Source organism: Neodiprion lecontei, chromosome 3 (assembly GCF_021901455.1).
Source record: "Neodiprion lecontei isolate iyNeoLeco1 chromosome 3, iyNeoLeco1.1, whole genome shotgun sequence".
NCBI classification, from domain to species: Eukaryota; Metazoa; Arthropoda; class Insecta; order Hymenoptera; family Diprionidae; genus Neodiprion; species Neodiprion lecontei.
In genome coordinates this window covers 7,101,022-7,173,110 of record NC_060262.1, presented here as the reverse complement: position 1 = coordinate 7,173,110, position 72,089 = coordinate 7,101,022, and the positions used below count along the sequence as shown (strand labels likewise).

Below are 72,089 nucleotides of genomic sequence, written 5' to 3'. Positions count from 1 at the left end.
TTTCTCACCCGAAACAAGGATGATAATAATCTTTTCGCGTTACGTTTTTCCATTCTGATTCTCTGAGCGCGTGAATGAATACTCAAAGTTTTCATGCAAATTGTGAAAATGTTAATAAATCCGTCTGGTAATTCAAAAAACTCTGAAACTTTGTACAATGGTGATATGTTTTTTTTTTTCAACTTCATTTTACGATGACACTGTGGCGGGTTGAATTCCGATTCCATATTGGATCCGACATTTTGAACTCGTATTTTCGCTTTAGATCTTCAGCCGGTAACCTAAAATGTTGGGTTGCGAAAATTTGCAAATTATGACTTTGGATTCGAAATTGGCAGCACAAAATAACCTGAAATACCAAGCTTTGTTAAGCCAAGCAAACGTTGAATGTATGCCGAAACAAACTTTTACGTCCAATAAATACTGTTTCAAATTACACATAAAACCACCTTGCCTCAATTATTAGAATCATCAAACTCTCTACTTCAGATTCCAAATCGCCTGTTTGTACTTCCTACTATGAGACAAAAGTTTCAAAGAAATATGTTATTCGTTTATGGTAGTACAAATTCGGGGCAGGGTTATTGTTGGTGAGGCACCAGCATTTTTTTGTTCGATTAAATAGATAGTACTTATTCGTTAGTGTAAAGACGTCTGCGGCATAAATGCGTCTGTTTGACATATCGAACTTTTACCACATTTTAAATTTCATAAGTTGTTTCTATTTGTTCACTATTGCAATCAGTATCGGTTTTCAAGAATTTTAATCTCGTAATCCAACCGTGATTACGCTACTTAGCATAAAACGCATCCGTGAATTTGTCCAGAATGTGTACTTAGACGATACAAGTTAAATGTATTTACAGTGACGATACAAATAAGATATACGTAGATAGACGAAACAAGTTAGATATAAGTAGATAGACAGCACAAGTTAGATATAAATAGATAGACAGTACAAGTTAGATGTTAATTTGTTCTTCAAAAAATCGGATCACAAGCCGCGCATGGCTGTGTTTTTATTTTTATTTATTTTTTCTTAGCTTGGTTGGATTACTGTAAGTGCCATTGGCCTTCTATTTATATTCCCTGAGAGCGGTAAATGTAAAAGTAATTTCGTAAAATCCGTTTGCGTATTGCCGTCATCCAAGTCTGATCACTTTTTAATTATTATCCGACCTGGCCACAAAACAGCCAATATATCCCACATGTGAAACGTGACGTTACATTCATTCCTGATTGAAATATTTCAAATGAGACTATCTTGCGGCAACCATACTAATTTCACGTAAATGTAGTATACGTATACACCCCAATGCATTATATACATATATACAGGTTTCGCCTAAAACCATTCTCTGAGCGGGAGTCCGACTATTATCAAATATATTACGCTGCTTAGATCCATGGCAAAGCCCCTGCCACCGTTCCAATTCTCTCCATCCCTCTCTTCCAGTTTCTCTCTCTCTCTCTCTCTCTCTCTCTCTCTTTATCTCTCTCTTTCTCTCTTCCACTTCCTCGGTGCCGACGGTGTGCTGAGGTAGGCAACTAAGAGGATTTTCCACTTACCGGGCCAATGGGTGCATTTATCTCAACATCGTCCCACAATTCATTTGGGATTCCTCGCGACTGACAGTAACGCCAGATGCGTAAGAAACCGTAAGGGATGCCTTATACTGAGTTATACTTGCAGTCTGAGTGATCCTTGCCCATTCGGAAGTCGAAGGCACGGTTCACCAAACCCCATTACCTCACCTCCTCTACGTTATCGCTGCCAATAAATATCGCAAAAGTGTAGACGGCGGTCATACTGTGTCCGTTGGACACCGCAATGGTATAAGGTATAACGGACAGTCTTGGATCTGCGGATCGTGAGGACTATAACCATTCGCTGCAATCCTCAGCTTTGCGGTATTTTTCAGGTAAGATTGAGTCGTTGCAACATGAGATAGAAATCAGTCTTAAAACCTTGGATCGTTCATTTTGAAGGGTTTGCTGTAATCATTCGTTTGTTTGTACACCAGATTTCAAGAACTTACGACTTTCCAAGGTAGGACATGATTTTACAGAATTCAAATGTTGCCATGAGATTCTAAAAATTTGCATGGATTTTGAGGAATATTATACGATTCTAATATCTTCACAGATTTCAGATATTTTTTCATAACTTCACGGAATCTCAAAGGATTTCCAAGGATCTCATCAAATTCCAAAGGAACTCTGAAGATTATGTACGATTTTAATGATTCCAAAGATTTTGGAAATCTCAAATGCTTTCACAATATTTCCAAGGGTGAGGGTTTCATCGGATTTCAAGGATGTCAGAGATATCGCAAAGATGATTTGACAAGATTTCACGTGATTTCAGACCACATCTCCAAGGATTTCAACATATTTAACAAGTGACGTACGTACACCAGGTTTTAAAGGTGGCCAAGCATCCTCAGCTAGCATTTCCAAATCCTACATGATTAGACGCGTGCCTTTTACGCTTGTGTAGATACTTGGACATAAACGGACAGTGAAATGGGGTTTGAGCTAGATGACGATGCACCGTTGGTAAATACCTACCGACGAGTGCGGGTTTGGAAAGAGCGACGCGTCATCTGGGTATGTGAAGAAACTTGTGGATTCTTGGTGCGGATCCCGTTTCAGTAGCGGCGTATCGGTTCAGCCCGAGCTTGCGTCTCTTGGAACAGCATAAAGCTCGCTGTTCCATATGGGGAAAGGGAATTGCTGCACGTAGTGACGGCGTCTGTGCAGTGACAGTTCGTTTATTAAAAAGTTTCCCAACGACATCTGACACCTGCAGGAAAATGCTTCAGAACTCTGCGCCGAAGGCGTTCCACGTATGTGCAAATTGTACGATATACTTGAAGGTGAGCAGTGCAGTTTGATTTTGATGATACCAAAACAGCCAAAAATTATCATGTATTGGAAAATTTTAATGATAATCAACTGCTAGTCATTGGTAACTAAATAAGTCGCTGTTCAAGCAGATTGTGACTTTGCCTTGGCGTTAATCGTCATTGAGACGATATTAAAAATTACAGTTTATAAAATTCATGAGTCTTCACGAATCTTAAAGATGAAGAGTATGATGGGAAAAAATTCATATCTGGCCACTTTTCACTTTTCCGGATTACTTACCAAAAACCAGACTGTACTGGCTCTCTTATCACATTTCATTGCGAGTTCCGCGCTGAAGGTGATTCAGGTTTTATCCCATACGTTTGAATCTCGACTGCGGAAGCGGGGCGGCAAATTGCCTCTTTTTTATATCACGTCAGGCCCAATGGTGCGGCTTATCAGATTACAGAGCTTGTGTACCAGCTTCGCTTCGCGTGGAATGTTTATCGTGTCATGTGTACCGATGCGTGTTCACTTGGGCACGTGAAGATTGGTAAATATCATCTCCGCAATTACAAGCTCCGAATTTGGATGCGTAGAAATCATACGTCCGGTTATCGCGACCGAATATCCGTTTGAAACTCACACGAAACTGAAGGTTTCCGTCGATTATTTCGAAAAGTCAGTTTCGTCTCGAGTGCCTTGCAAACAGTACTGAGATTCGGACTAAAACGACACATCTGTACAATTTGAAGAGTTTATGGGTGATCTCTGAGAATTTCGTGTTAATTAACAGAGTTCTAAGCTGCCGCTGCGCTTGTCGGAGATTTTTTAGGGTAATTGCCTTCGCAACCGTTGGGAAGAGACGGATCCCCGTGGGAAACTGCAGCCGTTTGCGAATGACCATCTTCCCGAACGTAGAATTCACTTCCATAGGTCAATTCCAGGAAAATATTCGAGAAAATCAAACACTTATCATCTGCAAAATTGTAGAATACCGGATAATTATAACCGCGCGTAGGATGATTTGCCTAGTAGAATTATGACTAACACTTTAATTCGAAAGTTTGAAATTATCTATACGTTCATAGCGATTCATAGACAGAGGCAAAAGTTTGGCAAATCAGATAATTTTTCCTTATTCAAAACACATGTTATACTCTAGGTGTTTTGTACAATCTAATGATATACTCAAATACCGAAGAGATTTTTTTGAATGAATCTAACGAAGCTGAAAGTTTTATATACAGTCATATTTGACTTAAAAAAGCATTTTTAATATTGAGAATTTTTTAAACAGAAAATAGTTCTCTCTACACACCGAAAGAAAAGATAGAGCGAGACTGAAGAAATAAGAGAAAATAGAATGTTTGATAAACTGGAATCACTTCATCTTCATCGTTGGAAATCTTGAAAAAAAAAAAAAAAAGATACCTTTCACAACGATTCTGGAGGATGCCGATTTTCACGCTCTATTATATATTTTTGAAGTCGAAGTGAATGACACACCTGTTTGAATAAAAGGGATGAAAAAATAGTTGTGGCTTCTTGGTATGGCGGTTTGGGCTCGAAGCTTGGAAGAATTTTCTGAAAAGTACTACCGGGTAGACGACATAGGGGTGGCGAAAGTTTTAACTTATGTTGAAAGTTAGTGGCAACCATGAAAGTGTTTCCCCTCTTTTATGACCCGACTGTCCACCCTTAACGATTTAGTGGACCTTAACGCCCTCCACTGTATCCATGAACCTGTACGTTAGTTCTCAGAATTCTTTCTTTCTTCGATAACTCAAAGATTTAGTGATATATAGATCTTTTCAGAGGGTATATCAAGCTTCACATATTATAGTTTCGTAAAACGAGCTCCAACGTAATTAGATATCACGAATCACCCAACGAAATGTCGCATAAGTTTTCATTTCAATTATCTGCTTTCGAACATTTTCTTCAACCATTTTGGAAATTTTGCGTTCCTCAAAAAATTGTACTTCACCATTTGAGACAAGTTCCTGAAAGACTTTTTCAATGGCTTTTAAATGTCGGTCCGAAATCGGATCGAAGGCCTCAAATTCATACCCATAATTCTCTGCATTGAAAAACTGTTAGATTATTCCTCATCACTTCTGATACGGATAATACCAAAGACGTTTTAGCGAGGCGTGGTAATTGAATGAAAGAAGTTCAAGGCGAGGAGAAATCCGTCGAACCGTGCAAAGGTTGGTTTATTTTTTTTTTTTTTTTTTTCAAGATCGCTGATCGCCGCATTTCACCCAAGGCTATCAAGATCGAGATTTAGGTACTTTCCGGATAGCGAATCTAGGAGCCGAGATCGGGGAGAGTTTGCATATTCCGAGTCTCTGACTTAAGTGAAAAGTAATGGAGCGGTAAAAATGAATACCATCGTTTCGAGAAGCGCGAGCAAACGAGAATACGGCGTAAGTATTTAAAGTACAGGAGTAGATCCCGCGTTTCCGCATCGTGTTTTTTCTTACCTTATTCCCATCTCGGCCTTATTCCATGGAAAAATTGTTATCCTGACGAAGGATCGCTATTGACCCTTTAGGTCGTACTCGTAAGCATTCTCACCACCTATTTTACATCCATTTTTTGTATACTCGGAGAACGTGTGAAAAATTTTTTATTCGTCTAATACGCTTTCAATACTCGAGAGTCATCGTTGCGATGTAATGTAAATTATTATCGTTAGAAACAAATTTATTGTAAGAAATCGTAAAAATTTAAGCAATAATTCATTTTCGAATAACTTACTCCTCTACACGTATACATGTTTTACGTATGTAACAAGGTTTTGGCGTCACTGATTACGAATCCGAAATCGGATTTCAAAACTTCAAGATGACGGATCCAATACGACGGGCAAAAGTTTCAAATTCGACCGAATCCGGAGAAAAAACTCCACCCAACGTTATTTGGGATCACTGATTGCGAATCTGAAATCAGATTTTTAAAATTTAGTATGACGTATCCAATCAGCGACCTTGAAAACCCGTGCCTAGAGATTTTTGACCGTACTCGTTCAATTTTGAAATTTCCAGTCACCATATTTGATCTGCCACATTGTATCCGCCATATTGTATTTTTTAAATTTGTTCTCAATTTTTCAATCAGTGACCCCGGAAATTAGAGCATCGAGTTTTTTGACTTGATTTGATTAAATTTGAAATTTTCGTAGGTCATATCGGATCCACCATCTTGAATTTTTGAAATCTGATTTCAGATTCGTAATCGGCGATTCCCAAACCCACAGAATACTACCTTGTTACAAAAGTTGACTCAGCACAATAATGTGTGACCCTTTGTAAGTTGACCTTTTCGCGGCTCCGGGTATTTCCGAGAAAATACCTCTTTTTATTGTTGCAAAGCTGATATTCTCTAGCCTTTACTTAATTTATGAGTTATCTCTTTACGATTAAACCGTTAGGCTCTTCTAATACCGACCGGAACCTTCATCTTCTCCTTCTGCAGTCCTTTTCAGCTCCTCGTTCTCATTTCACGATGTATCTTTTAATTATAATCTCTTCTCATTAGAGCATTTTATGCTAATGAAGCAAGCCAAGCCCGGTAAATGGACAATTACCTTAATTTCGTAGGTTATTCTTGACACACGCTGATGATTATACGAATTGTTATTCTTACAATCCTCGGCTCTCTGCAAGAATTCAACGTAAAAATTCTGCGGTCGTACATTTATTCTGGAATTAAAGTTTTTTTGTTTTTCTTTCCACCGTTCCGATGGTTGATCATCATTAAATTTCTCGAATATCAATCTCAATCCTACGGTATAGATACCACAGTGTCTAAATTAATGAAAACGAATTTAAAATCGATGTGTTATATAAATGGAATTGCATACCCTGTACGAGTTTGTTTTACATCCGTCTCATTCAATTTCAATCATTCACATACAAAGTTACAAATATACTCACTTTCGATGTTTCAAAATTCATTCGCGTTTCCGGAATTCGTTCCCCAAGTATGATGATAAATCAAATTCAGCCGCGTAAAAAAAAAAAAAAAAAAATTACGAAAATTAAACGTCGCGGTGTTTCGTTATAGGAAAGATTCTAACCGCAGGGTGAAATGGAAAAACTACCCTCGGAATAAAAATAATAAAATAAAAATAAAAATGCTGCAGCGATGTTTTCGTATCGAATTTCTTTTTATTGTTCTTTTTTTTTTTTTTTTCTTTTCATTTCCAGAAGCTGCGGAACTGTACGGTAACCATTGAAGGTGGGTCTGGTAGCAGATCGGCGAGGACGGTGATAAAACATTTAATAACACCCGCGAAGACGCGAAGGGTTCCTGCACAGTCCTTCTGAAATCCTTCCCACCACCCTCAGCTTTCCGTTGTTTAGTCCATCTTATTTTCCTTCATCTCACCGAAGGAAGTGTACAGGCATAGATACATATATACATACATATACATATATATACACGTATATCACCGTGTGGTTATAGGAATAAGCCTGGAGCAATACAAGGTGTGTAAAAAAAAGTCCGAGCTCTTTTATTCCGTCGGAAGATTTCTCTCGGTAAAATGATACGCGAAAACTTCCGTCACGTAGCTGTAAGAGAAATAAATAAACAAGTGGGAAAAAAAGTTGAAGAAAGAAAACGTGCGGCAAGGTGGTGAAATTTGACCTGAAAAGCATGACAGGCCAAGTCCCAAGTCAACCGTTAGACTGTGACCAAACTGCGGATTCTTCTTTCTATTCTTTGCAGTTCGCGTGTACCTTTGTCGAGTTTTTATCGATCAGTATGAGCGAAGGGTTTATGACCCGACGGAAAATTATACCCTCGGTGACGATTTTCCAAAACTCGTGATCAGATCCCGAAACGCGTGCTTTTGCCAAGCTTCTCATCGCCATTTTCGCAGTCTTCTAGTAATGTGGCTTTTTATCCGACAGGTGAAATCGTCTTGGGACGTCCGAGTATCGAGTTGAAAAACGTTGCGATCTGCAGTGATTTGGTGCGAATGTCTGAAGCGAACCACGTGCGGCTATTCGTTAAGATCGCGTAGTACTCCTACCTTTACCGACCGAGTAAACTCACCCTTTTCATTCATGTATCGAATAAGCAAACGAACGAAAAGGGTTCAAATTTTGACGTTGCATCGCTTTTTTGTAGCGGTATTCAAGCAAGTTACTCATATTCAGAAAATCGTCAAAAAAATTTGTGGATTTTCGACACGTGTTGCTATATTCACACCATCCCCGCATATCGGGGGCCAAAAAATGCATAGCTGAGATACTTTGCGCAATTCCAGAAAGAATGAGGAATAAAATGAGCCATCGTGAGACTGTTTTTATGCGATTTTATGCAATGCAACCTTCGCGGTTTCTCCCGCATCAAAATTTAATGACCTAACCTGCAACCTAACCTAACCTAACCACCGGCATGCTACTGTATAAAATTCGCTCATTTCTTTTGAACGACTCGCGCGCCACCTATATTAAAACAATTGTACCAGTTCATCAACCTCGAAAAGCAGACAGCAGACAGACAGACGTTCGTTTCTATGTACCTATATAAAAGATTGAGGACGCTAGACGGAAACTGGGAACTACAATAATTTCGTGAATAAAATACACCGTCGAAATTAGAACCATTTCGATTCGTTTGTTTATTTAATATAGGAAGAAGAAGGGTGAGTCTGCTCGGTCGGTAAGGGTAGGGGTACTGCATGACCTTAAATAAAAGCATCGTTTTTGCAACAAGTCGAAATACAGGAATTACCTATGTCGTAGGCGAATCACGTACGCAATATGGAATAAAAAATTCCGGCTTTATAGCAGTTGCAATATGCTGTTATTGTTACCGCATAACGTTGTATCGCAGACCCGATGGAGATATATTGGTTATTTTCCTTTCACGAGCCACCTTTTAGTTTTTATTTATTTCGTTTTCCACAATGTTATTTCGTGGCAAGTCGACGTCGCCAGTCCGTTTCTAAAGCTTCTACTTTTATCCGATTGAAAAAAAGAACATCCTTTCTTTAAGGATGAAACGGCTATGCGGCACGTCTGACAATGAGTCAGAAGTTAGGAGGAGAAAAAATCGTTCAAACGATCAACAGCAATGTTATTTGCGTCAATGACAGTGAACGGGAACGAAACCACATTCTCATTGTGAAACTGGAATGAATCTGAAAACATTCAAATGAGACTATCTGTGACATCAAAAGTTAGGAAAAAGTTGTTATAATTGTACGGTTGAAAATTATTGGACTCCGCTATTTTTTATCCGATGCTTTTATTTCTTGAAGTAAATTTGTTTCTCATAAAACAGAAGTCTTCAAGACAGAAGCTTACTTTTTTCACGACTCTCTTCGAAGCTCAAGTTTTAAGAGCGATCTTTCTCTTACGAAGTCTTACGTAGTTTCAGATTCACGGTCAATATGAGTTGGAGAAAATTTCCTTGCAACTAACGGTCAATTAAAATTCATTTTACACAACATCGGAGAAGAATTATTCACCTGGATTTCCGACTGGTGTTTGTGAGAAGACGAGTTCACTCGGAAGCCAAATTCTGCACGCGGAGATCAGACTATTTTGGTACACATGGGGTTTGATTTCTAGAAATCGCATAAATTTATTTGTCGAAATTCGTCGGAATTATGGAGGAAAGTTCTATTTTCATTAATCTCAAAAACACCGCGTCAAAATATATCAAGCTTATTCCTATAAATCAATAAGCAACATTGGGACTATGATACGAAATCTAAACGATTGTCACTTACAAATAGTTTAAAAAAAAAAAAAAGACTCGTTCAGTAAGAATAAGTTCATAAAATTTTAAAACGATTAATCAAATGCTTCCAGAGAAATCTATTTTTATATAGAAACATTTTATCGCGCGATTTTAACGTCTACGTAACTTAAACTCATCAATTTCACTAAAATTTACCTCAAACATGCAAAATTTGATATTTATGTAGAAAAAATAAGATACATAAGTGGGAAAATAAAAAACAGGTTTTTTTTTTTTTAGTCGTTGTTCGTTGCACGAATCTAACCACGAATCAGGATTTTCGTGAGAAATCGTCACGTAAACGTAAAATCTCTGATCTGGTATTCTGTAAATTGCGAAACACGTCTACTAACATACGTTTAACGATATTTTCACCAGCATAGTTGAGCAACGGGGACAAACTATTTCCTAATTGCTCGGAGATACGGTGAACCATTATTTTCTACCTTAAGCTGGACGAAGCGATGCAGAACATTCAGAGCAGAGAGTATTCAGGTATTCGGTGTAATTAGGCAGCAAAGCGAAGTTTCGGCTTGTCAAATTATGCAACTCATCGAGCTGATGGCTGCACTTCGAGACCTGCGTGATCCGGAGTCGGGGTGCAGAGAAACGCGAGCCTAAAAGTAGGTACATGGAATTTCTAATCCATAGTCTGTAACGGATCCTTGTTAGCGATTAGCTTCGAACTTTTGATTAGTCGATAGAACCGCAAATTGACGAGCTTCGAGGTATAACGTATTACGTAGCTTGTACAGAGCGAAATTGGTTTCGAGCTGTTATTCTGGTTTGCATGCGTGTGGTTTCCATTGTCTCATCGTGATCACTTTTACCTCTAGGAATTCGTGTATCAATTATACATCGAATTGTTCGATTCGAAGCCTAAATCAATAAATCACCTATTCCATTTATTTCAACGTTATTTGTTTCTGGCTTGGCTTCAATTCTGCCCAATTCATTGTTCAAAACTTTTGCGTTGTTTAATTGAGCTTCAAGCTTCTCTGACGCTGTAGGATTACGTGAAAATTTAACATTCCTTTTTTAACGCATGTACAGAGTTGACAAATTTTCGTTTCAACATATCTATTGATTATATTTCGCTAGACGATAATCGAAAAATTTCATTCTCGAAAATTTGAACTGAAGTTATTCGCTGTTATTCAAAACTTTCAATCTAATCGACGTCAAGTCTTGACTCAACATTTTCAAATCACATTATTCTATGAAATCTGACCAAGAATTTTTAGACATCGTTGACAGATTGAAAAAACACATTTCGTTGTGAAAAACGAACGATGATGTTTTCAAACGTTTTATTTTGTTTTCTTCTGTTCTTAAAGTTCCAAGTCTCATTCGCAATTCGTATTCGAATTACGATGTTATTTTTTCAAAGAATAATTTATACTTTCAGAATGTTGTTGAATCAAGTTACGAATCGTATGGTTGAATAGAAAAAAAAACTGAAATAACGATATTGTAATTTAAAGTATCGATTCTCGTAGCCCTCTATTCTCCGATGACAAGCCGCCCGAAAATATTGACGCGACAGAAAAATAACTCAGTTCACTAGTCAGTGTAAGGCTTACGATTAGTCGCATATAAGTAACGTTTATGCGAGTTGTTTCATTGGCGTTTCTTGAATAACGGCTCATCCGGCAATTTTTATGATCTTGTTTTTTCCTAGTCTCGGTGATCGATCGCGACATTGAATAACGCTGAACGGAAAGACCAGATACGAAATAAGACTAGACGCAATTCGTGTTTCTCGGGTCAAGAATTTTCAATTGCTGTTACCGCTCAGTCCTTAACTATTTTCATTTTTTACGATAGTCGAAAAATATAGTTCTAGGTAAAAAATTAAAATTAGTTTTCTAGCTGTTACCGGAAAGTCTGGTATCCGTTACTACTCTTTCTCATTACGATCACTGTTGATGTATTTTCTTGCAACTGTTGCGAAAATTTAATGCTTGTGCAAGAATAAATTGATGTTTAAGCCTTATTTAACTGAAAATGTAGAGTAAACCTCACAAACTGATTTTGCGTTGCAATTATCAAAAAAGGGTCGACAATGGCGCAAAATGTTTACGTGTACCTCATTTTTCGTAATACCAACAATATTAGGACAGTTTTTTAACGATACCTGTTTTACTGAATTTTTATAGTTACTATAACAAATGAAAGTTTTCTCAGTGTACCGATATTTTTCCACCCAGGTGTGAAAAATTAATTCACATTTTCCATTTCAATACGAATTGTGATAAATTATTTTTAAATTGTCTGCACTCGGACGGAAAAAAAATTTTCCAGCTTGAGTTGTTCTTCGATCGAGTGCTCAAAGTATCTTAAGAATTAAGCTCAGCTTTTAGCGAGCTCGCAGACTTAAATTCCCGCACGTTGTTTAAGCAGCGAAGCTCACACTTATTGTTAGAACAAAGTCATTATAATATGTGCTGCCTTGTACAAAGCAAAATCCGAGGTGTGTTCTTTCTTTTTCACTCATTTTCTCTCGTTTCCTTGCACCGCTATTTCCTCAGACTGATTGTATACGATGTACGTATAACGTCAAGGAATCATTATTTTTCCTACTCTTAGTTAGCGAATGCAAATTAGAATAGAAATCCCATTTTTCGTGCTATATGATTACAAGATGAAAACAAGAGTCTGAATTACGAGATAAGAGATATCCGATAAATATTTAGAAATAATCAGTTTATCGCTCAAAATTTATTTTTCACTTCAAATTCTTATAATAATAAGTATTTTCCAAAAAAAAAAAAAAAAACAAAAAATCAATTCACCGTAAAGTTATTTTACTGCCAAATTTTTCTACGCATCGTCTATTATTTTTATTACCTAAGAGCCTAAAAATGATTCGAGGATTTGCTCTGCGCTCGAATAATTTTACAGGCGTAACGTAACAGGTGAAAAGAAGAAATAACAATTTTGTAATTTGAATCGAATCCCTGAAATCAGAGTTTGAATACTTTGCGCACTTTTAAGCTTCAAAGGTGACTGAGTCGCGTTGAATAAAGGGGAGTAATGAAGTTTTGATGGAAAATTTCATGCTCACCGGAGATAATTAGCGGTGCTTTTGCGTTTCGGGGAATAATAATTGGTTCAGATTTTACAACGCTCGGCTCTTTTCTTTTTTTTTTTTTTGTTAATTTAGGATAGCAGGTACGTTGAAGAATACAAAACAAAAATAAAAGAAAAAAAAAAACCAGGCAGGTATCGAGTTTCATGCGACAGCCAATTTTCCCTTTCAAAATTGCGCGCGAGGCGTTTTTCTTTCAATATTTATCACCAAATATCGTTAAATTTGCCGTTTCAATTTTTGTTATCTCTTACGATGTACATGGATTATACCGATCGTATTTCGTTTCCATACGGAATGAATCGTAGAGACATGCTGCGACGCGACGTGAAAAGAGATAAGCTCCATCGGCCGCTGGACAATTATTTGAATCAACTGCCTGGAATTGCAAACGAAGCTATTCGCATTCTGCGATAAAAGCTTTCAGTACGCCCTGACGGGCAGAAAACGGCGAGAAACCGACCGAGCGGTTTTTGCATTGTGCTGCATTTCGGTTCGCCCATTCAATTGCCGATGAAAAATTTTTATTTCCATTTTTCAAACGCGTTACAAATCTGTCCAATCATTTCTCGCCGTCTCTAAATGTGGGAAAAAATCATACATCAATGTTTCAAGGCAGCAAATTTATACAATCAATGATTTGTCGTATCCAGATTGCAAAAAACCTGCAAGTACCGACACTTTTTATTTATTTTGTTACCGTATTTGACGATTTTTGAATATTTAATAAAATGTAACATTTCCAAGCACAAAAGATCACTGTAAAAATACAGAAATGTATATTCGGAAGCTTCGTTTCAAATCGTTTGAAAATTGTTGAACGGTAGGAGGATATGTTCGATTTACGTTAGGTAGAAACAGATTTTCTTTTTCTAATATTTGTCAATTCGACAATATCGTTTGTTAATTACTAACTTAAATTAAACGATGTCCAACCTAGTAATGAAAAAATTGTCAAGTGTAATAAAATCAACCATATTTGACTAGAATCGAACGATTCGACCAGATTTTTAACCGCATTTGAGCGATTCAAAATCAAGCATCCATTTATCGAGCTTCTGTAAAAATTTCTCCAGTCAGTTTTGTAGACAAACATAAGAAAAAATTTTCAAAAAATGTAATTCTTCGACGGTTTACTCAAATCGTCAAACGAGTGTCAATGAATCATAATCGATTCGTCAGTAATTGTGTACACAAAGCAACAGATCAATCAATCGATTAATTTCTATCTCGTTAGGTTGTTCTTTCTGGAATCAGAGTACGAATAAAAAATGTATTAATTAATCAACCTTGATCAAGTTAATTCAATACGCATATGAATCAAGGGAGGAAATTGTTTTCATCGTGAGAATGGTGAAATCGTTAATTACATTAATAACCGTGGATTTTCTGACCGACGAAAGGGGGGCTTAAAATAACGGCGACGCAGGGCGCAAAGTGTCAGGCGTTGGCAAAAGCCTCGCCGTGACGATATCCGTGCGGCAATATCCTGTAACGAAGGCCAATAAATAAAGGACGCCTCCGCGACGGAATTAAAACACATACATCACGATGTTCCAATGTCCGTAGGCCAGCAACCTCTGTACTTTTCCACCATCGTCCCCCATCCTCGGCCCCATCCTCACCTGGTTGCCGAAAAGCACGCGAACGTCGCTGGTAGGCAGAGAGTGTAATTAATCTGACAGAAGCGCAGATTGTGAAATTATTCAAAATCGATATCGACGTGCCCGTACACCCCGAATTATACCTCGTTTTATATTACAGAGGAATTCGTTTCAGCCTTTATTACACAAACGTCATATACATATATCGATGTGAAACAATTTCACCGTTTCGAATTGAAGCGATTTGTACAAATCCGTGCGTACACGTTTTTCTTTCATTCTTTTCTTTTTTTTTTTCTGTCTACTGAAAAAAGGTTTAAACGCTAATTTTTTACAACGATTTCTAGCTCAAATTGTGTAGAAGCTAATTTACAACTGCAGATACGTGTCCTTTTAATAATCGTGTCTCGAAATACTTTATTCTAATTTCTTAGTGGATTTTTTCAAAATATTCCTAATACAAAAAATTACATCAAAAGTCGTTGTTTCGATACGTAGATATCGATTCAAAGGACTTGCGTAAATTCTGGGATACATTTTAACCGTGATATTTCAAAGAAGATCAGTCATTTTTTTGGTAAAGTGAAATTGTAAATATGAAAAACAAATTCGTGGAAATGGATTGATAATTTAACTCAAAAATCATAAAGCACTGAATTTTCAATATTTTGAACTGAAAATTGACTGATTTCCCAAGACGCAGATATTTAAGAAATAAAATATGATGACACTGTGCGATGAAAAAAAAAAAGGTATTTATTTGACCGAGTGAGGTTAAGTTTTTGGAAAAAGAATGAATTAACGATTCTTACGATATTCCATTATTTACCTTGGATCAAATAAAATTCTCTTGGATGATGTTTACCTGAAGTTTACCGTAAACATGTCATGGTGTAATTTTGACCCCGGCGTGCAGAACAAGGATTAAAGAAAACAAAAAACAATGAAATTGAAGAACGTAATCTGAAACAGTCTGATACAACGATATTCAACTGACGACGAGTATTTAAAAGCTACGATGCCCAGCCACTGAAAAAGTTGCACCGTTGTTGTTTGAAAGCTTTCCTCTCACTGAAACTCGTCAACCCTGATCATCCTATTCTAGAAACTTTCCTTTTTTTACCTTAAGCCACTGTACTATTCAGTAGAAAAGCTTATTACCGAAATACAGCCATGCTTTCGTTGAGTAGCCAGATAATTAATTTCAAACTTTTTCTCACTAAGAATTAATTATGTATCGCGCGAGTTTATCGAATATATAACACTTGGAAATGAGAAACGGGGCTATAAATATTCGCTCGGGTGGAGAAAAAAATGGTAGAAAAAGTTTTTCAAACGTAACTTTATTTATTCTGCTTCTGATCCATGAAGATGTGGGGGATGTGATGTATCGGTGCTGTGTGAACTATCAAATATCCACTTAGTCTATTCAATAAACTATTTCCGAACAATATTTTCAACTATTACAGATGCAGGAATAATTATTGACTCAGATAAAGTACGATTCACTATGAGAAATCACGATTCACTCATTGCACTGTTTGAATTTCGCGGTCGATGCTGCTTAATTGGCTCCAAGGGAAATACTGTACCCGATCTTGGATCTAGAAGAATCGAATCTGGTGAATTCGAAAAGCAGACGGTTCTAGTGCTTTCTAGTTCCAGTGAGAAACGGCTGATTGTCACTAGAGAGGTTAGGAATGTTCGAGAATAAAATCTACGATTTTGAACGATGTGAAATAATGAAATATATGACAGAGAGAGAGTGGAAAACAACCGGACGCAGAGACACGGTTTACAATCGCAGATCTGAATTCGAATGAGCATTTTAAGAAAAAGAATGAAAATGCACGGACTATTTCATTTTTAGAAATTTGAGTATCCGGAAGCGTTAACTGTTATTATTTCTCCTTTTTTTTTAACATTTGCATAATATCGTTGCATGATAAAATTTTCATGTCATTGTAAAGAATACAAAGTGGTTACTTTCCGGGATGACTTTATCGTGCATAAAGTAGCTACGATTTCCTCGCAAGGAAGCTGCTTTATAAATACTTCGTTTTGTTAACAAGACAATTTTTTGAAACACGCCATGAAATAAATATGCCTCCTCGTCTATTTAGCGCGCAATTATGGTGCACGGTGTTAACGCTACCCACGATCCTAAAATATTTTATACCGCTCACCGGATTAGCATAGTAATATTCGAGCTCAACGAAACAATATTCCGAGGCTAGAGACGTCAAATAACTCAGTTAACCACTTACCTAACCCCAAACACCCCGCGGCATGATACGATAAATTCTGTAATAATAATTTTTATGATACGATGCACATTGTTCTACATAATTCAGATAGCGGTCAAAATATTTATTACGAGATAGTCAAGCATCGTGTATACATGTCAAATTTTTATATTTCAGAACTACCGATATCTCTGCAAATATACGAATATAGAAAATATTGGAAATGTAAACAAAAGCTTACGCGCATCCGTGTTGCATTTTAAATCGCTTTGAATTGGTTCAAAATATCGAATTTACTCCACATACGTAGTTTTATTCAGAAGACTCATATCCAAAAATTCATGGTCATGGTTTTTTTTTAGAATAGTTGATTCAATATTGCCATTTTTTCAAATTGTAATCAATATTGATGCAATTCTGCAAAATTGAATGTAGAATGATACTAATAACATGACAAACAAAGTATTTTAGCGAATTTGTTGAAAAGACTTTTCCGAATGAGATGAATCACAATAGAATGAAATCTAACAAACCTAATAGATTTTTTACAATTTTGAAGCAAATTTAAACGATGCATCGACATCTAACCTTCTTTCAATAGTTCCACTATTACATATTCTCATATTTTCAAACAGCTCTTCGATGCTCACGAGTATAAAAATTCGATAAATACTACAACTATCTCGCTCTAAAATTATAAAAGCACGTTTCCAAAAAATCACGTTTTCATAATATTATCAAACTATTGTGCAATGTCCTCATCTTAAGACGATCATATAAGTTCATAGTTTAATTGAACGTATATAATCGTTTAGGGATCTCTCAACGCGAAATGATAATTTTTGTTCGTGTATAAAAGGATTTCTTTGGTCCACAACAACAAGACACAAAGATGAAATGAAACTGAGAGAAGGCACTTGGATGACACGCCACATTCGATTTTCTCACGACTAGAGACCTACTGCTCTGTTTCCGTTTTAACCTGAACGAGAGAACGCGCCTCTAGCTTGTCGTTCGTCATGGTGTCCGGTAAAGAAACGGCAATAAATACGCGTCACTGAAAGATATTATATCGTGATATTTAGGTCTCGTCTCCTGACCCACAACAACGATTTATGGTGTGCAATAGTCAGATATAGCCAAATCACATTAGTTATCCTAAAAATGACTCGATCTTATTTCATTAATCGGCAGGGAGAAGCTGCTAATTTGGTGAATGATTTTACAGAATTGAAAAAAGTTTTACTAATTTTTGTCAAATGATTTCATGCGACGGAGTTGAACAATTGACGAAACATCGTAAATACCATAAGTGTGTTAAATGATTTGATTATAGAAATCCGCGAAGCTCTGTGATCGATTGTGAGAAGTCATTTACCGTTTTTTGTTTGTGCTGAAACGTCAAGTACGATTAAATTATTCCCACGGTCAATGAATTTTTTTTTTTTTTCCCGAACCACGTTTTGGCTTCTTAGCTACATGAGATTTCGCTTAACCGGAAACGCGCAAGAGTGCAGCAGCTGGACATCTTCGGACTAAAGCTGTTCGTTTCCTCCAGCATGTAGGACACCGCCGGAAGCTGTGTCTCAGTTCGTTTCAACTTCTTTCCAAGTCCTTGGAGCGCAGAAAAGAAGGAAAGCTCGAAGGCTGGAAAGCATTTTCACCAGCATCGCTAAGGGGGGCGACTATAACTTGAGAAACTGACCTTTGCTGCGTCCAGTAAACTTCTCTGGAAAATATATCCAGGGCTAATGGTGTCCGAAAAAAGTTGATTCAGCCTCCAGTCTTACTTTCTGAATTAATTAGGACTTTTTCCTTGCGGGCTCGTATTTTAAAATCCAACTTTCTTGGATCCGTACACTGAGAAAAATTTCATTTGTTATAGTAACTACAAAAATCAAACACTCTTTGAATATTGTTGGAATTTTGGAAAATTGGAAAAAACAGTTGCAAGAAAATCTAGCAACAGTGATCGTAATGAGAAAGAATACTAACGGATACTTGACTTTCTGTCAACAGCTAGAAAACTAATTTTCATTTTGTACCTACAACAATATTTTTCGATTCTAGTAAAAAGTGGAAATAGTCAAGGAATGAGCGGTAACCGGAACTAAAAATTTCTCGAAGTGTAGCTTATATTTTCATACACGTATTGACTCTGCATTCGCGATGCTACGATCAGGTCTTCATTTTTATTATGCACAATACTTGTCACCATCAATTCGCGAATTTTATAACTTTGCATCACGGACATTAATTTCCTAATTATAAAGGCTGAGGGACATTTCGGAGCATCGAATTCTCTCTAGGGAATACTAATCAAGTTTTCAGGTGGTTCTTAACGGCGAGAAATTAATTTGATCATTCCGATGGAATATTTCCGAGGAATTCCAATTAGTAAAGACCCATCTCTTAATACAGATTCGTAAAAGTATTCATTTTTATTGCAGTAATAACGTCTTAATTATAGTTATTCGAAATTCAGGGAGAGTGATAAAGCTCGGGGGAAAAATCTTTCTCTCAACAATATGAGAAATGCATAATATTTCAAATCGCGTCTAATGGAGACATATTTGGTCCTTTCAAAATGTATTTTTCGTGGTTGAAAATGAATCTATACACGAATTTTTGATAATTGTCGATATTCGATCCAATTATTGTAACCATTTCGTAAAAACGAATCCAGATTTAGTTATTGACACCTGAAAATGAAATTATATCTATAGAAATAACTAATTTTGAAGTTGTTTCTTTTCCAGATTTTCAAAGTAAAAAAACTGAATATCAGGTTTCTCCAAATTGATGTTTCCATTGTCGTAAGGCGGTGAAAAATTATGAAATGTTTAGTAGCCTCGAAACTTTGAGCAGTTTTTTTTTATCAAAAAAACGGATCCAAAGTTACTACGTTCGAAAAAACTTGTATAAAAGAAAACTTTTACGGACGACTGAACTTTTGCTATTATTGATATTTTGTCATCAATTTTCCATCGATAATGTAAAGACTAGAAAAAAATGATGTCATAATTGGCTGTAATTACGCTCAGAAACTTATCGTGATAAAAATGTTCGTACTTATTCTTGGCGAATTCCTGACAAATTGTACTTTTGTCGATATTTCTAGATAAAAATAGAAAAAAGCCAATATTTTTAATTGGTAGCTCGCCCGTTTTCTTTTTTTTCTGTTTTTTTTCACGCTATCCAATGTAAAAATACTATCTTTTTCTATTTCTTACTCTGATAAAAATTGACAGAAGTCTGAAAATTGCTTGCAGAAACTAGGGAAATTTTTGCAGGGAAAATTTCTCTCCCCGTGTCAAACTATACCCAGTAACGAAATAGTTATTCATAAAACATGGTAAGGATTTGCGCCTGATTAGCGTAAAGTCTGTAGGCTTGAACTTATCCTGAAGGCTTAATGATCCTGCAGGAGGTTCAGGATCAGAAGCAGCGTCGAGAGAGAGAGAGAGAGAGAGAGAGAGAGAGGAATAAATAATTGATAGAGCGTATTGTGCATGAATTTTCGTTACTGTAGGTGGGATCCAGAGAAGCGGATGAGGCTTGGAAATAGTGAAATTTGTATAACGAAAGCACGGGCTGATTAGCCAGGATTATTATTATAATCCCAAACTAAATCGGGGCTGCTGGGTCACGTGCCGGGAAAATGGCCGACGGTACAACACTGCCAGCAACAATTATTTACCACTTTGTTCGCCGCGAAAAAGAGGGGAAGCTCTCACGTTTCGAAAATAACACGAACCAGTTGGAGTCGGACCCATCAGCAATATTGGCTAATGAGTAATCGTTTTAAGAGCTCGACGATGAGCAGGTTTCTGGCAACGCGGCCAAGTCACACTCAGAAAAATTTCATTTGTTATGGTTAACCCCAGGCGAAAAAATCCTGTCATCATGACTCGCACTGACGACTACTCCGTCATTGAAATATTAAAAATTCAATAAGATAGGATTTTTTAAGCAAAATGTGATTTTAGAATGACAAAACAAAAAAAAAAATAATAATAAAAATTTGAAATATTTTCATACCGAATGAAAATCATTGGAGTGATAACTTTTTATAATTGAAACATGTTTTTTAATGGTCGATTTTCGTTTCGGAACTTGGCCAAACATTTTGGATACTCCGTTTTTTGAGTACTGCAGCTGATCGATAATTGCTCACTGAAGTCGAATGATGGGGATTTTCCCGGTTTTGAGTTTTTTAATTTTTTTTGTTTGGAAGAAAACGTTTATTCGTTCTTTGACAACGATATCCGGAAGTACAGATTTCAAAAATTTCCTCATGTTTAAATTAACGAATGACATGTTGAAAACCATTTATGGGGATAAGATGTTGAAACAAATCGCTTTACAAAAAAAGAAAAAAAAAGACAGCCTGTGAATTATAATATCGGAAGGAAAAATTATCGGAAGAAATGGACACTTATCCTATCAAAAAGTGAACAAGTAAACTTGGATTTTGAAACTATTTTCATCACAGTATCATCTAGGAGTTTAATAACTAATGATTTTCAAGAATAAACTGTCTTCCAATGGTATATTGTGTTACAAGGAGGCAGACTCGGTTTTTTCGGGCCGAGCGTAAGTTTGAAATAATTATGAGAGTTTTTTCAATAAGCACGAAATTGAGGTCAGGTCGCGTGATTTCAGATTTGTTTTCAACAGCGCATGCGCGCAGCGGTGTTGCCAAATTTCGTTACGCGCTAGATGGAGCCACGTGAACGTTCTAAAACGTAATATATATGAGATACACATACAAATACATGTATCATGTATTATATACACATATTTACGTATACAATACTATAGCAGAAACATGTGTCGCAAAAATTCGAAAGCAAAAGATGATAAATAACCACGAAAACCGCTGTTGTATCGACTGTCGATAATACCGGAATCTCGAATCCGCGGTCTTTTCAGTACTCCGCGCATGCGCATTCGCAGCCTCACTCGACCGTCATAGAAACCGGTACTTTGTGCACGGAAAATACACATGAAAAATTGCGTAAGGCATACTCGCGTTGTGAAATGTTTACTTTCAATATTATTGATGAAATAATTTATGAAACCATGTTCATAAAGAATAGTAACCTACTCGTACTGTCAATTTCCCTGTGAAAGGTATTGAACTGATTTCCATTTTGTAGCCAGTTCCAAGTTTCCCGTTAACGGTAAGAAAACGAAAAACGTCGAGGGCTGTAAAATAACCGCAATTCAAACTTTCTTCCGCTGCATTACCCTTCCACTTTTCCACCCCTTTTGCCATTTACACCCTCGACTCATGACGAGGTCGGTTCTAATAAGAAGCCGAGCTAAGCTGAGAAACAATTTCGTATCTCGGCTGAATTCGTACGTACCTTAATACTCTCCGCCAATCTGTGTGCTCGGTAATTAAATTTCAGTCATCTGGGAATAGCTTGTCTTGCATTCGCGCAGCTCGCCGTTTCTCTGTCCCAAAGTATTGCTAACCAGAGCAGCTGAGTAATTCTCTAAGGAAGTGTGAAATTCGAGCCAAGGATCCGTCTTGGCGATACAGAGAATGGCAACTCCGAAGTTACGCTGCAGTTCTGCCCTCGTTAAGAAAATGTGCAGGCAGAATACGTCCGGATTAAATCCGTCCAATTTTCTTTGGCAAAACCGCAAAATCACATCGTATTTTCAAAAACTGTCGGACTCGCTCGTTTCTTCTTAATTTTATTTTATTTTTTTTTTCTATCCAAGGATAAACCGAAATTCTTATATTTATATCAATCTTTCCAGATTTCCCGCGATGCGTGAGTGATGAACTTTTTTCATGTTCACTCCCGGCGTTCCGAGGAGAAATTAAGGTAAGAAAATGCCTGGTACTGAATATTGAGGATCAATTTTTGTAACTTAAATGAGCTTTTACTCATACCTTGGAAATCGGTTGATTCATTGTATAAAAACTCGGCAGGCCAGAGATTTGTTGCCTGCAGCGAAAGCCTGTCAATCATGGCGTAAAAATTCGAGGTCAAACTCTATAGATATATTATATTATTCAACTTCGATGCCGTATGTTTAATGCAGGATATCCTCGCACGGTTGTAGGAATTATATCATCATGCCTTACATGCCGATGAAATGTATTCTGGTAAACACAACGTCCAAATACACACGATAAATTACGAAAGATGTTTTGCCACCAGATAATCGATACGAGGTATCGTTCCATTTCAACAAGGTCATCAGGTTATTGATCATGTTGATGCGTTAAGCGGTTATAAATCAGAATTTAAAAATACCTTAACATCCTTTCTATTTTTGGATGCATCGAGAGAAATTTCATTCGTTAAATTTGAGAGTAAATTGATAGTGGACATGGTTGGGCATTGTTTAATAACGATACAAATGTTGTTGGAATCACAAGGAAATTACATAATACAAACATGAACCGTTTAGTGTAATTATAGTTGCCAATGTAATATTTTCTGGTTTTTGGAAAGTTAAATTTGTCCGTTTGGTTTAGTACATTTTCTTATTGAACTATCTCACACCATTGATTTAGTGTTTGACTGATATAAAATTGTTGTAACTGTTCCAAGGAAATGTAGAGCGTCGCCACAAATAGAAACAAAAGTAACACGTTCTAGATTTTATAGTTACAAATACAAAACTAATCTTTGTTTTGTAACCAAAACTGTATTTGTTGGTTTTAGTAAAAACTGAAAACGCTTCGGACTGTACAGTTAAAACCACAAGCAGGCATTTTTTCTCGATATTTATCAAATTTCCTTCGTTATTAATTTGTACTCTGCAATTTTTTTGTCGATGTTCGACGATCAGAATTACAAAGAGAACTTATAATTGGAAATTCCAAGGCTGTTGTCGATTCGGGTAACAAGAAAAAAAATACTTATGGTGTCGACTCCAGAAGTATGAAGGATATTAAAAAATCATCGTTAGGAGTTAGAAGAAATGTAAAGTGATATTCTAAAAAGCCACCCGAGAATTTCAAAACAGACGAGGACCAATCCATATAAATCTGGAAGTACGATTGTGAAATTCCGTTTTTCGAAAACCCGGCAACGATGAAAGTGGGGATGATGACATCGAGCTTTTTTTGCCGCAGCAGCAGTCAAACCCGGTGTTCAATCCCCATGCAGTCAATATTGTCGCGTGTTGAGCAAATTGATCTGACACACAAAGTGACAGGTTTTACAGAGGAGAAACAGCGAGTGCCGGAAGCGTGTACAACCGGTGAATAAAAGCTGTACTCTCTCTGTTCAACAAGTCAATTTTAACGGACTAGCAAACGCGGTTGCATGTTTTTTTTTTTTTTTTTTTGTTTCAGCAACGCTGCAAACTTTACAGCTTAATTTTCGCACGTGAACTGAAAATGCAGACATTATCGAGTCTTGTTCTACCCTCGAACTTTATACTATACTTTAGCAAAAAAAAATTGAGGTGGATGAATTTTCACGCCAAGGAGCAATTCTGACGTGTTTAAAAACAAAGTTGATTTGAGGAAAATATTGTACATCGATCTTGTTCTTTTTTTTTTTTTTTTCTTACCCGCAAGTTTGGAATGTTTGATAATAATTTTCTTGTAACTAAAATTATGACGCGCTGTATTTCATATAAAAAAAGTCATTTGAATGACACCTGAATAGTTCTGAAAATGTTCGATGAATTGTTTCAACTTGCTTTGAATGCTGAATGTATGTATAATTTACTTTTGAAAGTTGAGAAACGTTTTTTGAATAAAATAACGAACTCTCAACACGATATCCTTGAGCGATGATTGATTATTACATCTTCCGAGGATTTCTTTCCTGCGGGTCAGCATCCTCTTATCCTTTTCACCCGTTGACGGCTAGGGCTGGGGTTGGAATTCGAGCTCCTGTCAGCCGAGACAATTCGCGCTCCGCAAATTCCCACCGGTCCTTTTTCCTCTGAGAAACGAGTTCCGTTGTTCCATAGTAAGACAAAAAATAAACCCTCAGGATAGGTTCGAGTTATTCCACGGAAGTCTCACTCTCACGGTATTTCGTAGCTGATTTCGGATCCCGATGTAGAGAGCAGTTTTTCTCCTTGGTAACAAGATCGCGTCGGCAATTTTATTAGAAAAATTGAAAAGGAGAATTAAAAAAAAAGCTTAAAGTGCCACTTGAGGAATAAAAAAAAAAAAAAGAAAACTGATTGACGTGATGTCTTTTTTTTTTTTTTCAACTTTCAGTTTCTCTGTTTTTAGTGAAAAGGGGAAGTTATCGTTGTAAAATAACATTTGGATTTTGATGAAAATTGGTACTCGTCGGTTTCTTGGCCAGCTGATCATGAATCTGAAGTAAGATTGCAAAATCCGAAATGGTAATCCGATATGGTGGAAAATAATCTAAAAATATTCCGATTTTTGTACAAATTGATAGACGGAGATTTTTTGGATCATCGATAACGAATCCAAAATCAGACTTCTAAAATTTGAAATGCTGGATCCGTTAGAGTTGTTCAAAATAAAAAAAATGTCATATTATCATATAACATGGTGCCCAAGGGCTTAAAAGCTTTAATCACGAATCGAGGGCTGACTCATGGCCAGTCTAAAGCCGCTTGGTTTCGTGGTTTTTTCATTCGGATAAGCAAAACTGCAAAAGGCTTTTCTTTAACGCAGCTGTCGATGGAGTTGCATCAATGCAATTGCTACTGATTTTTTTTTCAGAATTGTTCGAATGAGAAAAGACACTGGAATCGAATCGAATCGAATCGAATCGAATTCGATAGATAAGCCCAACCTGCAATCGTTCGGCAGAAGTTAAGCTGATAATTCGAAACGACACCACGGGGAACACGAATCGGCACTGAATCCGCAGGAAACGGAACGAAATAATAAATTCGCCGGTTAAGACCAGCGATGTGTTTTCCCAGTCGCGCATGTATGGGTATCGGGATTCCGATGGTCACCGAAGACTGTGGGAATTCGTAAATTCGTATAGCCGGACCGAAATGGTCCGAGTTGTATCGTAACTTTGGTTCCAAGATGTTTTCTGGGTAAGATAAGCGGTAAGCTGCAGTGGAAAGAAGGGACCCAAAGGTCTCTACAACTAATTCAAAAGTTAAGCCCTGTTAGCCTAAGCTGATCGTTTACTCCGAGCTTTCTTCGAGACTGCGAGGGGAGTTCTTGGGATTTTAGAATAAGAATTGTCATTCGGTAGGTACATACGGTTAAGGAACACTTGAGCCTCTGATCTCACGATTATGACATAAGATAAGCCATTACTTTTGTGGGATGTAATCCAACTTCGTTTCATCCTTTGATCGAAAATTTACCCAAGTAAGAAATTATTTGACAATGATTTTCGGTGATTTGTAATAGTACAAAGGTACCTGACGAATAGTAGAATGTAATTGTATAATCGCGGATTAAAAGAAGTAACGGGTAATTTAGTTCATGTTTGATTGGAATTTTCACGACGTTGTATTTAATGTACAATGAACTGTCAAGTTTCTGATATAGTTTAAATGATTTATTTCGAAGGATTCGTTAACGAAAATTGTTTAAAAATACAAACATCGAAAATGCTGGAATCGTAAGAACGGAAGCTCGAACATTGATGCTTCATTTCAAATAGTTTTGAACGTTTTTTTTAGATCTAGGAGATTTGTTCGAATCCACTCCAAAATAACTAGTTTCATTCGGAAGACTATACACTACAAAGCAGCTGAAACAGATGTTTTCTTCTCTTCCCGTAATAAGTTCAATATTCCCAATTGTTGATTATGATAAATATCAGTGAGAGTACAAATATTAGTCCAATTCAATATTCCACGATTTGGAGAAAACAATCTGCTGAATAAAATGAGCCATCCCTGTAGACTGAAACCGAATGGTTTAATATATTTGAAACAATTTCAGAGTAATTTGAAACGCAGCGTCGATACATAAGCTTTTCACAGAAATTCCAGTGTTTTCTAGATCTTCGGATCTAGAAAAGAAATATACGAATACCTAGGCTGATTGTGTTAGTATGAAATTAAAAAAAGGTATCGATTCTTGGCCAACCGATTTCCTTATATTTCATCAAGAGAAACGCGAAGGGAGGAGGAAAAGATGGTTCGAAACTTGACTCGCACGATCTCTTCACGTAACAAGAACAAATGTAATCCTTGGGACGCGCGGATGACTCTCGGCTTTCCACCGTAGTATTTATCAAGTTATGATAACTCGAACAGTTTGTTCGCATCGTGGATATAGTTCGCTTTTCAGTAAGAACAGTGCACCAGGCGTTGGGTTACTCCCAAAGGAGTTGTTAAAGTTTCACGATATAGCGGAGCACCAACTTCTCTGTGTTGACCTTTCGAGACAATATTGTAGCAGACATTGAGACCTAAATTTCAACAAGCGATATGATCCACAGAGATTTCTCTACTTACTTCAGTTTGAGTTTCACAGCTTGCATACTTACGTTAATATACGTGAACATGGTGTTCACAGTGTCACTAGTCCAGGGATTTTTGATATTACGTTTTTCTCTTTTCGTCCGTTCAATTTAATCTCAGGCTACAAACGTGCTCGGTTTGTATATTCTTGGATGGTAAATTTAGTATTTACTCACCTTTGCTATGAGAAAAAGGATGATACTAATCAACTCATGCCTTTTTTATCCATTAAATGCTGATCTTGAAGTCTTGTTGACTTCTACACGCCTCAATAGACGCGCGTAACATCTCAGAAATTCGCTAACACAGTAATGTTCGTTGTGAGTTTGGATGAATCTCTTCCACGAACTTGTTATATTGCAGTTTGCGTTACCGGGTGATTGCGTATGCGTAATATAAGTTCCGCCTTAAACTAAAACTATCGGGTACCGATAAAATACGGTAGAACTGAGCAGCCGAGTGACCAAGTGCGCATGCGCAAGATAATTGAACTCTATTGGTCATCGGGATCGTGTCACTGAAATCTTTTCGTCTGCAAGACAGGGGAGCCAACTTAATCTGAACAGTGAATGAAATGTGAAACTTTTCCAGCGTCAAGTGGTGAGTTTATATTATGTTGTTATGATAAGTCGTAGAAGTCATCGGCCATTGCTCGGTTAACAATGAAAGATTGCTAAGCCTCGCTGAATCATCGCGCATCAAACACTTGAGATCTGCTCGTGTTGAGAAACTTTGCAACATGTATAACATAACCTCCGAGTGAGGTTTAAGGTGGCCAGCCTGCGTGGTAAGACATCAAAGCTTGCGCATGCGCAATCGGACGCTAAATCTGCTAAGTTTCACTGTTTTCTCTCTGTATACGAGTATTCATGCCTTTGTCATAACACTTCTCGTTACGTGGTGTGTATCAATGAATTTGTGCGTTTGTTTTGGTAAATGCTTGATTCCCTAACTGATAAACCGATTCATTGTCGAGTTTCAAGTGCGTTTGGTTCTGTACGGAGTATTGAACATAACATTTTTCTATCCCACGTCTTCGAAGAGAAGAATCAGTACTAAAATTATCGTGTTGATATTTGTACAGCCTCTAAATTACTGTACAATGAATTGAAGGTCGTAGAAGGTTTGATAAAAATCTGAAATGCTGGTATGTACAGAGAAAATCCGGTTAAAGTAAAAACGAGCAATCGAAAGAAATGTTTTTTGCTGGTGAAACACGCTGTTACCATTAAACTGAAATATTTTACGATATTTGTCTCATAGCGTTCAGTTGCAAAAAGAGAAGGGAAAAAAATTATCGAAAGACTTGAAATGCTTATGTATCGTACATGTACCTACGAAAAAAAAATCAAACGCCTTTTTGTGAACCATTGCTAATTCATACGGATAATTAGTCAATCAGGTACTCAATCCCATTAAACGGCGAAAAACGAAGCCAAATTATGATTTCTGTCTGAATGGAAATCACTCGTTTATACGTCGTATAAAATGTGCAAAATCATTTTGATGAAATGCGGAAAAAATTGTAGGATCATTATTAGTGTTTGCGTGTTATTAATGAGTTGTATATTTTTGTTGACACACTCGGCACGGGAGAGTATTTTTATGATAACTAGTAAAAAATGTTTTCAAATTTGCTCTGTATTTTATAAATTCTGTCTCATTCTGTCCCCTTTAGTTGCAATTGGTGCGTTCGCGAATGTTAAAAAGTGAATTTTCAAATTTCATTGATGTATTCAAAGAAATTTAATACTGGAAAGAATTTCCCCGATATCATCTGTTCATCGCGATTGATAATTATTCAAGCGAAAGACTTGAATTCAAAAAAGTCATTCTTATTGAAACTTCGTTTTAGAACTATTTTGAAAAAAAAAAAAAAAATAATAATAATAGCCCTTACGTTACGGATCTGTTTTGTTTTGTGCTTTTTCAAAATCTATTTCGACGTACGGACAATTTTTTAATTTTTTTCCTCCGTTTCAAACGATCTTTAAAAGTAGCAGTGATTCAAAAACGTAGAATAGACAAAAAGCAAAATTCGATTCTGCGATCGTTCTCAGGTCATCGAAAAACTCTCCGTAGAAGCGTGAGATTGTTCAGAAAATTCAAATCGTGCAGATCACTTTCACCAAGAAAGCCAGCGAACGAACCAGTCGTGCTGCAAACAACAATTTGTTACTCATTGATGGCCCTTTCTCCACATATAGAGAAGACGTTGAACGCAGTTATGAACGAAGTTCGAATCTTGTAAGTCGTAAAACGAGACCTTAATATTTGAAGCAGCGACAGTTATCCCGGGATTTCTTATACATATCAGCCAGCGATCGAGCTTGCCGGTAAAAAAAGAAGCAACCAAGTCAGCAAGCCAAGTCAGTCGACCATGTTTGATTTAAGATTATGGAAAAAATGTTTAATGGAGGGATTCTGAAGAGGGTTAAATGTAATTTGTTACTCTACCCACTGGCCGAATCAAATCGTCTCATGCGGTATTTTCGACGTTATCGACCGAGTTATTTCCGCTCAGTGAAAACGCCTTATAATCATAATACAATTCCTTTATTCAGTAAAACGAGGCACAAAAATCCGAATATACCAACGATACACGCATTTACATAGTTATATAATTTATATGTACAGAATTTTGATTCTTGCCGATTCTCTGATCAGTATAAACGTTGTAAGAAACGATGTATCATTTTGGAGAAAACTTATTACGTGATACACAAATCATCTCAAATGAAAAAATAAAAAAAAAAACAAAAACTTTCACAAAAGTCGAAAACATTCGAATAACGGTATGACGGTGAAAGCTGCTATGATTTGGGGTTATTTCGTCGGTGTGCAACTGCAATTCAGCGTGAATTTCGTGGGAAAATTAGCACTGCGAAAAATGTGAAATAGCAATATTTACAACACCGAGATGCGACTCTGGTGGGAAAAAAAATCATTCCGTCGACTGTAAACAACTAGTGAAAGTTCAACGCCGCGCAGTTTTGTCCATACATCATTCTTTCAGCTTAGTCTGCTATCAGGCGAGTTTGTGGTCCCTTTCAAAACCGAACGTTTCCTCTCAGCTGATCGCTGTATTTTTAACTGTGATCGTATACTAGACTGTTTAAAATTTTCACCATCAACAATCGTGCTTTGGATTGATTAATTCTGATAAAAAATATGTAAGCAAAGCTCGACCCCCCCCCCCCGTGCTTTGGAATATAAATACCCAAAATTCACCAATTTCTTCAACCAACTTTAACCAACAATGTAAAAATATACCCATTTATTAATATTGGGCTAGAAAGAAAATCCTTAAATATACTTCGGGAAGACTCTTGCAAGCAATGAGCCAAAAAAATTTTCAAGTGACGTCCGGCAGCCACTGGCTTTGGATTAACGCTTTTATCTGACCGTGGCGTCGACATTGACGCATTTACTATCAGAGGAACAGGAGGATATATAGCACAGCAGCCAGTCCCAGCATTGCGGCTATCTTGAAATTTCTTATCAACGTCAGGTTAGCCTTGTTCATGCAGAGCTTCGTTGCCATCGCGCTTGAGCACAAGACGTACGATTCAAGATCAATTTCTGTCTGGACGTAAAAATCCTCTCGATCCATCGCCGTCATTCGATCATTCAACGCTCGGATTTTTCTTTGGTCGCTAGTCCAAGACTTTGACAAGACTGGCTCCAGTGTCTCTAGCACTGAACGCATGTGCTGATATTCCTTAACCATTCTGGAAAAAAAAAATTAGGAACATAGTGTAGAACGAGTCGATTGTTCGGTCGTATCGTGGTTGAAAATGAATGGAACGTAAGAACGTTATTCAAGGTTGGAATAATTACTAAGCGGAGATTCGAAAATTAGAATCATCGACCCGATTCAGTTCTGGTACCATGCATTTTGTATAAAAAAAAAACATCCTCTTGGCAAAATAGAATAGAGAATTAGAATCTGGAATCTATATTTTGTTATACAGTGTATAAATAGGTCATTGTATGAATACCGTAGTTGATATTGGAGACAGTTCCATCGGACCTTGTCATTTTACCGTTGCCATTTTTATGTACGTTTATAATTGTTGGGTCAATGTATGCTGTTGTTTTATGCTGATACGGATAAAAGGTGAATGATAATGGATCTGCAGAGAAGAAAACGCGAGGGTGTATCGAAAATCAGGAGAAACATATCCTCGGAACTTTGTCATTACAGCTGCGTGCAAATGCTGGCGTAAAGCTTTCAGGAATCTGAATTTTAAATTCCTGCCTGCAGACATCGATATTCGGTACTTAATACGCTGAGGCATGAATTAAACGGTGGCGAAGTATGAAAAAAATTCCACGCTCTTGCAAACGTTGAAAATGCATTTCCGGATAACAAAGAACGACCTCTGCGTTAGATGATTTTAAGGGGGAGCCGAAGCGGATCTTTTAAAATTCACATTTTCAGATGAAATTTAATCGCCGCGTTCATTCATATCGTTTGTGATGTTCCAACCTAGATCTGAAAGAATTTTTATCGAATTTTTCTTAGCTTAGTTTTTACGCTTGTCATTGTAATTTTTTTTTTTTTTTTGTTTCTGCACGAATGTAAATCACCAGTTTCGTGATCTGAAATTTCCTTGTACCGCTGAAACTATTGAAATTTTTTCAATCCGTATGCGAAATAAAATGATTGTGCAATTGCAGTAAAAATTCAGGATCTTCGAGATTTGTTTTTACAAAAGTAACCGAAATAAACTCGATTGGCTTTATTCGCGTGTTTGCGATATTCGTTATCCCGTAAATTTGTTTCAACAAATTTTTTGATGGCACTGTATTCTTGAATGAATTCCGTTTTATTGACGCGAGGAAAGTGTAAAGAGAGAGAAAAAAAAAAAAAAAAGTAAAATGTTAAACAAGATATTTGCGCGGCAAATAACTTGACGGAATTTTTTACAAATTGCAAACACGTCGAAAAAAAGAATCCTTGAACTTCAGTCAGGACTTCACGACACTGTAAATTGGAGATTAAATAAACGGAACTATGTGGTGTAGGTTCTGTATGTATTTACCGAACACGTAACTCTGTACACTCGTTGAGTGAGGTATACAAGTTTGAAAACTACTTTCAAAGTCGTTTTACACATGATTCTGAAGTACCGTAATATTTGAACATTCCGCGTTAATGGCAAAACGTAAGATTATTCCGACATCATAGCAATGAAAAGATAAAAACTGATTTTTTTTACGTTTTTTTAATCGTTAATAAATACGTGTGAAATAATTTTTTCAGACAGATTTGGCGAGTGGTTTTTGTGTAATTCATTATTAATAATTGGATATTTAACATGTAGTCAATACAGAATCTTGTGTAAAACGCACATTTTTTATACAATTTAACCACACCTACTAATGATAAATATACAAAACACAGTAATTTTTATTTATCGATTATTTTAGATTACGCAAGAGTTATTTAAAAAAAAAAAACGTATTCTGACTTGTGGTTTTTTAAATATTTTGATCTGAACGTTCTAAAATTTACGAAAATATCAGTCAGTCAAAAAAGTGTGGCAACGTCGGATAAAAAACCGTATTTTCACGTTACAGTTTTTTTTTCATTGCAAATAGTCCGGTGCATCGATATTGAGTTTTTTCATTAGTCATTTCATAAATTTATAAATGAAATTCAACTAAACATCGAGAACATGCAGCTGTCAGATGCGCTGTTGCCGGATCTATTTTACGCGGAAAAATACTTGAGTCAAGAGACATTTGTCTGTTATTATCAGTAAATAAATAACTGAATTAATCGGCTTAGAAGTGATCTTGGTTAACATATAAACCTAAGTTATCAATTTACATTATCTAATTTTTCATTTTAGTCAAAGAAAAAAAACTAGTCGCTGGTTCAACTTACGACATTGCATATAACGCGGGCCTTTTCATCGTAGTTCCGAAACAACTTTTATTTCCAGTACATCGCGCCGCCATTCTGTACGGACCATTAGCGCATAATAAACTCTTTGGATGGTTTTTATTTCTAGGTGATCACGCCGTCGTGTATAAGCAAGGAGGAATAAAATACCCGCCAACGTAATGCGTCAGCATCTAACATTACGATATCAATCACTGTCTGCCGAGCTGTAATTCATTCGCAAAAGAGTCGTTGTGAGCGAATGTAACGCTGTATTCATTGATACAACACTCGCTAAATTCAGACGAGAATTCGCCGAGATGTGAATAACCTCAAAAAATTTTACCGTCGTCTGCGTTCGGCCGGCGGAAACTGTTCGCAGTTTTGAGGTTACGTTCGTGACGGTTGGTCACCCTGGCAAACAGTTGCTCTCGTATTGTAGCGCATGCGCATTCAACTTCAGCAGACGACGGACGATGCAGTCGTTAGGAATTCGCTCTACGTTTGCTTGTAATTTCGGAACTAACGAACCGATTTTCATTATTTTTCTTTCTATGGGTAGCCACAGCGTTTCGCTAGATTTTAGACTAAATTTTCTCACAACGAGATCGATAGTTTCAGAGATATAGCAATGTTTGTAAGCCGAGTCGGAAGGAGCTCAGAAACTTGTGCGAACGCTGACTGAACTCTCACAGATAGAGGAAAGTTATTTTTAAGAGTTTTCAAGTTTTCGATGAGGTTCGCAAGAAAGTTTTTATAAAGAGGCGTTTGAAACTATTAGCAGGTCAGTTATTAGCTGCTAGTTATTTATATCTCTCGTTGAATCGAACGATCCGCAATGAATTTTGTAACTATTGAACAAACTAAACGATGTGGGATTCCGAATCGCGTGTATACTCAATTCCATAATCGAGTTATAGTCGCGAAATGAGGATACAATTATTTTGTCATTAAAGTTTTGTTTCCAGTACCCGAACGTTGCATCGAATAATTCCACTTTGTACGCTCGTACAGTGATTAACAAACCATAACGGTTATATCCTCCGCCATTGAGTGGTAAGTAGCACACGTGGCAACAAATTACACCGCGAAATTCGCAATTAGTACAGTAAAAGCAGCGGAATTCAAATTTGAATATTACACAAAATGCACATTCTTCGTTCGACTTTCCTTGACACGATAAATTATCGAATCATTTTATCCGCGAGATTATTCCGTTCTCTGAATGAGGAATCTGAGTAAACGAGAACCGGTTTGTGTTGTTTATTTGAGTGTCGCTTGTCGAAAATAAATTCTGTATATCCGTTTCACTATGAGATAGTCGTGAATAGAGTATTTATCGAATTAAGGTAATACGGACAATACCACTTAAGTTACTATAAACTATACATTTTTTTTTTTTTTTTTACTAATATGAAAAACGTGAACATGTAAATTCATAACTTAAATTTATACGTTACCCAAGATTACTTCTAAACGGAAGAATTTAATTATTCATTTACTAATAATAATTGATAAATGTCTTTTGACTCAAGTATTTTTCCGCATAAAATAGATCTGGCAACAGCGCATCTAACAGCTGTGTGTTGTTGATCCCGGTGTTTAGTTGAATTTTATTTATAAATTTACAAAATGAGCAATGAAACAACTCAATTTCGATGCACCGGACGATTTGGAGAGAAAAAAAAACTATAGAATAAAAATACGGTTTTTATCCGACGTTGCCACACTTTCATGATTCGGATATGTTATTCATTTTTAAGCATGGTTGACTGATATTTTCGTGAATTTTTGATCGTTCAGATCAAAATATTTTCAAAATTATACGTCAAAATACATTTTTTATCATTTTTGCGTAATCTATGAGAATCGATTAATGTGAATTAGAGTTCTTTGTATTTTCATATTTAGCTGTTGCGGTTAAATTGCATCCAAAATGTGCATTTTACACAAGATTACTTATTAACTACATAATAAATATCCAATTTTTAATAATTAAATACAAATAAGCGACCCGTCAGATATTTCTGACCAAATTATTATTACGTATTTATTAGCGATTAATAATATTGCTCTCGTGTCCGAATAACCTTAATCTATTAAGACATGGCGAATAATGGAATTGTAAACAAATTAGGCTTGCATATTTATATCGATGCTTTAATTCGAGTAAGTTTTAAAACGGTTAAAAATCGGCTAGATCTATTTGATTTCACTTAATTTCACGACGGCTTATTTTATTCAAAGATTGTTTGCTTAAAAGTTACAGAAGGATATTTTCTTTTTCTCCACCGTAGTTAATTTAATACTGTCACTTATCGATCGTGATCAACCGATTCACTTTTTTTTTTACACTACACCGTAAAATCTTGATTCTCGTTTTTTACGATTTTCTTGAAATAACTGCGTATTAAATAATTGTCAAGTATATAAAATGGGGGTGAAAAATTTTCCGGCAAATTAAATGCCGCTATATATTTTGTAGAATTATTCTCACGCTGCGAGGAAACCGAAGATTGATGAAAAAAATAAAGAAAAAAAAAAAAGAAAACCTCATTTCCGAAACATGTCCAAAATATCTCAAAACCGTCTAAAAAAAGTTTTGTCGTTACTTTGCCAAAGGAATTTTGAGTCAATATTTTCATTTTAAAGTCAAAAGTTTGACATCGGTGCAATATTAAATAATTCAGTATTCAACACCACGTGAACGTGAACAAATAAAAATGTTCCGATGAGTTTGTAAAAAACAACCAATAAAACAGTCTTTCGTGTCAAAGACAAATCGTGGTAAAGTGAGATCGCGACCACTTTGAAGCAATTTTGAATGAAGCATTGACATTCAAAGCGTAAAATAACAGTATTTCATAACTTTGAATGACGTAGATTTATTTTATTGGTTTGAAAGAATTAATTTCTATCTGTTTCGCCGGCCAATTCGACCTTGATTTCACTTAAAATTAACATCTTTCGATCGCTTACCTCGGTTTACCGCCGACCGCAACCAAAAACGTGTCGCAAAGGAACGAGGGCAGCCATTCGAGCAGCAGGACGACGAGAAAATGCATCCGTGGCTTTGACGTCATCCCTCGAATGCCGAAGGACGGAAAAGGGAATTGTGTACTCGCCCTGCACCCGTTCTCGATAAGGGTTCTCCAAGTGCAGCCGAGGGCTGGAACGCTGAAGACTGTCGCCGCTCGCTCGTAGCTTCTAAAACGAATAAAAACAACGTGCGGAACTGAAAATATGTATCGAGAAAAACGTATTAGTTTCAAAGTTCCCGAGGATCTAACGCCAAGTGGGTATCGTTTTGGAAAAGATTGCCCTTTTTTTTTTTTACACGAAACACACGTTAATCCATAGTTTTTAAGATGTTTTTTAAGATGAAAAGAGGTGTCGCAAAATTTAGAGGCGACATTTTTATCTCGTAATACCGCAAAAAGTGACAAAAAATTGATCTACGCATTTCTCACACATGGTAAGGTCTAAGGATTTGAGAATTCATGGATTTTCATATCTCGATGCGAAACATCGCGACGTCGCATCGAAATCGCAGCTGAATTCAAATTTCGGGCACAAAAAATTGGTCGAAAGTTTGTAGATCGGTTCGTGTGTAATTTTATCATTTTTACAAAATTCCACTGGTTAAAAGAAAAAAAAAAAACTCTCTTTGCCGTTTTTCGCGAATGCTTGTCTCGTACCTTCGTATGGTGATTGTAGGTTAAAATATGTCTGTAAAAAACAAAGGAACATCAATTTTTTGAGGTCTATGGTTTTGAAGAAATGCAAGTACATGGAATTTTTTAGGTGTTTAAATTTTGAAAAATTATTTCACCCACTTTTTCATACGTTTCACTTTTTTTCTATAATACAAATGAGACATATCATCTTGTTTTGACGTCTAACGAATATCTGCCAAATATTGTGTAACATGTACACAGATTTAGCAACGGTAATTCTTGGTTTGTTAATGATAATAATTATGATACTGTTACACAATAAATCGTAAATAACGATGTCGAATATATATATTATATAACAAGGATCAATTATCGTACGTTCCGATATTCCAATGTAGTAAAATGTTTTTAATATTTTTCCATCAATACTCATGCACGCATGATACACAGAAGTGTAATTTAACTAGCGGCAGAAACATTGTTAGACAGTGTTATTAAAACGGCGAAGAAATACCGAAAGCGAAAGTGCAACGGCACCTGGGTAATTATTTACCCGCGATAATTATCAGCGATAGCGATAATTTAACGGATTATGCGGTCAAAAAACATCGTTGAGCCGTCGAGAAAGCAACTCCACAAACCATGACCACATGTTATAAGGCATTCCATGCCATTTCGATAAATGATATTCCCTCTCCATTTTTGATTTTGTTTATAATTTTTTATACGATTATTCTAACTCCAACTAGCACTCCCAAATTATTTGGATTTTTTTTTCTTTTTTTTTTTTCTTTCTTTTATTTCAGCCGCCAACTTCTTATGAATTCTTAAACCTCAAGACAAAGATTTCAAAAGATGTTTGATCCTCTCCCAAACATTCTCAAATATTCTTCGATTAAAGACGATCATTTTAGGCCACATCCGGAAGTAAGAGCTGGTGTATTTTTTTTTTTTTTTTTTCACACGTCATTCACTGATTTGAAAATTTTCTTATTTACCAAGCGGATGTGAAATTATGCATATAATCGTATTTCCCAAAATCAAACTGTAACAACTCGAAAAAACTAGCTCCTTAAAAATTGCTGTAAAAACTCTATTTGCAAAAAAAAAAAAAAAAAAAAAAAAACTCTTCCTTTTGCTACGGTTTTCTTTTAATTTTCTTTTAAATCATTTGTTGTTTCAGGCATACGATAAATATAGATGTGTTTGTATCTGGACGTAAATTAATGTACATAAATATAATATATGAATATGCACATCAATATATATATATATATATATATATATATATATATATATATATATATATATATATATATGTGTGTATAATTTCACACCCGCTTGGTGCACGAAAATGAATAAATACCGATACGAATAAAAAATTGAACAAAATTACGCAAAAAAATTTTCTTCAATTTAGTAAGTTAAATATAAGAAAAATACTTTTTCGTGAATTTTTTCGAGAAAATCAAACATGACTTCCTGTTTTAACGTTTAAAAATTCGTAAAAATATATCGGCCAGAGAAAGAAAATCTGTACGAAAAATTACGAAAGCAATGAAAAATATGGTGGGGAAAAAACATGGGTCGAGCTGGCATGGAATACCTCATATGTAAATTAGGCACGACCAGTTTGACTTTCTTTTCTTGTTTACATCACGCCGTATAACAATCACGTTTATACTCCTTGTGGAATCCGCCGATTGCATGACCGGATGAATATCCGTTCTAAAACGCGTTTCTTTCATTTCGACGCTAGCAGCTAAATGTGGGCCATTTCATGCCAGTTGATTCGTTTTTCAATGCTCGATTTATTTTGAATTTATCAAGACAATATCTGCAGCAAAAATAGGTGTGCTACTTTTTTTTTTTTACAGTTTTAATTGAACAATATTTAATGTGAAAAAAAACAAAACAAAAAAGAATATATAGAATGAAAAAGAACTACTACCAACGTATTTTTATTTGCAAATTTGTCAAGTGATGAAAATTTCGTTTCTCAATGAAGCGGAAATGAAGTTACAGTAAAAGTCAGAAAAATGACTTTCTGTAATCCACGAAATGGAAATTTTACACGTGATTCGAACTGAAAGGTCAACTTTTTTCTACTCGTTTTTAATATCGATATTCTTCTATGTTTTGGGTGATTCTTGGGTGAAAATTATTACAACATAAATTTTCGTCGATTATATATAACGTCCAGTATCGTACTTTAATTTTTTTTTTTTTTTTTTTTTTTTTTTTACAGACTTATCGTTACTTGTGAATTCGACCAGTCGGTAAGGTCGTAAACTTTTTCTTGGTCTTAAAAAATCTTTACTGTAAAAGTGACGATATAAGACCGTTCATTTCAATCATTCTACGTTGCGAAAAACTGATTGAACAATTCGCGTAGAGTAGTTTTTAATTCTCTCGATTATCATCCATCAAAAAATATTGAACTAGCTAGAACGATTCTTGAATAATTTTTCAAATGCAACTTACAGACGCAACACTGTTTTACCTAAGAGACTGCCTGCAATGTCACACGAATCAAGGTCTTCTAGTTATGCAAGATCATGTCAACGTTCTGGTTCTAATCAAGATTCTATTCGCAGCTTGTAAACAGGTTTTTTTAGCATTATCCTTATATATCAGACATGTGAATTTACATTTTTGGACCTATTAACTTACCATTATCGTGAAAGTGAAAAACGATTAGAAAATGCAGAATAATTTGACTGCGTAATAAACATCGTTCTTTTCGCAAACAGCGTAATTAAATATTGAAAACTTTCGAGCGACAACGATGGCAAAAAAAAAAAAAAAATAAAAAAAGAAACTAGATTTTCCACCGTCATAGAAAAACTGGTAATTCTTCTTTATTTTTTCGAGGCTAAGATAATTTCAAAATTTGGTAAGATATTTCCACTAGAGGCTTTAATAAATTCACATGAACACATAGATTGATAAAGGAGTTGAGTTTAACTAATACGGCCGTTGAAAGTTTCATTCAACAACCCAAATGATTGTTTCGATTATTTTTTTGTTGAACCTAATGATGTATTGATTTTTTTTCTCTTTCTTGTACGAAAAATATATTCATATCGACGTTCGTATTCGATGCTCATATTCGTTAAATCTAGGAAAATCTTAGAACTGTGCGATTAATCGATTGAACGTAAAATCGGACTGTTCAATTAACCCTTTTCTCGATGAATCAATTCACAAGTCATTCCGAATAGTATTTTTTTTCGATCGATCGTTCGCTTTCTACCCGAATTGCCACGTGAAGAATATTTCAAATGCTAAAACAGTCAAAAACGTGGCACAATTATCAGACAAAAAATTGCAGGTTTATTTCGAACGATTTTCTCCAAACAAGATTCATCAATCGTTGAATCCGACTTTCATTTTACAATATCTTCGATCAATCGACAAATCGTCCATTCGCTGAGAGAAATTTTTAGTTCCGTTTATTGACTATTTTCATTTTTTACGACGACCGAAAAATACAGTTCTAGGTATAAAATGAAAATTAGTTTTCTAGCGGTTACCGGAAAGTCTAGTATCCGTAACTATTCTTTCTCATTACGATCACTTTTGCTAGATTTTCTTGTAACTGTTGGGAAACTTCAATGCTCGTGCAAGAATAAATTGACGTCAAAGCCTTATATAACTAAAAAAGTAGAGTAAACCTCAGAAACTAATTTCGCTGGAAGCAACCGACCGACAGATCAATCGGAAAAAACATTAACTCAAACCAATCAATCTCCGATCATTCGATCAACCGCGAAAACTCGTCGTCGGTTTCATCTTCAAATCAATCCTCAACCCCCATAAAAATCCCCGTAAATCTCACCTCGTCCCTTTGTCCCATGCCGAGGCGATGAGGGTGTTGGCCGCGATATCAACCGGAAGTATCGCCGCGGGAGAATCGGGATTTCCGAGAGCGTATCCGGCGCCGATCATGAGAACCGTCGCCCCCTTCAGGACGCTCGTGTAACCAGGAATCGGTTCCTTCGCCGCCGGTCCGATGGCCGGAAATCGGATCATGACCAACGGGATCCCCGGGAGTTTTGAATTAAGAACCGACTCGGTGATCCGTCCTCTATTCCCGAAGATGCTCGTCGCGACGGCCGCCGATTTTAGGGCTGGCAAATTGCAGCAAAAGTCGAGAAGCTCTTCGTGCGGACCGCCCGCGTGGATCACGACGTTCGAGCCTCGGAGACGCGCCAGTTGATCGTCGTTAAGGCCCAAATTTTCGTACACCAGATTTCCCTCGAAGATCCGAACCCGCGAAATCGCTCCCGGACATTCTTGTTTCACTCTTTCGAACCTGTTTTTTTTTTAACGTCAGAGAAACAAACGTGAGTATCGGAATTTTGTGTCGCTTGTCTGACGGCGTAGAACGCATCCGCGAAAAGAGCTAATTTAGCGATGAAAAGAAGAAAGAGTGTAAATATCTTTCTTCGCGGCATTCGCAACAAAAAGTAATCAACACGCACGTCTGCAATAATGTTGGACAAAAAATAAATGAAGGTTAAAGTTCTTATGTTTGGCGCACACGCCTTTTCAAAGTCAAAATATATTTTTAGTTGTCGCTTTTGTAAATTGTATAAACTTGCATTCGCCATCTTTGGCTTATTTTTTTTTTATGAAATTTGATAAATTGAATTGAAACGTTGAGAAGTTTCACGATGTTTTTTGATACATTGACATCATGTCAGGGAATCAGGGAATTTCTCTCTTGGGATCTTTGGGCATCTTTCCAACAATACTAATTTCAAAATGATCGGAAGTCAAATTTTCACACTTTCACATTCACGCATTTACGTTGATAAATAATCAACAACTGATTGTAACACATTTTTACGCGCATTTTGTTACGGATACTATCTTTTCCAACTATCTAAGAAGAATGACTCGCAGAAAAAATTATAGCTGCTTATTATGGATACATTTAAGGCCGGTTTGTATGAAATTTTTGTCTACGAGCTGCAGGCTGTTTATTTATACAGAAAATCGTGAGAGTAAAAATATGTAGTATAAAAATTGCAACTTTCGTTCCGAGAATTTGAATATATCAATTGAACATAATCGACCTGAATCTCTGTAACTTTTGTTATCACTTTTGTTTTTAATTCCCTTTGATTCCAACGTTTTACAGTTCAACGGTACATCTTTGGAAATTTTATACTATCAATTCGATTTCGTCATGAATTTGGCTAATAGAATGTTTTATCGTTTTGGCTCATTTGACTCTGGCTTGTCACTTCGCGTTTCACGATTGGCTTGAAAGTTTGTAGTTGGTATTTAGATGTACAGCAATGTTCATTAATGTTCAAAATGCGACTCCGATTCTACACGAATTACGTGACAACGACTCCCATTCTCTTACGTCCACTTCATCGTTCTGCACTGTCGTTCACGTTATTTGTGAGAGAATTGTGAATAACCAGAGATCGGTTCCTGGTGAAACGATCGTTTTACCTTAGCTCTCGGAGAATACTTTCCACAGCGTGTATAGTTGACGTGATTTCTTTACTATAAGTTACGTACTATGAGAAGCGTGTAATATTACTGAAGAATGTGACGAATGCTGGGAACTTTGAACATCGCAACTAAACCTGAGACCATTAAGCATCCCGCTGAATTATCGTAAGCGTTGAAAACAGGGCCAGGAATTAAGTGTTACCAGAAACTCTGGTATCCGTTGCTATTATTTCTCATTACGATCACTGTTGCTACATTTTCTTTCAACTGTTGCGAAAATTTAACGCTTATGCAAGAATAAATTGCCATTAAAGCCTTATTCAACTAAAAAAGTAGAGTAAACCTCACAAACTGATTTTCCGTTGCAATAACCAAAAAAGTATCGACAATAGCGCGAAATGTTTACGCGTACCTCGATTTTCGTAATTCCAACAATATTCAAACAGTTATTTTCAACGATACCTGTTGTACTAAATTTTTCTATCTACCGTAACAAATGAAATTTTTTTTTTTTTTTCAGTGCACGCGTAACAATTTACCGACCCGCGTGATGAGAGCAAATCTTTTATCCGGTCTTCGCTACTCCGAAGATTCTTCGACCTTAGAATCACGCTGATGGTTTTTATGTCCGGACAAGATCTCAGCAGTTTTTCAAGCACCGCGTTTCCTATGTCACTTGTAACTCCTGTCAGGAGGACCTCCTGGCCCGCAAACCACTCGCGAACGGTCATCGTTACTGACTGAGAATCGGAAGCTGCTCGCCGGTATATGAAAGTGCATCGAGAGTGCAGCTAGACGATGCCAACTAAGAAGGGCAACCAGTTCTGCTAGAGCCATAAAATTATGGATGAAGGATTTGGCCGATAAACAAACTTGTATCATCTCTTTTTTCTTTTTTTTTTTTAACTTTTTTTTATTATTACATACCCGTGTCCAAAGATTTAGTAACTTGATTCTACGAATTTTTTCACAGTATGAAACGTGACTGTTTTCCATTCAACAATGAATAACATGTGAGAAAAAAATATGCTCATCTCAGATTCTTTGTGAAATTTTCAAAAACAATCGGGAATATTATATCGGCATAAATGAGCAGACGGTCAAGTTATCTTGTTTTAGAGACTTTTATTACTCAAAGCTGAAAACGGTGAAGTGAAGCTGACATGGGTTTTTTTTTTGTATGAATAAAAAACGGTTATTATTTATTTCGCAATAAAATCAGTACGATTGGAATGATCGGTGTACTTTTTTTACTTTTTATCCAAACGGGAAAATGTCACGCGGTATAGATTTGATTGGAAAAAGAACCGAAAAAACGTATATACAGGATTTCTCATTTAATTTGACACAGCGGAATATCCTGTGAACAACATATTTGAGGGAGTAATGTTTGAAATAAAAGTTTCACGGTTTAACCGGGGTTTTTTTTAACTTTTCATTCGGCGGACGTTTACAAGGTCATTTGGAGGTAAGCATTGATTTTTCAACTGGGAATCTGTACTTCTTTTTCAAAAAAAAAAAAATAAAATAAACAGCTTTCTGAAACGGTAAATCGAGAAACAAAATTATTTTCAATAGATGCGCAAAAATTACACCCGTGAACTTTAGGTCATTTTTCAAGATGCTTCACAAGAGCTGCGTGACATCTTAAAAAGGTTTTTCGTTCGATGTCTCTTCAAGCATTTCTGATTCGTTCCTTCATAATCGTCTAGAGTAAGTAGTTCCTTTCATTCTGTAAACTTTTTCTTCAGGGTAGCCCGATAAATAAAAAAAAATTAGGACTTGTACGATCTGGTGACCTAGCAGGCTAATTTACTGGTTCGCTTCTGCCAATCCAACGATTGTTGTAACGATTGTTGGAAACTTTATGTCGTGGGAAAAAAACGGTTTTAAATAAAATTTTCCTTTCCTTTTTCTGTGGAATCCTAATCTGGTAAATAGGATACACGGTCCAAGTTAAAAATGCAATGTTAACCTCCAAATGACCATGCTAAACGTTCACTGAATGAAAAGTACGATCCTACCGTGAAACGCTTACTTTACACTAATTGTAAGAGAAATTTTTAGTTTCGGTTACCGCTCGGTACTTAATTATTTTCATTTTTTACCAAAACCGAAAAATATATCGTTCCAATTATTCGATAACTTTTGGCAGGATTTTTTGGTCATTACTGTCGTTCTGATTTGAACAACAACTAAATCGCCAAAACGTTAAAAACTTGAGAATTCTTATTTTTACTCTCATAATTCGAGTAAATCGTTTCCTTCACTTCCTCAATCATTATACCAAATAATGGAGTCTTCAACAATTATTAATAATATTGTATATTACACAATTTCCCCCGATGAATGACCTGATTTTGCCTATCTATTCGCCATACATCGCAACTTCAACCTTAGAACCAGTTTTGTTTCGTAAAACGAACTTGAAATTTCTTTGCTGATTATTTTGGCCCACAAGAATCGAGGCATTGACGCTTTCAAATATTTCGACCATTTCACTGTGAAATATAATGGTAAGTTTTTTTAACTAACAAAAATCCTTAATGTGATACTTTCAAAGCAGCCACTATTTCACGCTTGGCTGATATAATCGTGATCCAAATCAATTTACTTCTCCACCAAAGACTACGTCATCACGATCGCCTCGTTTCAAAAAACCTGCTTCACGATTTATCACTCGTAATACAATAATCAAATTATTCTGTTAACTTATAAAAAATTTCATTTAAATACCACCTCAAATACGTCGCCTTACACTTTTATTTTTCAACTTACCATCAAATATCAAATTCTAATATCGTATTTGACGAATCAGCAGAGTTTTAGGTGTTAAAAAACCGACGTCAATTACGAAATTGCCCCGACAAAATTTAGCTGATTATAGCCGTTGTTATGACACACTCTCTCTTCGCCAAATCAATGAAATGAAATCCAATAAAACGGTTGGGAATAATTATCATTTTGTAGGCAGGCAAGCCATACTCTCGATTGACATTTATCCGACCTTGATCAATTCACCTTTGCAGTCTTCGGGATCCAGTTTCATTTTGCAGCTGAAAATTTAAAAGCGCATTCTTCGTCTGGCAGCTCAAAGAACATTCTTCAAATCAAATGGATCATTCCAAAGTCTGGCAGTTCCGCCAACGCAACCGACGATCACGCATTTAAAACGCTTCACCAATTGCACTCTCTTTTAAAAATTTCTTTCTTCAAATAATACACGGTTAATAAAGGGTTTCACAATTATTACTAATTGATACGCGATCTTCGCAATGAAATTCACAAATTATCACGATATAACAGCATTAAATATGGATGATTTTCGTGCTTGTAACCTAAACTTGTGGACAGATTTATTGGGGAACCATATGAAGTTTAATTATATTGCGACCCTGGCTAGACGGAAATGTGTGAATTTTAATGGTTTATTAAATTTTAACATGCAGCACGGGATACGTAAGAGTAATAAAAAAACTGATTACACAACTCGAAATTCAGACTCGAGAGATTGTTTTAAAATAAGATTTGGATGCAATTCTTGACCGACCGATAATTTTTGTATGCAAAATAATAACATTCATAATAAGAATGCATAATTTTACAATAATTTTGAAATGTCCAAATATCACACGGATTGTAAAGGTTCCATGATATTTCAGTACGTCCCACTTAATTTTCATATTCTGCGATGCGTTTAACGCGCAAAATATATATTCCGTGTCTAATGGTATAAGAACGTGTGCGGTTATTGTACGACCTTTTCACACGCGTAAAGGTGGAGAGGTCTTTTTTCACTTTCTTATCCACGTGAAAAAGACATGAGGAAACAATTAAAAACTTTGAAATTGAAAAATGGATGAATTAACGATAATGGGCTGTAAATACAGTCGCTTATGCTCTTTCATCGCGAACTTTATGAAACACAATTAACACAAACACAGACGATCTTGTATCCTTGCGTTTGTTACTGTTTTTTAAAAGGTTGAAAAATTTCAAACATCCTTTCCGAAATCGCGGATTTTTTATATTTCAAAATATAAAATTTTCAAAGCGCTTGCGAAAAAACAACCGGCTGATACGATCTGACACCGTTAAGTTCGATCTTTAAATTTTTATTTTCCCAAGACTTTTGCGTCGTTAAAGAAATAAAATATAAAAATGGCGGATTCGAGCTATTCACCATTTATAAAAGTGGTAATAAAAATTTATTGTCGGTGATCTTTAACCTTCATTTATATCTCGGATGATGTTCTTCACACTTACAGCAGTGTCCAGAAATGGCAATCCTGCATTCCAAGCATGACGTCGATTACAGGTAATGATTTTACATTTTTTTACGAAACATAACTAAGCGGAACAATTTCAAGGGTACCTAAGTATTATTTATCATAGATAATTATAGTTCGTTGGATTCAAGTAACGTAAGAGAAATTTCATTTTCACTCGTTCACTGTTATATGATCGTGATACGAGGTTGACGTAACTAGAAACTACCGTGTTGTTACACAAGCTTCATAATCTGACCAGGTATTATCACCAAACTACATGCAAATTAAGTTGCATCTAAACGCGTTTAAATTTCGCGTATCGTAAAATTTTGGATTTTGAAAGAGCATGTTTTGCGCAACGACCAACTATTCCCACTGCAATGCATGCAAATTACGTACCATCGAGAGGCATTGAAAATTTTCATATTCAACAAGTTTCCATTCTGAAAGAGAATTTTTTTGCGCAAGGTTATCGATCGGTATTAATATTGACGAATAGTTGCAGAAACAAATTGACTTGCATCACGGAAAATTGTGCAAAAAATATTTGCTGCGTTTAGGTGAAGGGAGTTCGCACGGTGGAAAAAAAAATGTACAGTAACATTTTGTAACAAGGACAACTATTTTTATGGTAAAACGAAATGAAAGTACAGCTTTTAGATAATATTAGATTTTTGTGCTGTTAGTGATTTTCTTGTTCGATTGCAGCGACTCGAAAGAAGTTTATGGGCGAAGAAATATTTCAAATTCTGGTTTAGTAACCAGAGTCTTCGCAACTATTTTCATTTTTCACCATAACCAGAAAATCTACCACGTGTTACTATTTTTTTCCGATTACGGTCACTAGTGCAATATTTTTTTGCAACTGCTGCTATAATTCGATGTTAGCGTAACAATGAATCGATGTGTAATTGTACCAATTACACTGAGAGAAATTTTTAGTTTCGGTTACCGCTAACTCCTTGACTATTTTCTTTTTTTTTACCATAATCAAAAAATATAGTTCTAGGTACCTAAAATTTTTTATTGCGTTTTATCGAGGAAGAAACGACGTTTGAAGATAACCGCATGATTTGTCGTTTGATTACAATCATCAACGAGTTTACAAATTCCATTTTGAAATGCCTTTCCGCTTAACCGCCGTCGATGGATTTCCGTCGCTTTACAAATATCGGAGATTTGACAATTGGAAAAAAAATGACCCTTGACGATTACCAAAAGTGAAAAGTTTTTACAAATTTTAGAAAGTTGTTTTCATCGGTTTCGAAGCTTCCTCGTATTTATGAAATTCGTAATCTTTATAGAAGTCTTATTGTAAGTTTCACTATACATTTTTTTTCCACTCCTTGAGCTCAAAAAGTATTAAATTACCAAATACAACGGTGCGAGAATTTCGGTCAGGCGAAATTTCCTGAAGCGTAACGGACATCTAACCTTGGATAGAACAGAGACGAATGGATGACGTGTACGTGATACGGTAGGTCAGTTACAAACGAGGATGATTTTAGCTCGCGCACTGTTCTCGCGACAAAAAACAAACTTTCACTCTGTGATATTTGTCTCGAGCGAATGGGGCACGCACAGTCCGATACAAAAGTTAGGATGGGCAAAGAATACGTTTAAAATTATCCTTCCATGTTACTAGCGCCAATAATTGCGAACACTGATTGCATTTCCTCTAAATAAAAAAAAAAAGGTTAGGTATCGAGGTTGTGCAATTCGTCTAGATTGCCTCGTACGATGATGTGTATTTTTTTTTCTTCACGTAGCATCGCTAATGCCGACTAAAACCTCGCGGTTACAGATTTTTTGGAACATTGTTACTTTCGCGATAAAATGTATAATGCGAAAAAAAGTTTTTCTCACGTCATTTCCATAAGAAACTTCGATCACAATGCGGGCTACTATCTCAGACTTGCTGTAAGAATCTGAAAAAATTTGGCGACTCTTTTTAAATGATTTGAAATTGATTTCAGTGATGGGGCGGTAAAAATTCGTCAACACCCTAAACAAGGACCACCCTGATATACATATATATATATATATATACTTGCATGGAATTGAGAACAAGTGACCCGTTTTAATCCATCACGTTTTATCTTGCGCAAAATGAAACCGGGTGCTTTGTTAAATTGAAAAGCACGATGAAGTATATTTATTAACTAGCGTCAGAAATTATGGGTGAGATGACGTGGGCGTTCAGATGTGTTCTACCTGAGCTCTAGCCATCGTTTTGAACGCTAGTACTTAGCGCAAGTCTTTGAACATTCATCGTGCTTTCCGCGAAGCTCAGAATTAAGTATACATTATAAGTTGACGGAGGTTCGCTAAACGGAGTGAAACAGGGGCGTAATTTATTAACTCCGCCTCGCATGCTATTGTTTGTTTCGTTGGTAATATCAAAGCATTATGCGTGGATTTGATGCTTTTGCACTGCAGCATGTTTCGACAAAGTTAACAACGTTTTGTCGCAAAATCGCTATTGAAATGTATTTCTTCCACTGTGGCTGAGACTTGTTTCATAATGAGAGACTTTGGTTTCCATGGCTGAATCCTCGTACGATACGTAACTCATGAAACGCAGCATCGTCTTGATCCTTTGGTTGTAAGTTGTAAGACAGAACTGGTCGAACGAAAATCCTGGGATTTGCTTTAACGGCATGTTGTGTTTCATTTTCACTCACAAATTGTACGTATAAAATATTTTTGACTCAGACTTTTTTCAAAAACAGTGTCAATACTATATGCCCGAGTAAATCCTTTCAGCTACTGTCGAATTTGTGTATTCGAAAATTCGTTTTTCCGGTTATTTATTGGCGTTGACCAGTGTCGGGAATTTTTTAAACTGATTTATTATATTCTAATTACAAATTATGGGTATGTTTAATAAAAAGAGAAAGAAATTCTTTATACGTTCGTAATTTGCAATTGACAATGAGAAAAAAGGGACTAATTACAATTTGAATTTTGATCGTTACGTCTCAGCCGGTAATCGCGGCGGCGTCATTTCTGCGCGGCTAATTACCGACGCCTAATTACCATAACGGTATCTAACACGCTTTTACCATAGGTTCTTAGATCTATATCGATCTGCACAGTTACCATCATAGTATACAGCATTATTGCATTCGTAATTTTTACGCATCATATCATTCGATTATCAAGCAGGATCCAACTCCTAGATGTATAATTTTTTTAACTCAATTAAAACTTATCTATGTTATTAATAATTTCGATGTAATTAATGCCAAAAAGTAATTAGTGGTATCCAACACTGGTGCTGACTAATAAAAAAAAAAAAAAACCTTCGATAGCGAGAAAGAAAAGCAATTCGTTTATTTTGATCACATCGCATTCAAATAAATTTGGGCAGTGAATTTTGAGCTGAATCCGATGTGTACGATATCCATTTTTGCTTTTTATTTTATCAAACACGATGTATATTATTCTTGTCTTATTTTCGAGTTCCGTAGAATTTTCACTGCCGAATCTTATCCACTAACCTGTTACATTTGAGCACTTTGGTGGAAAATTGCGTATAATTCGGATGACTACCTCTTCGCCTGATTCCTGCACCGCGTCTTGAGTAGGTTACACCTTTTTTTTCGTGGCCAACAGCCCTGTAACCGTGTGGAAAAGATGCCTCGATGCGTGTTTTCTAAAAAGCATCGGGTTGCCGTGCACGAACTATACCCAGTGACCCAAAGTCAGGTAATTCCAACGAAATATCCCCGTAGGCAGGGTAAAATCGTTCCTCGAATATCGAGACTCGGAGAGACTCGAAATACGTACTTTTATAGAACGACGTACGTTATGAAAGGAAAGTCAATACGAGGTGTAGAAGCAATAGAAATTCTTGGCACTTTTATCTTTTTATTAAATATTTTTCCAAAAAACTCCGAGAGGAACCTAATATATTCAATGGTTATGCTTGACGGAATTGTTTTATACTACTTTTCTTTGCAGCGCGTGCTGTTAATAACGTATAACGCGATATTGCAAAAACGTCATTTCACAACACCAACAATAATAGAGATTGCAAGATATTATAAACACGATGCATTCGGGATGTGAAATTTTTTTTCTCGATGAGAAATCTTGTTTTCATTTTTTTTTTTTTTTTTTACAAACTATTTTAAATATTCTCGTAATGTCCTGATAATTACGTTCCAATATGAGCCAATTTATAAGAAAAATAAGAAACCTTTTGAGCGCTGAATAAGTTTGCTTAATAAATGAAACATTGAGACGCTAAGATGAAAAAAGATTACGGATATTTTTAATATTGAAACTCAAACTAAAGTTTGATAAAATCTTACTATAAAATTGTGATAAAAGTATAAATTTTCAAGCAACAAACTGCATCACAATGTCATACTCGTGTCATCTTCTAGGTCCAACATTGCAATATTCCATCGATACTTCAAACGGAACTCTCTGCTGGGCTCTCTTCGTTTTCCTGTGAATGCAAGGTAGACGGGTCGGTTAACACGTAAGAGTGTGTCTGCTTTTTAAAAATAACGAGCGTCAGTTCCCTTCGGGCAAGAGTTGAGTGAAAATATTCGCATAGATGTGTTCGAGATCAACGTGTCAACGAGTTAGGAAATCTCAGCAACGCACGGTTTGTATGCGTTCTCTGACACGTGTCACACTTCTGCAGAATGAAAATCCAAAGTCAACTGGGTGAAATTGATGCGGGTTCGAAGGATTTGGTGACCCAGCCACAAACTCATCGAAAGAAAGTTATTGTACTTATTAATCGATGAGTCGAATTGACGGCTTTTCGAAGGAAGTAAAAATTTTCGTCGAAAACTTTTACGAACCGTCGAGTGTTTCATATTACTAACTGACAGCTTGGTCTCGCAGTGTTTATCGACAAGCAATGGAAACTCTATAAACTTGGAAATTCAGGGTTGTTGTATAAAGTGAGTTTAACGAAAAATTAGTCGGTGGGAAATTGCCGGTAAAGTCAACGAGATTACATGAAGTTTGAACGGCAAGTGTAAGTTGAAAATTTACAACGTTTATATTTTAATATTAAACCCGCAAAGACTTTCCTCATCGCCATTACCCCGCAATTTGGAACATGAACTTATATCCATAAACTCCTGAAGGTAGGCGTCAACTTCAAGCATGCCTGCAGATTTGCTCTCAAATATCAAAGCGGAGAAAGAACGACTCGAACTAAACAGAGTGGGTGAGATCGGAAAATCATTTCTCTTCTTTTCAAGTAAAGAACTTGCCTCGTTCGTCGGTATATTCTTCACTCACTAAATTTGCGAACGGATTTACAAGTACTCGATAAAAGGAGCACTGTTTAATGCTTCGCTTCCGTGAACTTGAAGAATGAATTATGTACGATTTTTTCTCTCTCCTTGAGAAGCTTCAATCCATCAATTCTTCGATCGGACGTTATTTATATTTATCTAGCTGTGGTATTGCGCCGAGCTGTGAATACTGCTGATCAAAAACGATCGTGAATAAGAATTGTCATTCTCAAATGTAATCGGCAACGTCACGAGGCTTTAATTAATTGCAAATCTTAAACAGCGGCATTTTAACGAAGATTCCACTACTATGGTGTTCGGTATCTCAATGACACAAGACGAGGATGTATGAAGAAAATAACGCGACTACGGTGCTGTCGAGACTCGGAGCCTTTGACCTGGTAAGGACTTTGACAATCTTCGCCAGGACGCTTTTCACCTCCGTCTCGTTAGCGTCCTCATCATCAACTCCGTGGAGCGCCTTGTCGAAAGCTTGACTAAAGACGCAACTTTTTGCCTCCGGACTGTAAACATACCCGAGATTGCACATGCAATCATAGTAACCGGGTAAATTGATGCAGGTGTTCATATTCTCCTTTGAGCATTTGTCAGTCTCGGTGCTACACTCGTCGGTGTCGACACAGATGCCGAATCGCGAAGACCACTCATAGCCCACCTCCTGACACGCGCAGGTTACGTTCAACTGGTTCTTGATCAATGACTCAAAGTCCCGATTGTCTTCGCGTTGAAAAACGCATTTCCGGTTATCTGTAAATACGAGAAAGTCGAATAACCATCGTGAGAAAGTAATGAGACCTTTCTCTTCTCAAACATTTTTCCTCCAACATAACTCGACGTGCAATATATCTTAGGTGCAACGAACCCATTCAAAGGCAAATAGCGAACGTGTCCAAAAAGAATACTAAAGCACACATAGATGAGGAATACCTGAACCATTCCCATCGTAGCAAGGATTTTCCTGCGACTGGTAGCACTCCTCCATTTTCCAAATATGCTCCAGAGGGCAGCAGGGGTCGGGACAAAAACTGTACACAGCGCAGGCGAAGGGTTTCGTGTCGTCTGCTCTCGGGTCCTTGTTGCCGATGCCGTAGGAGTCAAGACAGTAGGCCATGTTGTCACAGGGTTCACCGAAGCGCGCCAACTCCGGGGTATCCAGCATAGTGTACCAGCACATGTAGTAGCTTGCAGTGGTCCTCCATTGGAAGCGTTCTACGATGTGGAATGAGAACCTGGCCATGCGATTGGGATCGTGTATGTCCATCCAACTCACCGATTGGTCCTTGGAACGGATCCGCGGTGAGGTTGTCCTTCTTCTTCGCGAGTTCGCAGTCCTCTTGGGTCGAGGTGATTTGATTCTTGTCCTTCTCCGGGTCCCAGGACTGCTCTCTCATGACCGTAACGGTGTCGTCCTGGCGCCTCAGCGGTGTCAGCTTGACAATTTCCTCGAGAAACTTCAGGCAGGACTTAAAACTGACTGCGCAATGCTTGTGGACTTCCCAGTGCAGCGACCGCAGCGGTGGTTTAGGAAACTCCTGATACAGTCTCCTCGGCACCTCAGAGACCGAGCCGTAGTAACGGTGGTCGAAATCTTTGAACTTGTGAGACCGGAGGAAGTAGGCCACGTCTCTGATCACTCGGTTGGCGTCCCAGCCCGCGTCCGAAGCTTCATCGTTGTCACCCTGAGTCGTTGGCTCCCCGGTATTTACGTCGGGGTTAATTACCTGCTCCGTGGCTTGCCCCTCCTCTAGGTCATCCTCGTCGTTATCTCTGTCATCGCTCTCCTCGACGATCCCCCAGAAACGTGCCGTCGCGACGCTAAAACATACGTACACTCCGAGGAAACAGGTCGCGTAGTGTTTCCGCATCTCTTGATATCGGTACTGACGGAGGTTAGAAAGTGCCGCGTGAGATCGTTTGACTCCTTGGAAACAATGGAAGCTCGTGACTCGTCGGTTGCTGCGTTAACAGAATTATCACGCATTCGTCTTTGAGGATACGATAGATCTGCCGATTTTTGTGACCTCATCACCAGTTTCAACGGCCATACACGAATGGTTCGCGAATACTAGTTTCCAAACAATCAAAGATTACAATCAGTGATATCTTCTGTCCGGGACTCGTGAGTAATTGAAAAGATTCAAAGTGGCCTGCACAAATGGCGTTGCGTCTACTCTACTGTGAGCTTTGTTCATTACCATTATTCATTTCATTTCAGAGTGTTCAGTTTTCCATTTCCAAATCAGCGGTGGTCCAAGTCCAAAAACCAAAACATTCACGTTCGATAAATGTGAGAAAAACAGGGGATCAAAATTGGCAACCGATCAGCTTAGGGTTGAAAAAGGACCTTATTCACTTGTTCTTGGAGCACTTGATACTTATGCTTCACCAAATCCACCAAATCGACGTGACAAGATCCTTGTATGCGTAACCATTCTCGACCACGGATTTCCTTTTGCAACCTCGCCGAATTCGCTATGTATAAGGACTGAATATATAAGACGACGAAAGAGAAATCACGACAGCTCTTTTCGCTAGTATATACGTATACAGTTAGACGCCACATGCGTGCTGCTGGGTGATTGTACGATTCAACGAAAGTGGAGCAGACAAATATTGTTGCCTGCATCTGTAGTTGCACAGCCTTAGAATATGGAAAATTGTGGTCCTCGTTACGTCATACTCGTATTGCAGCGAGGTTCGCTCCAGTGATTTTTCACTAAAGGTAAACCTCGTCAGCGTCTACAAGTTAGATTATTATTCCTTCGTTTCTCATTGAATTCAAATAAAGCTGCGGCTTATGTACCGTGCATTTGTAGATTGTAAACTCGGGTACGAATAGAGGTGGTTGGACCAAGCAGACTTAAGTTATCTTGAATAATAATGAGTTTTTGTAGGGAACGAAAGGGAGAGAAATTTTCTCGACCGTATTCAAATAACCGTTGTTTTCTTTTGGTTGAATAAAATACCGAGTGAACATGGTTACCGCAAATAAATAATATCGTCGCAACTCTGCATTGGAATCAAAATATGTTCGTTCGTGCAAGGTTTTTATTGCTGCCAAAAAAAATCAGATATCCGAGCTCGAATGTAAATAATCACTTCTACGGGTTTCATTCTAAAATCGAGTCACCATTTTTTATACCCACCGCTAAAAGTAAGGGTTCGAGATGGAAATTTCAGCATTGATGAGAATAAGATACCCTCGATTCTAGGGTAAATTTTCCAGATCGTGTAATCAACTATTTATTCATACAATTTTGTATACAGCTTGTGATAATCGTCGCTTATTAATCTTAAGTCATTCCGTTATTCGAAAGCATTTTTCTGAAGCTCGTTTTATCAGCATTACACAATTCACATCCCGTAATCGTCGATAAGCCGAGAAGACTGAGAATAATTGGACAGATTTTCCGGAATTACGATCTTCAGCTGAAATTATTCAACATGACACTCTCTTTAAGGATTCACTTCGTCAGCCTAATATAGATTTAAAGTTAATTGCATGGATACGAAATAAGAGTGTAATTAGAGTGCGAATTAATGCTTCGAAATAACATTGCCACGCCATGCAGAGGAATAATATTTCTCATCGTTGAGGGGAAGTGAGTTATCACTATTCTCAAGGTGAAAAATTCACAGTAAGTATCAAGTGTCAAGAGCTGTTCGGATGAAACGGGTACAATCAAAAGGCGAAGCGAAATGTAACCACCTTGCAAATCGACTGTTAAAAAAAATTTTAACGTCACACGAGAGGCTTTCCACCGCAGATCGATAAACGAGGTTCATTACTTTCCCATATCGTCATCGTACACGAGCAGAGCGAAGCTTTACTCGACTCAATTTTTATCGACAGATTAATAACTCCACTAATTAACTGTGGCTTTAGTGGTGAACGTTATCCGCCTGGAGTCTATCATTCAATCTTTTAATTATCCACGATGGAGGTTTTCGATTAATTTTCCTCAATCGCCCGCTCCGCAATTTATTATTATTATTTGCCAAAGTGTAACGGTTTATTCAATGCAACGCGGTGAGCTGAGCGAAGTGAGACACTGATCGCGTTTTCAAAATACGCTCATCGACTTCAGTTATTTAAAAATTAATATCTAGTGCGATTATTTCACAAGTATAACACTGAAGGGAAATCACGCATTCGTTCTAATTCCCCAAGCTTTCGATGAGGCTTGAATTCCCGGGATCAAAAGACAACGCGAAAAGGTCAGAGTGGGAAAAATCGAAAATAGAACAAAGGCCGCTCGTGGCAGAGCTGATGGGGTTGAAATAGTAACCGCCAGGAGCTTTTGCCGGAAATGAAATATGTAATTCAACAAAGTATAATAAAAGGGCCAGCGTCATTGCGTCTGACAAACGGGATGTTGAAAAGATAAAGAGAAGTCAAGTATTTACTCCTGCTTTGTAATTCGCCTACACACGCGTTTCATTTTCAATTCCAGGCACCCGTGAATGGGCCGATGGATGGACGACTAACGCGTGCGGGTTCAGCGGACGAACAGCGAGGGACTTTCCTCAAGTAAACCCCGCTGCAGAGGTATTTTCAGGTTAAAAGGCAAAGGGGTTCTACACATTCATTTATTCTCCCCGGCGTGTTTCGATCCCGCGACGCGAGGCCGACGCGGCCAAATGGAATCAAATATTTGACCGAATTCACGGTGAGAAAGGAGAACGCAACAATCGCACTGCTGACACGTTGAATGAAATTGTACAATGCATCAATTTCCGGCGTCTAGGTCTACGCTCTCGACTGCAAAATAGCTCCCTTCCTGCCGCGCGCAACAATGAATAGCCACCCTGGAAAATGGAAGCACGGAAACACCTGGTCGACCCACAGGAAAGCATCCAGTCCGGTAAAGCGGTGTGTGAAAAAAAATGAAAAGAAGTTGAAAAGGAAAGACACACTCTGCATCCATTGAAATATGTCGCTGTCTGGTGTATTCCATTGGTTTGATTGTTTCGAAAGAAAGCACGAATCTGGACCTGGCGCGGGTGTCAAAGCTCGGACTGACGTAATGAATGAACCAACGGAGTGGAGTCAGTGCCGGTTGGGTGAGACATCGGCTTATTAATTCGCCAGATCTAATCGCGCGTGAACTGACATTGATGAACTACTTCGTAATTGCACGCAAGAGTCGCCGCTGTTGGTGGTGGTCTCATTGTGCAAGGATATCTGAACTCTGGTCCGCGTGCTTGCACGTGCATGAACTCCAAGGCTCGTCCTTGGTAAATTTGATACCTTAATGTTAGAGTTTCAGTCGGGTGAAGGCCAAGCTCCAGAGAAACCAAAAAAATCGACTGGTCGAAAACCCGAAATTTTTTAGATACGAATTTTAAAACAACGAATAATCAGCGTACCGAAGTTGGGATATTTAATTAATCACTTTGTAGAACAACTGTTTTCCGAAAAGTTTATTTAACCGAACGCTCTCGTATTCGAAAAAGTATTTTCAAAACAGTCGGCATTCCGAGTGACCAAAGCGCAGAATGTCGAGGGACAGGAAAGTGAAACTTACGAAATTAAAAATTGAGAGCGGTTAATACTGTGAACAGCCGCAAAACCGAAAAAATTAGCTTCTGACAATCAAAGTTCAGAAAGAGCAAAATTACGATTCGCAAAATGTATAGAAGGACCGGAAAGCCGAAAGGCTGAAATACGGTCTTTATAGTTACGTAGACTTACGGTAGATGGCACTGAACACCGGCTATCGGATACGTGTTGCGTTCCAGAGAATATATGGGTTCATGATGTCATCCATTATTTCGGTATTTTGGCCATTCCGTCTTTAGCGGGTTTCGAGATTTTTACGTTTCAATTCTTTGGTCAGCCGTTATTGATAAATTCAAATTTGTAGAATTTCGCCAAAGTCATTTGGAAAGTCAACTTTTCGACTGTCCGATATTTTCGCAATTCAATATTTTGTCACTCATAATCTTGCCCAATCCCAAAAGAAAATTTCGGTATAAATTTATTTATACAATTTTGCGTGCTCAATTTCTATTTTTATACAAATTCATCTTTTCGTATTTATGGTCCTTCTACGTTCTTCAGTGTAGATAAGTTTGACTTTCGGGATTTGGTACCATCAATTTTTTGGTCTTTCGCATTTCTGTACCCCATCCGCGAGGTGAGACCAAGTCGCATAAAGATCGTACTACGTATCGTAAACTATTGTCAACACTCCTCGAAGTTTGATCTTTGTCAGTAAAAATGAAATTCATGATCGGTGTTGTAGCGATGATGTAGCATTGGTGAATACTTCTGAAATGCGACGTTGCGAGGAACCAAAACTTGGGGTGATTTCACAACAGTTTTGTTCTGAACCAGTGTAGCGGTTCAAAACAAGTGTCGCTGCTGGTGTACCTGAAAAAAACGGTGATCAGTACCGAGGTTGGTCGGAAAAAACAGGGTTGCTTTTTTGTTGGCCGATGACCACACCCTGGTGAACACGTTATAAAATACACGGCGAACGAAAAGTCCAATTAGTGAGTGGGTTAATTCATTTCTTTATTTTCATTTATTTTTCTGTGGAACACGGACGAGTTCCAATGGTTGGCTTTGGCCTGGCACCACTGAGAGTGGGGCAAAGCTCCGAAGTTGATACGCGAGGAAGCAGTCTCTCTAACAGGAAAGCTGTATTAAAATACCACTCTCCATGTGGCGGGGACCAGCTGCGAGGCAACCGGCCTAAACTATTTTTCGAATACTCCGGCTGGATTATGCCCCCAAGCCTGCCAACGAGGAATGGAAGTGCCGTTGCGTGTATTTGGCCGTGTATGACGGGCCTCTTTCCAAATCGATCGAGGTTAAGCTTGTCACCTTGGTATTCATACCGAACGAAGGTTCCGATGCTGCTGTGCCTAAAGTTTATTCGCAACAACAGTTTTATTATTTGATAATATCCGTCCTCGAAGTTTATATTCTAGTCTTTATACCACAGACCATGCTTTCGATTATTGACTTTCGAGTGTTTATTAAGAGAGAAAATCGAATAAGATGTGTGTAAAGTGTCATCCAACATAGGTACATCATTTTCATTTTACTGTTGGCAAAACTGACGAAACAACAATGTATTAAGGGGTCTGTCTACTTCGTAACTTTCGAAAAATCGATTTTTTTTTTTTGCACTTCTCGAAGGTTTATATATTTAAAAATATTCTCTAAAAATTTTAGAAAGATCCAGGCATTGCTGATTAAGTGTAAGTCAGATTTTTTTACGATTTTTTATAAATTAAAACTTTGAACACGTTTTTCTCGAAACAACGTTTTCGAACCGCTTGTTGAAAAAATCTCAGAAACTACTGACCTGATCCTTATGAAATTTTAACCACATATTCTGTACACTTATCGCTATATCGCGTACCGGAATTATTGCAAAAAAATTTTTTTTCACAAAAAGCATGCAAAAAAACAGGTTTTTTAATATTTCTTTTTCTTTTTCCGCCATTTTGTTACTTTTGGATATAAATTAATATCTGAGATACGGGATATAGCCACTGTCACACTAAACCTAAACCACTTAATTTTTTTGTTCGAGATTGGCCGTTGGTCAGATTTTTTCAACAGCGCACACTTACCCACTTTTTGAAGACTTCCGTTTACCTGGCATTTTCACCCTAAAAAATTGGTTAAAGTCAATACATTTTTTCACGTTTCTTTGCAAATTACGACTGCTTTCGCTAAACCTAACAAGTTTTATATCAATAAACATAGCAGTAATCTTAAAAGAAAAGAAATTGATAAAAAGATCAATTTTTTGGAAGTTACAAAGTAGACAGACCCCTTAACCATTTTAATAACTCCACCGCAATCAATCACGAAGAAATTTTTCATTAGATTCGATATCTGTCGCTTTCAAAACACCGAGAAGCAAATCCTTAGCATCGGATTTCCGTAGTTCGATTTGTTTTTTCTGTAAAAAAAAAAAAAAAAAAAATTGTATTTGCAAATTTTTAATTGCAATAATGCAGTTGCATGAGCTAAGGAAAATGATGTATTTGAATTGAAAGTATCGATGTTCCGCCAAGCATAACCGATACTCGTATCGTGTAAGAACTTTACTCGAGAGCTCGTTACTTAACCTCGAGAGTATATCCTATTAATCCAATTATGGACTAAAACTTGGTTCGGACTTTGTGCTATGCGCATGTTCGTCTGTATCCTCGAGGGCAAAAGGATCCCTTCAGGCTAAACAAGCCAGCTTGCGCTATGGTCTGACGTGTATGTGCGTGTGGAGTTTGCTTCATGAATTTACTAACTGAAATTTCAATGTATATGGTTCTTTGTCTGCAGCAAACTGTTAATATTGATTTATTGATTATCCGTGATTATTGCAGTCTTTCCGACTCCAAAAGGGTCTCTCTGGTCAGGATGGGCCAAATCCTCCTGTCTGGGATATTTAAACTATCCGTTTGGCAATGTTTTTTAGGTTAGAAAAACACGTGCTCAGAAGGTTCGTAACTTAATAACCTTCTTCACCCTCTCCGGGGAGTAAGACAATTTTATGCATTCGGTTTTTTATCCCAAGAAAAAATTATGGGTATGCATTACCCCAAAAAACCTTTCAAAAAAATTCATAAGAGTTAAAAATCGTTATATTTTGAAAGCTAATCGATCTAACAAAAAATTTTTTCTGTCATTTCATTGCTTTTGATGTATATTGCCCGTACGAATTATTTCGAAAATGACGATTTTTACACTTTTTTGCCATTCTTTCACTATTTTCCACCACGTTTTGAAAAAAATTTGTCTGAACGCAGCTATAGGATATCGATATTTGCCATTTTAAATATTATAAGTAATATTCAGCCTCGCCACTCTGTATACGAAAGCTTTGAGTTCATGAAATATCTTATTTCAGGACTAAAAATAATAAGTCGTAACAATATTTTATTTTCATTTTTATTCTTCATCGACAATAGTCAATGTCAGATTTTCTGAATAAAATATAATACCGATGATAATTACGACTCTATGATGTTTTTTGCGTCTCATAAATCACGTAATCAATTAAGCTCGCATTTTGATTATCTGAATTGTGGAAAAAGAAATGTATGGTACCCAATAGACGTTTGACAGTTTTGTCCATAATTAACTGCGCTTAATTACGTGACAAAACATTAAACTAAGTCAAAGTATTGCCTAATTTCAAATTTCTTCGTGGTTTTCTACAATCTTTGACGAGCTGGACTCACGCAATGAGAAACTACGGTTTACGGACCGTGCATCAGTGATTATTATTGCATGCGCCGTGAGTTTGAAGCCTGCCTGCACGTCGTTACCTTCTGCGTCAAGTGAATATAGAGTTAATCCAAGTTTCAACCAGGCGTTAATACAACCACGTGCAACAATATTTAACGCCGTTGGAGTAACCCTTGAATTAAGTGTGCCGTAAGGTTTTCCCTTGGGGAAAGTCGAGGAAACGGCGGTTTAACCTTATGAACAGGAGACTCTTGGGGAGCAGGGTGACTGCACGCTAATTAACTTCTACCTTTGCCTGCATGCTTTCGAGTCCTTGAACGATCAGGTTCAAATATTGTAAGTTATTGATGTACGCGGTCACGATGCAAGATTTCGATATATCTTCTCCTACGGATCGTTACAATCTTGCTGTGGAATATTTTTTACGCAATCTGATTTTGTTTTCCAAAAATATTCTGTAATTGGAATCACGTTTGATCTTAGTTTCACTCACAAAAAAAAAAAACAGTTCTGCTTTGTTCCACAACTTGTAGAATGTTTTTCAAAATTTCCACGGGGAGCTTGGAAGATTGAATTAGATAAGGACCTAGGACTTATTTAGACCCTTGAAGAACATTTATTTTCCAAAAAACGAATATTTGGATAGTTGATCAGCAAGACAGCAAAATTTATTTTTCGGAGAATTTTTGGGATATGTTTTTTCGTCGATGACAATTGCATAAAAATAAAACTTATCGTCGACAGTAAATCATTTCAAAGCATTTATGTTTGTCAGGATACATTAAATATATAGAATTTGGAAAACATCACCTGTATAGATTTAATTCTACATCCTATTTTATGTTTTATATTTTATAAATTAATAAACAAATCACCATAGATTTTGGTTCCGTTCACTCGGAATGAAGAGCGATAAAGGGAATTGCTACACTCGGCAAAAATTACGGGGTTGATTGCTGAAACCATACCTACATCGTTACATTGTGTTGCAATAAATTTTGTTGTATGATCAAACAGTAAAACAAGGATGATAAGCAGACCCGTTATAATTTATAGAAATTTACATACGGGTGTGAAGATAAAGTCAAATGTGAAAATTATACTTCCGAGTATGTACGTTATACGCATTTATACAGTAGAAATAATGCATTTTGCAAACGAATTCGAAACATATCATACAAAATGAATTTTTGCTTGAATTCAAGCCCAAATACTGATGGAAAAATCACAATGACTATTGTAACCGACAATACCTTTTAGACGTGAGATTGGCATCAAATTAAGAACTACGAAAAATTAGCGTTATTATTATTCCGACTATCAATTTTTCTTGTCATTGTGATTGTTATTATTACGAAGACGTTGTTTTTAGCCTTGATGAGTATTGTTTGAATAGTGATTATATTGATTAAGATTTCATAGGCAACTGTTCGCTAAAAATATTATTTCAATAACTCGATTTCTTCGTATCCGGTTAGTCTCAGAATTAATAAAAATCTCTCTTTCTCAAGTTTTTATTGTGTTGCACAAAGTAAACGAGTAGAAAATTGAGTATTCCGATGCAGCCTTCAACACGCGTGGGTGGATTTTAATCAACGCGTATGGTTAGGTAATAATTGGCTGAATAATGAATTGCATGGGTATAGATGAAAGCTTTCATAATGGATTTCCAATCAGGATTTACTCGAAGTTTTTATCACAGTATGGCAAACTGCAGCGTTGTATATAAATTGGCTTGCCTTACGCGAAGGTTTAAATTATATCAATTAGGGCATAAATTTTAATGCGTACACCAACATCCCAAGAAATAATCAAGCAGCAAGATCATCAGCCAACCAGCTGTGACGAGTTGAATATCCCAGCCATATGAATACGGTTATCTTACAATTAGCTGGCAGGAAGTAATAAACAAAAAGCAAAGTCCGAATCAATATACTAATTAGGCATGCGTCAATTTATTTCAAATTATATATAAGGGTATGAATGACCTTGCAATTTTCAATATTGTTATGTAATACATTATAAGCTGAAAATATTAGTTTGAATACTACACAGCTGGGCAATTGTAAATTTTAATTAATATTTGTTAATTGTCTGCTTATGAAACGAAATTGCCGTTCATTAAATGGCACTGGGAACAATATTGGGATTAAACGAATCGGAGGTCGTTATTTAGGGGCTGAACATGTGCTACGATAATCGAGTAATATTTAGTAATAAAACTCGTTTTTCACCCTACATTCAAATCCGTAACAACTCAACGCGACAAAAGAAAATTTCAATCTATCGCAACAATTTTTTCGTCGCTTTATATTCGTACAATCGAGCTCAAGCGATCAGCTGCTAACGGATTGCGCCGCCATATTGCCGGGAGAGACGCTCGTATTTCGTATCCCAACAGAGCAGACGAAATATCGTTAGACGCTCGAAACACGTATCGCATAACGTTACAGTCAGAGTAGCTGGTGATTCGCGAAATATCAGGACTGCAGAATGGTGTTTCGGTAACGTGGGAGGTTATATCACCCCCATGAGTCTAAAGTCTTATCCAGGATGACTAGGAGAATGTGTAAAGTTGGCGGAGAATCGGTCGGACAAATCCGTGACCCTGCTGGCGGCGTATGTCGCGAAGAGGAGAGGAAAGCTTTCGGCGAAAGCACTCGCTGTGGCTCGACGTGTCGGGAAGAAGAAGAATAAGAAGAAGAAGAAGAAGAAGATACGAGGGAACGTAAGTTGTCCGAGTGTGTGGGTAGCGAGTTTACAGGCATCTCTCGTATCGGCTGATGGTAAGGAGGCGAGTGTGTATTGAGGGTGGTGGTAAACTAGGCTGATGGTTTCTAACGAGATTGTTTCGCGAGCACCCGTCACTTCTCTTGAGGGAAGCTTGCGTTCCTTCTCTCTTTATCTCTCCTTCTCACCGTCTCTTTGTGATTTCATTCCGCAGCTTGTCGACAGCCGTTCGCCAAGGTGATCTAGACCGATTCATCTTACGATAAATGAAACGGAAATCTAAACTGTTTTATTTTATCATTGACAGAGGAGAATTTCGAGTCCTGGTTGGAACGAATCTTGTGAGAGAAATTTTATTGAGCAGCGAAAAACACCTGCGCCAATTTTTACAAACACCTTAAAGCCACTGTGTCGTTTGCATAATGATCGATTGATGCGAAATATATCGCATGTATATCGTTTCCCTCTGTAACAACGGTCGTAAAAACCTTGAATTTTATTTTATTGACAGTTGTGAACGGGCTATGTACCGCTTTGTTTTTGTTTTCCGGTGGTTTTTTACTGCCGTTTTTCCTCTCCATTGAAAATTTTCAGAATTTATAACCAAGACTCGCTGCAGGCATTCCGTTTTGTCACAAACGTCAACTGTCACGTTAAACGTGTGCTTTCAGGACTTGAGGATTTTTTTGTTTGCTTGAAAAATTTTATTCATTCTGTGTGAATTAAAAACATTCAACACGTTGGTAAATATGTAAGAGAATCAGTACATTTCGATAAACTTCTTCTTACAGAAATTCTGGTCACTTTATGTATATTTGAATGAATTCTTACAGCTGTATTGAATAAGGTTAATTTTAAGAGATGGTTTAACTAAGTTTTTCTTCTAAGCCTATCAATTGCTGGACACGCTTAAATCGTTCGCACAACGCACGAGTAGTGTTGGAAATTTTGGTATTCATCGGTTAATTTAAGACATGGCAACGTCAATTTTTGCAATTCAAATTGACGTTGTTTTTCTTTGATAAATTAAGGCTCTTAGCTTCAAATATATAACTACTGTTTCCATTTAATTTCGAGAAAATACTTCACAGCTCTATTCCAATTCCAACATGTCTTCGATGATGAAGTGTCCAGTGGTATACGATTTGAAAACTCAAAGAAATCGCAATGTGTAACGTGTAGTTTACGATATTGCGAATAAACTCGGTGTAACATATCAGCATCGTATCAAACTGTTCGTAGAGGCATTTGAAATGTGTCAAAACCGTCAGGAGTACTCGAAGCGAACGTGTATCCACCGAACCTGATTCAAAGGTGATATATATTCCCTGCAATACGGAAGGTATACAATAAATTCCAGCGAGCAAATCGATCGTGTCCTTTCCGTGCTCGGTAAAGGATAAACGATTGTAATCCACTTCCAATTCTGGTATACGAGGTTCGTGTTTCGGGGCTTCGGACGATGGAAGATTGAAGCAACGAGACGGGGAAAAAATCTTCCGCATGGTACTTTTTACAAGGGTGCGAGGGCCCGAGACGAGAAAGATGAAGATGTTGCCCGGGGAAAACGTCAAACAAAATGAACTTGCCAAGCAGAAAATTAGTCCTTTCACGTCGGACCGCAAGATCGCCCCATCGAACGGCATCTTTGTGTAACAGTTGGCTCACCTGATCCGCCGCGTCCGCTTTCGCTTGATCCAGGAACCACTTTGGCTAGATTACCGTTATATTCAGCTTTCACGAACCAAATCCCCTTTTAACCCCGTTACCTGTGAATAGGCACTCTTCGTTGCAAATACTCGAACCGAACTTCGAGTCTTCACTGGATTGATTTGATCTGTCAGTGATCAGATGCTCGCTAAGACCATGAAAACAATTTGGGGGAAAGACGTCCTTCGGTATCTATCATCTAATGGGGTAAGAAAGTATTTGTTGTCAATATGGAGGTTAGGTCATGTTAAGTTGTGTTAAGTTACGTGAGGTTAGGTTAGGTTCGGTTAGGTTAGGTTAGGTTGACTAGCAAGAAGGGCCGGACGAAGAAATGCTGTGAGTGTTGTCATCTAGAGTCCCCACAAAGCAGAGTCCCGTCAATCACCTCCATTTTTGTCGCCATTTTCTGACAAACCGAAACTATGCGAAATCTTAAACACGTATAAGTATCTAAAACGTTGATGTTATGTGATGAACGTATTACAATGTTGGCTGATAATTGGTTTAGTTATTCATATCAAAGTTTCTACTCACTTATATGTGCTTAAAATTTCCCGAGATTTTAGTTTGTTAGAAAATGATGACCAAGATGGAAGCGATTTACCGGACTCTGTTCTGTAGGGACTCCAGTGTCATCCAGTCTCGGGCGTTGCTTTATTCAGTACAAAGTTGAGAGTAAAAACATTCGGTGTCTTTTTGAAGACTGTCTCTCCTTCGTAACAAGGAAACGAAGCTCAAACTTTCCGGTTTCACACTGTAGGTTATAAGTTCACAGAAAAAGATATGAATATCGAATTTGACTTTCGAACTACATACTTCTATTCCTTATTAACGATTCAAAAGCCCGCAGGTATCATATTCCACGAAAATATGACGATTTTTCTTTATTTGCAATCACCATAATGAATCCGCTATTACAAATTTTAGAAGTCTGATCTTCGTCTCGTTATCGGCGACCAATGAAACCTTCACCTACAAATTATTGCCATAATATGAATGTTTCAAATTTTTTTCTTCATTACATTCGATTCACCATTTTGGATTTCGTAAATCTGACCTCAGATCCGGGATCGGCGACCCTACCAACCTTCGAGTACCAATTTTCATAAGAATCCAAATATTGTTAGTTCCTTTTTTAGCATATTGAACACGCCAAATAAAAATTTTTCAAATCTGCCTTTAGATTCGTGATCAGCGAACCAAAAACTCCACGGCACCAACTATTATTTAAACCAGTTGATCCATTCTCAGGATACCATCATTTTTAGTTCATTTTTTGGGACTTTGTTGCTTTAACAATCCAAAAAGTACCCAACGGATTACAGCTAAAACCTATTCAGTTCTAAATTTCGAAAAGCCGCCTCGATTGAAATCAAAATTATTGAAATTCGGTAACTCATTTTCGAGTTATCACATGCATTAATGCATACGAACAGACGTCCAGAAAAATGGTCGGAGATGATTCTCTAGATTTTGAAACGTCGAGATTTAGCAAAAACTCACTTGAAACTTGTCATTTTTGTGTTAAATCAAGTTGGTCAGAAGTAAATACTTTTTTTTTCAATGTACAAGATGATAATCGTACATTAGGCGTTCACAAATTTTCGCATCGAGCGGGCGTCGTTAAATATTCAATTTTCAAACATTGCACCGACATTGATTAATTATTAGCCCCTATTCAAAGAAAGAGGGATAATTGGCAAACTCATTCCAATGAATTACATATGTATAAGAAATAGTATTTAAAATAAAATTTACCATACTCCAGTGAGTCCGAACGAAACTAGGAAATTTTTAACTATTTGAAAGCTCTTTGACACGAAGCATAAAGGTCCGTAAGCTTTTGTACATAATTCCAGTATTTCTATTCATATATTTTTATAGACACCTTTGCAATTCACGAATCCAATAATTTGATGAATTCTCAATGTACGATTTTCTCACTACCAAATTATTAGTAGGTATCGATTTCGGGCCAATCAACCTCTTTGGAATCCAATGGTTTCATTCTTTTGTAATTGCAGTCTTAGTGATTTTTAACCACATTTTGAGGTTGACAAAACAGTATTGTACAGACATACTCGTGGAGAAAGTAAGATCTTGGTCGAAAAGGAAATGGTTACTTTTGAACCCTTTCAATTGGGACCAATTTCGCAAAGGTGTGCAGAATAAAATTCGGATTAAAGAGCGTGTTTCGATTCCTTTCACAACTTTTATACAGAAGGTAAGCAAGGCCAAAAACGTTGAGTGGGTCAGCGAGGGAAATGAAAAAGAAACGACGAACAAGTATCACATATATATGTATATATATTAACCTTTTCGAATCGAAGCAAGAGCGCAAATTTGCAAGCTTGCAAACTTGCATTACCGTTCCGATTCGAAAAGTTTGTTTATTCGTTGTACTTTAACATGTAAGTTTGGCAAAAAGACAGAAGCAAACATTTGGCTCCGAAACACTGTGGATTTTCATGGGATTCTAAGATCTCAATTTCACGTGAAATAAATTTTCGAACCGTTATTTGGCCTCGTGAAAAAATCGACCTGCCAATAGGAATTTTTATATCGCAGTCTAATTTCAAGTCGAAAAATGAGTCGAGTATTGAAAATTTTTGAACGTATAGTATAATGATGCAATTTTCACTGTATTTGACGCCCGGAAGAACAAGTGAATCGAAATGAAAATGATCTCAGCGAATCTGAAAATATGTCAAATTAATTGACACTGTGAATTACAAAAAAAAACTGAAATTATCGCTAAAGACTATATTTGCTGGTCTGTTTACTTTCAGAAATGAATTTCATGTATTGGAAATTTTCTTTTAATGTACCGTGTACTGAAATCTGTACGATCATTGAATGAAATTTATATGGATGTTGTTTGGTGGAAAGTCTCTCTTTCTCTCTCTCTCTCTCTTATGATCAATAATGAATGAATTACTAAAAATGCGCGTCTTGTCTTTGCGCAACTTTTATACAGCCTCTCCGATCGCTGCGTCGTCGAACTTCTGCTCGATTGAGCATTCAAACAGACCTTTTGTTCGAAATGAGGAGAAAAGAAGGGAGGAATCGAAAAAACAACCGCTGGTGATAAAAGCCTTACGGTACAAACTGTTATGGGCTCTGTTACTGCACTGTTCGGTAATTGTGCTCTTTTAGCTCGATTGATTCCGCGCAGGTATTTTCAAATGGCCAAGTATGCGCTTTCAGAATCTCGAGCGTTCCGAGCTACTCGAAACAAAATCACCTGATCCAACTTGTATTTCACGAGACATTACATTGCAAAGCAACGCAGCGATTAGAGGTATGTGGAATTCGTACAGTTTGTGAGGTTTACCCTACTTTTTTAGTTAAGTAAGGCTTTAACGTCAATCTATTTTTGCACAAGCATTAAATTTTCGCAACAGTTGTATAAGAAAATATAATAACAGTAATCGTAATGAGAAAGAATAGTAACGGATACTAGACTTTCCGGTAACAGCTACAAAACTAATTTTCATTTGTATCCAGTACTATATTCTTCGATTGTGATAAAAACTGAAAATACTTAAGGACTGAGCGGTAACCGGAACTAAAAATTTCTCTCAGTGTACTGATTTTATACATAACTGTGCACAATTTTAAATTTAGCTTTTTACTCAGAATTGTGACGATGTGAAGAAATTCCGTGTTGAAAATAATGCAAGAACTGTTTCTTGTATGATTCATATTATTATTTTGATAAACTATGCATTTTTTTTTAACAAAAAAGTGAGCAAGATAAATTTCACCACGTCCTGATGCTTGAACAAGAAACATTATGATAATAACTTTTTTTTATAATTTAGAAACCATTCAAACATAATATCGTTACGATACATGGCTACGGTCTTCATATTTTCCACGCGAATTATTATTTTATCAAAACACGTTTTCAATGCCAGAAGAAAAGATTCAATCCTTCCGTTTTCAAATTTTTTTTATTACATATTGCTGGGACGAAGAGCCCTTTTCGAATTGAAAATATCGTACAGGTATAATGTTATCCAAACATGAATCACATCGCGTCAGGAAAATATCACTTGGAGGAATCGTATTTCCAACCACCGGGTTACTCCAACATGTTGTCGGGTACACGTTCCGACAAAATTACCGTCTCGATCGCACCCACGCGATAGTCTGAATCGATAACTCTGTTTTTGTTAAAGCATTTTGCCTGTTACGTCTTGAGATCACTCGAATATTTATCCACAGGTAACTCAGAACCGATCGTATCAACTTCTTCGAGCCCTCAATCAGACTTGGAATAAAAAAATACCGCGAACTCTGTTTGCTTGGATGACAGAGACCTTTGAAACCTGTTTAGACGTCAATTCTACGATTATGGACTGAAAATTGCGAGCTTTGGAAAAAGCGAGCTTTCGACTGGCCAGCGATACAAAGTATAGGCGGGATTATACATTCGGAGAATACGTTTGCTTTTTTTTTTTAAATCAACTTGTAGTCGCGTTTTGCAGAAAATTCTCTTGTAAGAAGACAAAGTTTTCTTGTAAATGCCGAATCTATTGAAATATTTGTTACAAAATCGTAAAAAATATTTGATCGAATAAAATATACTCGTAAATACGGAATCTCTATTTTAATTCAGTCAATTTAACGAAGTGATACTTTTTTCATGGTATTATTAAACTATAGAATACCCCGTGTTAGAATCAATCAAATTGTTTCATACAGTTCGATAAATCTATTTGGTGGATAAAGACTAGTAAAATTTACTACATCGTAAAAGCTACTAATTGATTTACAGCTATGAAATAATACGTTGCATTGCGAATCTATAAAATTTTTTGCTGTAGTGGCAAAATACTATTTGTAACGCGTTGAAAATCCTTTCTCGCAAGAGAAGTAAGATTCGTGGTCTAATACCATTGAATCAGCCTGTCAATTCACAATGCCATATTTCTCTGTCATTGTTCGAGATGGCACTTAATTCATGGAGCACAAATTAAAATCAAAGAATAATTCTTTTTAATTATAACAACTGAACAATCATTGTCCATTTTTTACAAAATGATGCAACTGTGTGGATCTGATTTCACAACCGCAACAGAATCTGTAGGATTGTGGTGCCAAACCTTTTCTTAGACATTACTGAAACATTATGAACTTTTTTGTTGTATGAAAATAATGTTTGGTCGGATGCATATTGACCATAAAATTTCATTCCCAGTATCAAATTTTGGTTGTTAAGACCAAATTTTCTTTTCTTTCCAAAATATTACACCGAGCACTGAAAAAAAAGCGAATCTGTTTCACCGACTTCGTAGAAAGTAATAAAATAGTGAAATCGAAGGATTCTACTATATTTTTAACCATATCGAAATAATGTTAAATGAAACATCGTTATCCGAAATTCCGTTCACGATTTATTAAACTTTTCAAAAATAGTTCAAACATACAAAATTTTCATTTTTAGTGATTTGAATGATTCAAAATTTCACATCCTAGCGAAAAATAAATCCCTCGAAGATTTTATACTAGTGAAAACTATTTCCACCTTTACGTTTGATCGCTCGAAAATTCGAGCATTCATCGTTCCGGCTCTTTAAACTAATGAAATTTGACATAATTAATGACGAATCAGAGTTTTCATAAATAAAAATGTTAGACTGAAACCAGCTGCTCAATGGATTTTTGAAAGAATAAGTTTCGAATTGACATTTGAAACTGAAATTGTAAGAAAGGCGAGCATTTCACTCCGATCTACCGATGAGTTCATTCGTCATGCAAATACGTACCAGATGGAATCAAATAAGATTAATTACGAGTGAAACTTTTGCGATTGGACTATGTACAGAAGACCCCGTGTGAAAAATCTGCGTTACGACGAAACTTCGTTGAGATACGCAAGGCAGTCGATCAAAATTCCCCCTTTTCAAGATGCTTTATGCACCCCCGAGATTCAAGATTGAATTTCTAATTCCCGGTTCACTTTTCTCAGATTGAGAATTTCTTCTGCTCATGGATTGTCTGGTCGAATTAATTTTTCAGACGTCACGCAGCAGGCGATTTTAATAATCTGCAACTGAACAGAGTCCGTTATTGATTGTATAATTTATACGCGTATTTCTTCATCGCAAAGCATACGATTAATTTTTATTCTCCCTCGATGTTTGGAAAAACATTTTTGCAAATGTTATTCAGTACTTTTCAGAACTCGGTCAAAGTAGAGAGAGCTTGCTTTTTTCAAATCTTATTTTCGACGAAGTTCGACGTCACTGTAATAAAATTGTTGAAATCACATTTGGGGCGTCGTAATGAAAATTTATCTACGAAGTTGACGATAAATTTTTGTAATTTTGTAAAACAAAATTCGTATGAAATGCCTATGAAATTTATTGAATTAATAATTATCTCAACTTGCGAGTTAAATTTTGCGCTTTTCATTTAAGTTTAAATTCAATCTTCTTATGATTAAAAAATCGAAGATTAGTTACAAAAAATTCATCATTATTCTCTACAAACGTAATAATTCAGAAATTTGAAACAGAGATCAAAAATTTTCGCTCTTGTAATACACACATCCTGAAATTTCGCTTCTTCGTAAATTTATTCCTCAAGGAATCCACGCAAAGCTGACTGTAATCCAATTCTTCTTGTGAAAATAAAATAGAAATTGAATTACTGTAATTCGATTTTTCCGATCACGGCAGAGAATGAAATTACTGCTAGTTTAACGCAAATTGGTATCAGATGTGCATCTTCACGGTAAAAAACGGAGTCACGAAATATGCTCACCACATTTTTTTCATTCCCTAGATTTTTCATCCCAGTATTTACAGCGATGCCTGTTTTTTACGGTCTTGTCGAGCATGAGATGAAACGC

The 72,089-nt window shown here is 36.8% G+C and overlaps 2 protein-coding genes across 2 annotated transcripts; both read right to left on the bottom strand.

Annotated features, from left to right (window-relative positions):
* Positions 1–29,508: 29,508 nt before the first annotated feature.
* LOC107226282 (putative fatty acyl-CoA reductase CG5065) lies at positions 29,509–42,745 on the bottom strand. The gene is made up of 4 exons (XM_015667043.2): positions 42,558–42,745; positions 40,381–40,857; positions 35,842–36,069; positions 29,509–30,700 (listed from the first exon to the last, which is right to left on the bottom strand). Exons 1-4 carry the CDS (start codon positions 42,743–42,745, stop codon positions 30,403–30,405), a joined length of 1,191 nt encoding a protein of 396 aa, XP_015522529.1. The 3' UTR covers positions 29,509–30,402.
* Positions 42,746–51,877: 9,132 nt separating this feature from the next.
* On the bottom strand, positions 51,878–53,438 carry LOC107226276. Its single transcript, XM_015667038.2, has 3 exons — positions 52,844–53,438; positions 52,501–52,782; positions 51,878–52,320 (listed from the first exon to the last, which is right to left on the bottom strand). Exons 1-3 carry the CDS (start codon positions 53,436–53,438, stop codon positions 51,878–51,880), a joined length of 1,320 nt encoding a protein of 439 aa, XP_015522524.1.
* Positions 53,439–72,089: the final 18,651 nt, after the last annotated feature.

Excerpts from the sequence above, each read along its gene's own strand:
- LOC107226282 (XM_015667043.2), bottom strand. The coding sequence starts at position 42,745 with ATGACCGTTCGCGAGTGGTTTGCGGGCCAGGAGGTCCTCCTGACAGGA. Across the intron at positions 36,070-40,380 it reads GCATGGGACAAAGGGACGAG|AAGCTACGAGCGAGCGGCGA; the intron begins GTGAGATTTACG and ends TATTCGTTTTAG. Across the intron at positions 30,701-35,841 it reads GCGGTCGGCGGTAAACCGAG|AATGGTTAAGGAATATCAGC; the intron begins GTAAGCGATCGA and ends TTTTTTTTCCAG.
- LOC107226276 (XM_015667038.2), bottom strand. The coding sequence starts at position 53,438 with ATGCGGAAACACTACGCGACCTGTTTCCTCGGAGTGTACGTATGTTTT. Across the intron at positions 52,783-52,843 it reads TCCGTTCCAAGGACCAATCG|AACGCTTCCAATGGAGGACC; the intron begins GTGAGTTGGATG and ends TCCACATCGTAG. Across the intron at positions 52,321-52,500 it reads CTACGATGGGAATGGTTCAG|ATAACCGGAAATGCGTTTTT; the intron begins GTATTCCTCATC and ends TCGTATTTACAG.